The 57,090-nt window shown below is 41.6% G+C and overlaps 4 protein-coding genes across 12 annotated transcripts; 3 read left to right on the top strand and 1 right to left on the bottom strand.

The window, feature by feature from the left end:
- Positions 1–22,121: 22,121 nt before the first annotated feature.
- LOC306943958 (uncharacterized protein) lies at positions 22,122–24,934 on the top strand (the record flags this gene model as incomplete). Of its 3 annotated transcripts, none has more annotated exons than XR_013792472.1 (7): positions 22,122–22,275; positions 23,458–23,564; positions 23,658–23,764; positions 23,888–24,023; positions 24,138–24,327; positions 24,413–24,480; positions 24,798–24,934. XR_013792472.1 is itself a non-coding variant. In XM_079530527.1 (5 exons), exons 2-5 carry the CDS (start codon positions 23,465–23,467, stop codon positions 24,326–24,328), a joined length of 540 nt encoding a protein of 179 aa, XP_079386653.1. In that variant the 5' UTR covers positions 22,122–22,275; positions 23,458–23,464. The 3 variants fall into 3 exon arrangements, 1 of the variants encoding a protein (XP_079386653.1); XR_013792473.1 differs by having other exon boundaries at positions 23,888–24,029; XM_079530527.1 differs by lacking the exons at positions 24,413–24,480; positions 24,798–24,934 and having other exon boundaries at positions 23,888–24,029; positions 24,138–24,328.
- Positions 24,935–29,419: 4,485 nt separating this feature from the next.
- Positions 29,420–37,314, top strand: LOC306942972 (uncharacterized protein). Of its 7 annotated transcripts, XR_013792359.1 has the most exons (8): positions 29,420–29,538; positions 30,339–30,445; positions 30,542–30,648; positions 30,796–30,946; positions 31,057–31,264; positions 31,365–31,429; positions 34,120–34,211; positions 37,048–37,314. XR_013792359.1 is itself a non-coding variant. In XM_079529174.1 (7 exons), exons 2-7 carry the CDS (start codon positions 30,346–30,348, stop codon positions 32,059–32,061), a joined length of 639 nt encoding a protein of 212 aa, XP_079385300.1. In that variant the 5' UTR covers positions 29,420–29,538; positions 30,339–30,345; the 3' UTR covers positions 32,062–32,995. The 7 variants fall into 7 exon arrangements, 3 of the variants coding, with proteins under 3 accessions (XP_079385300.1, XP_079385301.1, XP_079385299.1); XR_013792360.1 differs by lacking the exon at positions 37,048–37,314 and having other exon boundaries at positions 31,361–31,429; positions 34,120–34,171; XR_013792361.1 differs by lacking the exons at positions 34,120–34,211; positions 37,048–37,314 and adding an exon at positions 32,710–32,995 and having other exon boundaries at positions 31,361–31,429.
- Positions 37,315–38,639: 1,325 nt separating this feature from the next.
- Positions 38,640–42,816, bottom strand: LOC306942938 (NADH dehydrogenase [ubiquinone] 1 alpha subcomplex subunit 13-like). The gene is made up of 5 exons (XM_079529130.1): positions 42,705–42,816; positions 41,581–41,659; positions 41,247–41,318; positions 40,457–40,526; positions 38,640–38,879 (listed from the first exon to the last, which is right to left on the bottom strand). Exons 1-5 carry the CDS (start codon positions 42,796–42,798, stop codon positions 38,760–38,762), a joined length of 435 nt encoding a protein of 144 aa, XP_079385256.1. The 5' UTR covers positions 42,799–42,816; the 3' UTR covers positions 38,640–38,759.
- Positions 42,817–44,285: 1,469 nt separating this feature from the next.
- On the top strand, positions 44,286–55,902 carry mau2 (MAU2 sister chromatid cohesion factor). Its single transcript, XM_079529129.1, has 19 exons — positions 44,286–44,796; positions 45,159–45,176; positions 45,645–45,710; positions 46,080–46,175; positions 46,299–46,393; positions 46,515–46,542; positions 47,581–47,736; positions 48,336–48,482; positions 48,909–48,999; positions 49,170–49,273; positions 49,445–49,522; positions 50,452–50,517; positions 50,732–50,815; positions 50,916–50,965; positions 51,058–51,135; positions 51,347–51,458; positions 51,576–51,666; positions 52,686–52,813; positions 53,475–55,902. Exons 1-19 carry the CDS (start codon positions 44,563–44,565, stop codon positions 53,547–53,549), a joined length of 1,797 nt encoding a protein of 598 aa, XP_079385255.1. The 5' UTR covers positions 44,286–44,562; the 3' UTR covers positions 53,550–55,902.
- Positions 55,903–57,090: the final 1,188 nt, after the last annotated feature.

Below are 57,090 nucleotides of genomic sequence, written 5' to 3'. Positions count from 1 at the left end.
AAGTGGAGAAAATATGAATAAAAGGAACAATGGGTGGCGACTGCCATCCCCTGGAACCCCAAATGAATTAATATACCCAGTATAAAACAAAACAGAGTAGGCCTATCTATTTCTGGCCTATACCTTTTGGAAAGATCCCACAAGTTATATTTTTTCCTTCAGTTTGTTCTACATGTATGTCAACTTTGTGTCTCTCTTATTGCAACAACCATGTTAAATTAGTAAATTACAAAGCCAGCCTATACTATAATCTTAAGGGTTATATAGTGTTGCCCTATTTCAAGGTTTAAAGATTAAAGGATTAAAGATACAAATAAACTTGCCGTGCCTCATGCAAAACTAGTGCAATTCATTTGTGTTTAGGACACAGGGTGCAGAGTCATACATATATGGAATAGTGAAATTGAGAGTGTGACCTTTAGCTAGGTCACCCACGTGGAGGTGGACACTGCAGTCATACATATATGGAATAGTGAAATTGAGAGTGTGACCTTTAGCTAGGTCACCCACGTGGAGGTGGACACTGCATGCTTGTGGTGCAGCGTGACTGCTGTGATAAACCACTTCATGTATTAGTGACACGTTTTTATTTTAGCCGCAAACAACCAAAAAGAACACCCAAAGAAGAGGTGCCAGTCTATGCAGTCAACAGTGTGCATGACGGGTGCATAGGTAGGGATCAGATGTGTAGAATCAAATGAAATAACCTGCACACTGTCTTTGTTTCATTCATGGACCTTCGTCAGGCTACTGAAACGGTGCCTTAATAAAAGGTGTTCTGAAGACGGTGTGCAGGTAATTTCACTTTATTCTATAACTCTCTGAGGCCCCTTTTCCACCAAAATAACTTGGTTCTAGAACTGCATGGTTCCATTTTAGGTTCTTGGAACCATGGCGCTTTCACAGAACCGGCAGCCATTTGTTTGTTCCAGTTCTAAACCAACTTTTAGGTTTCTGAACCAATACATTTTTAGTGGAAATAACTGAACAGGTGCAGATCTCGAGGGCACTTGAATAATGATGATGATGATGCTGATGATGATGATGATGATGATGATGATGATGATTATGATTATGATCTTGATGATGATAACTAACGGCCCTTACATACCAGGAGCAAGTTGTTTGTGTCAGGACTGGAGCACATCCACACAGAATGCAAATATTGTGTGGCGATAAAGCGTCCTGTATGAATGCAGCCTTACCAAATGAATAGATGGTGTGATGTGACATTTTCCGCACTAGAGGTGGATCACAGTGAAGAACAATATTTTAAATAAAATAAAAGGCACCGGCAAACAAAAAGTATATATTTTTAGCCTTGTTTTAAAAGAACTGCGAGTTGCAGCAGACCTACAGTTTTCTGGTAGATTGTTCCAGATGCTACATAAAAACTGAACAGGGCTTCTAAGAAGACCTTTCTCAGATGACCTGAGAGGTCACCGTCTGGATGGTTCATGATATCGCACAGAAAATAGACGGGTGAAAGTACTGAGCCCTATAGGGCAGTGGTTCTCAAACATTTTCATGTCAAGGACCCCTACATCGACATTTATTAGCCTGCGGACCCCCAAAAGATATGCCAGGGAAGATTATTTTATTACGGTTCTAGCAGTGATTCTCAACCATTTTCATTTCAAGCATCCCCAGTTTTGCATGCATTAGGCTACGGACCCCTCATTTAATGGCATTTTATCCCAATTTATATTGTAAAATCAATGTTGATTTAACTCTGAGTGTGTACAAATGGAACCAAACAGACCCATTGGGGTCTGTTTGGTTCCATTTGTACACCCTCTGAGTTACAGACCCATAAGGGTCCATTTGGTTCCTAATTATCATTTAGGTGGGGAGTCTGGGGACACCCTGGAACTCACTCAAGGACCCCTGGGGGCCCTATAGGGGACACCGGTCAACAATTATACTTTTCTAGTCTAGTTCCAATCTCTCTTGCTCTCTCGCTCGCTCTCTCTCTCTCTCTCTCTCTCTCTCTCTCTCTCTCTCTCTCTCTCTCTCTCTCCTCCCACCCTACCTCCCTCCCTCATCCTCCATTGATCCACTCAATGCTCATCCTTCTGTGTACCAAAAGCCATAAAGAGTTTTCAGCCTCAGACCCAAATGAGAATTTAGTTTCTCTCCGGGATCAATAACCGGGGTGCTGATGGCCTAGTGGTTAAGGTGCAACATACTGTACCACAAGTAGGCTCTAATGCACTCCGTGCCTCTCTCCCTGTTTACTGTCTATCTGTACTATCCAAATAAAGGCAGAAAAGCCTGCACACAAATATCAGAAAAAAAGATAGGCCTGCGGGCATACTGCGTATAATTAACTCTATAGATAAACAAAGCTGTTGCGGACAGATAGATATTCAAAGCCTGTGTCGTTTCCAGTAATATAGACTGATTAAACCGTCATACAATGAATCCACACACTGCTCCACAATTAGGCCTGTCACAATAATTACATAATCGCCTAATAGCAATTATTTCAAGGTAATCTCAATTATCTTTGCACAATTGTCATTCATGTTGACATTTTCAAACATGGGCTATTTCCACTATTGTTTAAATTGATTTAAGTTATTTGTCATATCTACCCTGCGCAATGTTTGTTTGCAAAGCGTAAAAGGCTAACAGAAATCTTTTATGTTCCAATGTTCAATGTCAAAACACAATCAGATAGTTCAAATCGCAATTATTTCAATGATCGTCAGGCTACTCCTCAAAAAGATTCTCACTTAGACTGGCACTTCATGTGTCATTTAAAGCTAGTGTAACTATTCGATAGCATGAAAACAGGATAAGTCTGGCCTCTTAATTTCCATACACAGGGAATGGAAGGTTTAATCGAGTGTGACCTTCCTCTCCTGATTTGTGTAAGCTATTAGACTAGTCAGCTATAGGCATCATGTGTTATACTCTAGCTGAGTGATTAGTGAGCCTGCCTGGGGAGACCGAGACAGAGCCCCTGGTTGTCCCAGGTACGATTCCAGGCCAGGCCTGCAGCAATGTGTCGATGTGTGTCCCTCCCATTCAGGACGGGTGTGGTTTTTATTTTAGCTTCAATCCACCAAAAAGAACACTGAAAGAAGAGATGTCAGTCGAGATATAGGCCATATAGTGTGGAGTGCATGATGGAGTTTCATTTAACGTTTGCAGCCTTTTTTTTTACTCCCTGAGTGTAAAAATGGACTCATAAGGATTAATTTAGTGTCAAAGTCATAGTTTTCAGCCTCAGATGTTCAGACCCAAATGAGAATTTAGATTCTGTGTGTGTGTGTGTGTGTGTGTGTGTGTGTGTGTGTGTGTGTGTGTGTGTGTGTGTGTGTGTGTGTGTGTGTGTGTGTGTGTGTGTGTGTGTGTGTGTGTGTGTGTGTGTGTGTGTGCGCGTGCGTGCACGCGTGTGTGTGTGATCAGTGATCACAGGATGGAAGCAGAAGCACAGCATCTAATTGACAAAATGAAATGTTTTGTCTCATGCTAATGGTGTAGCATTAAAGAAGACAAAGTGAAGAGGGCTCAAAGCAATTTTGAACTTTGTTTAATGTTCTGTTTTTGACAGGATACAATAACTAGTAGCATTCATTAAAAAATTTTTTTATTGTATTATAGATTGTATTAATGTTTTAATGAATAACATGGCATCATTATATGTGCAACAATAAGGCCAAACAAAACAAAAGACATTTATAAAGAAACAAAAGAACATGGTAACAGGGGGTCCAAAAGTAGTTAATATAGCATCACAATCATTCTAACTACTTCATCCATTTATATGTTGGCTATTCATTGCTATTTTTTCCCACCATAAGACATTAGTATACATAATGTATTAACCCTGACTTCCCCATTTTGGACAAAAAATGTAAACATTTCAAATGTACATTAAATGTTTTCCAAAACATATGTTCTACAAGTTCACAACGCATTGCGATGAAACGCCATTTGCGTTTAGTATCTATGATATATGATTAAGTGATACACACATATTATAACACTACTGCCATCAAAGCCCAAAGGAGATACCTCCTCAATTCTTCTTTTTTGACTCCTTGTGGAAAATGTTCCCGTCTCTCTGGGTCCAGCGTAGCTTGAAATCGGACATCCCCTGCTTCTCCAACATAGCATGCACCTACAGTATAGAGAGGACAAAAACGAACAACCTCTTGGGATCTTTCAGAAAACACATGAATGTGTTCCTGAACTTTGAGAAGACACTTGCATTTCATCATGGTTGTGTTATGATCAGTGGGTAGTAACACAGAACAAGGCTACAGAAAGAAAGCATTGAATGGAAAAGGTGAGGCTTTGTAAGATTTTCCAGCACCATTGAGAGCGCACTGGTAAACGTTATGTTAGATTTTCATACATCCTCCTTCAAAGTTTCCCTTTAAGGCTAGGATGTTGTGGTCCACCACCTTACTGTACCTGCTGTAGAAGCTGACGCTGGACTTCTGGATCGTTCATATCAGCCCCAGAGCTGATCTTCACCTTGAGCCTCGCCTGAGTGGGGGCCTTTTCTTGGCAGACAAAGGGCAATTTTTTATTACACGAAACATTATTCCATTTCCCTGATTGGGTGCTAATTGAAACACAGCTGCCTTTCCCTTTAGGCATGTCCACTTGCCAGTGTGTGTTGTTGACACTCTGCAGATCAGACCAATACGCCCAGGGCTTTCTGTACAAACCAATCCATGCAGATGCATCCCTTTCCAGCTTTTTGGCAATCTCCGTATTCTCAGTTTCGCCCATCACACTGGCCAGATCCATGTACTCTTCCCTACAGTGTTCTTGAGCCTTAAACCAAGAACGTTTGGTATTCTGGAGAAAGTAAGCAGAACCTAGAACACAACAAGTAGAAAACAATAGGCCTACTTGAGTTTGAACTGAGAGTTTTTAATATGTTTTCCCTGAACAACTTTTCATTTCATGACAAGTTGTAAAAACAAGACATATGGTTCTACAGAGTTGCATATCGGTTACTTTCGCATTTCATATATAAGGGCCGGTGGTTAATAGACACATGAGACAGTGCAGAAGTCATTATTGTCAAAGCTCACCATTGTAGCAGACTGAATGTCTTGGAGGCCCACATGTACTGTCCCCCCAGGAGCCTCTTTTCTTCATAAAGGTACAAATCAGTGTTCTGTCTCTATTATTAGGTTGGCCGTTATTCTTATCCCAGTTGCTATAGTGTGTGTGTGTGTCCTCGTGATGGCCTGTGCCATTCAGGGACCACATCCAATTTACTATGTCATCTTTAAGCCCTATCCATGCAAACTTAGAATTTGGCCTATCCATGTGTAATTCACGATTCTTCAGAAGACTGGTAATGTCCTCCATGCTGAACAGGCTGGCCAGGTCATCATAGTTGTTTCTGCAGTAACTCTGAGCTTCGATCCAGCTCATCTTCTCTGTCACATAGTGGACCTTTCTGAGCGCCTCACAAGAGGGCAGGCTCCACAAGCCTGTCAGGAGACACAACTTCAGTGACAGAGAATTCATTCACTGGCATAGAACCAGAACACACACACACACACACACACACACACACACACACACACACACACACACACACACACACACACACACACACACACACACACACACACACACACACACACACACACACACACACACACACACACACACACAGGGTTTCTCTAACCTGAGAGAGTTAGGAAGAGCAGTATTTCCCCTCCCATCCTGTGAAACAGAAAAAGACATACACATTATATTAAAATGCTTACTGTTTCCGCCAGGCAATATATAGCATGGCAAAGACTATGATTTTGCCCCTTTCCATCCGTCCGTCCGTCCGTTACCAGCTTAATCTCTGGCACCATTGGCCCGGTCGCTACGAAACTGTGCACACACATGCATTCATGATTTGAGTTGATTGTTGTTGTTGTTGTTGTTGTTGTTGTTATTATTATTATTATTATTGTAGCAGCTAGAGGTTGGCAATTGCCATCCCCTGGAACCCCAAGTATTTGGCCTACCTTTTGGAAAGATCCCACAAATTGACTTCTTCCCTTGAGTTTGTTCTAAATAATAAACGTTGTTCTCTCTGTCAGTCGTATGTCAGTCTCACTCTCGTCTGTCTGTCTGTCTGTCTCTCTCTCTCTCTCTCTCTCTCTCTCTCTCTCTCTCTCTCTCTGATATCTGTTGAAATGTTTGTCCTCGTAGTCCCTTTAAATGGTCTCACCTACCTTATTTTAATACCCTGAAGGAGGTGGAGTTGCATTTGTCTTTAGCGATTTCCTCCAATACATTGATTGACGGGAATAATGACCTGTTTTGAATATCTGGCTCTCCAGTGTCAGTTGAATTCCTCCTCTCAAGCTATGTTCCTAAATATCTACAGGCCACCTAAATACTGTGCATCTGTTTTTGAGGACTTTTCTGAAGTGGTCTCTACATTGACTGTAGTCATTGTTGGTGCAGGGTGCACAGTGTTTTTAACATCCACTTATACAAACCCCAGGACATGTTCTGCAATAATTTGGAACTGACAAATGCAAGGCAGGTTTCCTTTCTGGACATTATTACCCAAAACAAGCCATGTTTGCTACTGTCAACAGGCTAACAAACCCACATGTGTCAGTAGCCTCTGGACTTCTATCCAGCAGAGCCTGTAATTACTTTGCCTCCTTCTTCAGGAAATTAGAGAAGCAGTCTGTGCCTCAATATCAGGTGCATGATACTGTATGTGCGTGATAAAGTTGAGCGCACCTCATAGCCGACCTACAAGCTCACAAAGCTTCGCAGAAGTTCGCACTATGAGCTTGTAAATCTGCTATTTTCAGTGCAAGACAGCTAATCAGGCTTACAACAACACCAAATCCGTCTACACCAAATCTCTTCACCAGAAGTTGCAGAACGTATTACGATGTGATCTAGCCTGGCGGAGATGTGCGCTCTGGCCAGATTGCCAACCCATTCAAATTCAGTCATAGCCGATCGGAAGGTCAAAAATGAACCGATACATCATGATCACATGAATTCAGAAATAATGTGTACCCATTTGTGTGAGTTTTGAACACAAGCTCAGCTTCAAACTGAAATGTTAAAAAAACACAACGCAAGCCAGAATAGGTCAAGGATGAAAGGACATATACAAATAAACCTGCCTTGCCTTATGCAAATCCAGTGCAATTCATTTGTGTTTAGATGGATTATTGAAATGTAGTCGGAGAGACTGCTGTGATAAACCGCCTCAAAGATTAGTGACCAAACAGAAGTTTTTTATTCTAACCAAAAAGAACCCAAATTAGATTAGAGGTGTCAGTCGAGACAGACAATAGTGTAGAGTTAGAGTATAGTGTAGTAATTTATAGGACCACTTCACCACTTTTCAACTCATATAATTGGTCCACACTAATGTTCATGATAAAATACAAAAAAAAAAGAAAAATAATCTACTCTGTCTGTGTCTCATAGGAGGGCTGTGGGCAGTTTGACATCATCATTAGGAAGATTTCTTTAAACATTTCTCAACCATTTCAGTTGAGAAATGTTCCGCGGCTCGCCGCGGAACCGGGCCGGCCCACTGGGCGCGTTCCTCGGGGTCTGAATGTTCCGGAGACACCCCGGGGACCCCCACGCGGTAACTCTGTCATTTCTCGACCGTTTTGGGCGCGGGGCGGCTCGCGGGGCATGTTCCTGTGGGTCTGGAACTTCTGGCGACTCCCACACGGAGTTGACCCACTCACTTCACACAGGTGTGATTTTTTCTTCTACTTTTGGCCTCGGCCCGGCACCTGCCGCATGTCTCCTCTCTTGCTAACGTGCCAATTGAACAAGGAAGGGTTAGGGAGGGACTTAGCGAAGGGCTAATTATTTTATGCACAATTTTCATAATCATTTCCGCATTTTGGAAATAGCAGATCTACAAGCTCACAACGTGACACATCATCTTTTAAATCACTTCATGGGCTGTCCCCCCTCTACCTAGCTGAACTCATTGACCCCCATAAACCGGCTAGAGCCCTGAGGCCTGAGGTCAGCTCACCTTGCCCTACTCAAAACCAGGGGCGACTGCTGTCATTTTTTTTTCAATGTGACTTGCTTAATGTTGTATTTTAACCTCACATGTTATACTTCATTTCACTGATTGCATTGATTGTACTACATTGTATTGATTGTACTGTATTGTATTGATTGTATTGTATTGCCTTGCCTATTTTTGAGGGGTGCTAGCCCCTCCTATACATACAGCTTTTGTCCCCACAAAATGTCCTCAACACAAACTTAAATTAAATGCCATTGACAATGAAGGGAAAAATGTACGTCCCACACGTCTCATATTTGCCCAGCGGGGCGGGGACCCACCGGCATTTTCACCCATACCGACCTGAATATGTATGTTCTGTTTATTAAAGAGGTGGAGACATGGATACCCCTGTTACTGAACAAAGACTCTATATAGCAATGATTAATATCAGAATATATTTATATATTTAATACTTAATTTAACAAGGAATATCACTTACCCTACCTTCAAGTTATTTGTCACATCTACCCTGTGCAGTGCAATTTTGGTTTGCAACATGAGTGAATTTCTTATAGCCCCTATAAATGGTAAATGGTGCATTTATATAGCGCCTTTTATCCAAGGCGCTTTACATAGATTGTGCATTACATTCACCCATTCACACACACACACCGATGGCGGCGGAAACCATGCAAGGCACCAACCAGCACATCAGGAGCAATTAGGGGTTCAGTGTCTTGCTCAAGGACACTTCGACACTAAAATGTCTGGGTTTCCGAGGCTACTTCGAACTAACTCTGGGGGAGCCTGGGTTCGAACTGGCAACCTTGTGGTTGCCATCCAGCCACTCTACCCCTGAGCCACCGCCGTCCCTACACAAAACATTAAATGCCATTGAGAATGAATGGACAATTTTGAGTGTTTGTGGAAACACAAACATTTGCATGTTTATAGTGCTTTTCCAAGTGCTCAAAGCGCTTTACAATGGTTCATTCATTCATACATTGGGAGGTGAAGCGGCAAACAGTCGATGCCAGCGTCCTCACTTCCCACATTCACACACCAATGGTGGCAAGCTCACACCGACCAACTCATTGGAGGCAATGTAGGGTTCAGTGTCTTGCCCAAGGACACTTCGACATGTGGAGGAGCCGGGATTCGAACCGCCGACCCAGGGATCATTGCCGCCCAAATGACGAAGGTGAGGACACAATGAGATGGTGTATGATGAGGTGTGATTTTTTGTTCCAATGTTCAATGTCAATAACACAATACAATTGTTAATCAATAATTTGAATCACAATTCATCATCACCAGGTCAAAAAGATTCTTATACATTCAGTTCTGATCAGAAATATAGGCCTACACATGGGTGGCACTTACAGGCCAGCTAGTCGAGGGGGAGTTGGAAATTGAGTGAGGGGGCACATCATTTTTAAGGGGTGTTAGCCCCTTCTATAAACAGCTTTTATCCCCGCCCGTCTCAAGATTTGCCGTTGACGATGAACGGGGAAATTACGTCAGAATTCGCTAAATATGACGTAAATTAAACATCAAAACATTAAACGCCATTGACATTGAAGGGAAAATGTATGTCATATGTAAACGAGAAAGAGTACGATGACAAGTTTAGGGATAAGGGGTTTAGCATGGACAAAAAATAGAGCCCTGCAATGGCTCTACCCCTTTGGGGGGAGGGGGGGTCAAAACGTCTGGAGACAGTAGCCAATAACATCACAGGAAAGAAATTCAGCTATTTTTTTTAATCAATTAAAATATATTTTGTATTTTAAATAAATGATATATTTTTATTATGTAGAAATTATTTATGAATGAGTCTAGGCTAAGTCTATATCATTTACTAGAACAGAGGGTGTTGTATATTTTATATTGTTCACTTGTAGTGCCGTATCTGACTTACTGTGTGGAGGTTTGGGGTAATGCCTATAAAACAACTTTACAACCATTATGTATACTACAAAAAAGAGCATTGAGAATTGTACACCATGTTGGGTACAGGGATCATACAAATATACTGTTTTTGAATTCCAAGTGTCTTAAGTTTATGGATCTGGTCAAGTTCAAAACTGCTCAAATAATGTACAAAGCAAAGAATCATTTACTTCCTAGGAACATTCAAAATGTATTTAAGGACAGAGAATGTGTTTATAATTTAAGAGGAAAAAATAATTTTGAGAAACGTTTGGGGCGAACAAATTTGAAGAACATGAGCATTTCACATGGTGGAGTGACTCTGTGGAACGGTCTGGATGATGAAATTAAAAATAGTGGAACTATTGCACTGTTTAAGAAGAGGTTTAAATATACTTTGCTTATGAGCTACAGAGAAGAAGCATGAGGGGGGAGGGGGGGTTGAGGGTACATTCTGGTTCCACTTAGTGCTAAAATAAATAGACAAATTTGTTTATTTTTAAATTGTATAATTAAGGGTAGGACCAGATAAGCTCAGGCTTCATTCCTGCTCCTTTTCGAACTGTACTATATTTTGTTTTGCTTTTGTTTTAACTTTTCTTTTCTTTTAATGCATTATTGTATATTTTGTATTTTTATTGTCATTTTTATTTAAAAGAGTTCGAAATAAACATTCATTCATTCATTCATTCATATATCTGATATTATACATAATAGGATTTTTTCATCTTTTCTCTTTCGTCTTTATTCCCCTCATTTGTTTTTAGTTCAATGTTTGTTTTGTAAACGCATTGACAATGAAGGAAAAATGTACGTCATAAAATGTGTCATTTACTTCATATTGTCTCTTTATTGTTAATGGCATTTACTTTTTGTGTTTGCACCGTTTTACATCACCATTTCATCACCTAATCAACATGAGTTAGACTTTAATATATTAGCGCCCCTCACTTCACACGGGCGTCTAGAGTTTGAATGGACAGGTATCAGTTAAAAGGGAGACATCGAAGAGGAAGGACGGGTGGGGTAGGATCAACATATGGAATGTCTGAACAGAACAAGTCAGCTCCATATATGGAGATCTAAGGGTTTGAGGTTCAACACGAGGTCAGATGTACAGAAGAGTTTCTGGCTGGCTCCATATATGCAGATAGGTGATGATCCAGTCTTCTCCATGTGCGGCTATCCGGAGTTTGATGAGGTCAGTGTTGTGATCTTCATATATGGAGACGGAGCGTATCACGAGGCGTGACAGACTGACGGCCATATATGGAGCGTGTCACGATGTGTGACGGACAGACGGACGGATGGACTGACTGACAGGTTTTGCAGGTTTTCATAGTAGGCCTAATCTGCGACCTACTGTCGCAACAATTATGTCCAGAACTGGGGAAGAATTGCAACTGAGGGTTAAAAGTGGGCACTCGGGGTCGCCCTGGAAGTGCGCCCCGGAGTTCGTTGGTAGTGCCTTTAAGCACCCCTCCTGGGCCTTAAGAGGTGGGGTCCCGCGGCCAAAAGAACCGCCCGCCCCTGGGACTCCTCTATACTCCTCTATACAAACAGGCCCGGGGAACCAGGCACTCCGCCCGTCCCCGAGCGCCCAGGCCCCCTCTGGCACCCCCGTGGAACCGGGCCTGACTTCAAAGGTGATTTAAAGCTAGTGTAACTATTTGATAGCATGAAAACAGGATAAGACTGGCCTCTCAATTTCCATACACAGGGAATGGAAGGTTTAATCGAGCGTGGCCTTCCTCTCCTGATTTGTGTAAGCTATTAGAGAGGTCAGCTAAAGGCAGCATGTGTTAAGTTAGCCAACATTCAGAAAAGCAAAAAGCATTCATAAGCATATTTAGCCTGTTTTCACGTCACTTTTTTTTAAAGCATCAAAGCATATGTGACCACAGTGGCTCTGAGGGAAATCCGTCGTTACCAGAAATCTACCGAGCTGCTGATCCGCAAGCTGCCCTTCCAGCGAGATCGATCGCCCAGGATTTCAAGACCGACCTGCGCTTCCAGAGCTCCGCCGTCATGGCTCTCCAGGAGTCGGCTGAGGCTTATTTGGTCGGTCTGTTTGCAGAAAACCAACCTGTGCGCCATCCACGCCAAGAGGGTGACCATCATGCCCAAAGACATCCAGCTGGCCCGTCGTATCCGTGGAGAACGTGGCTTAAACACAGTATCTGTCACAAGGGCCACCATCTAAGCCAGGGCTTTTTCCCAATTCCCATGAGAAAGAGAAAGTGGCATAGTCATCATAATGAAAGCCTTAAGGTGGAAAGTCTGGTGACGCACGGTTAGGAAAACTAATTACCTTTAAAAAGTAACTTGCCCAACACTGCTGAAATGCACCCAGCATGGTACACTCAGTGCAAGCATTTAGGCCTATGTTTGCATATTATTAAAAACTATGTATAAAGAATATATCAACTTTTCATTAGCTTCCTATCAAAAGTTTGAATAGCCTTCAAATCTTTTAATTCTTCCTCCATTAGAGAATTCCACACAGTCAACTAGATTGAATTCTGAATTCTCTACACAAGGTTAGGCATTTTCATCATGGAAATGATCACTGTAGAGTTCAAAGCAACGTGATTGACATCTGCTGGAGAAATGGGTGTAGTGCAGTCAATTGAGTTGAATATTTTGTGCATGTGTCTAGGTCAGTGTGTTGACCCACACTTTTATATATTTGTGGTTGTGTAGAATCCGTGTATCTTGTGTTTCCAGTGAGTTGCCCCATGTCCTGTTGTAGTGTGTGGGGCTTTATACAAAAATCCACATGTACACCAACTGCCTGAATAAAATCCATGTGAGGAAACTATTGGAATAGCAGATGTCACTGTTGTTGAGTGCAGTTCTAACCCTCCTTTGAAAGTTAATTTACACTTTCCCATGGTGTGGTTGACAATGAGTAAATTTGAGTTCTAACCATGGCATCAACAATGTGTACTGTATTAATGTCACTCAGCATCACAACGGCCAATATCAGGACTATGAATACCGGTAGGCTAATTTCTAATGTCCCAGCAAGTTCATTGTCTTGCACCGGCCTACTCTGTAATGATACAAGTCAGGAACACAGCAAGTTGGAAATGCACGGCACGCCCCACCCGGTATGCCATATCAGTCTAGCCTGGCTAATAAGCCAGACTAATATCACACAACACTGTCGCGGTAAAAAAAAATTGCCAACGGCTGATTCGGTCTGGTTTATTAACCAGGCTAATATCAGTCTCCCTGCAGGGGAGAATACAGTTGAAATTAACATGACACATTAACAAGTTGTTCAACTTTCAACATGGCCTCTGCCCTCTTTTGGCAATTTGCCATATGACTACATTTTGTACATCTATCTACAATCAGCGAGTCACACTGTGATGTGTTGATCTGGTACTTGTCATACACTTTTAACACCTTTTTAAAAAATAGAAGGGGAAAAAGCAAGAAAATAAATGAAACCATTCCTGCATAAAAAGTAATCAACAAATTATATTAAAGCTGGTCAAACATTTGCCAAATTGTCAAATAATTGAACTTTATGAAGACTTTTATTTTTTACATACACTCCCACAAGAGATGTGTGGCAGAAGTTTATTTGATTTAAACATCATTCCAATCATGTGTCCAGTTTACTTTAGAAATCAGACCAAAATAAATCAATCGTATTGCTAAATCGTTTTAGGAAGGATGTCAAAAACTAAATTGAATGGTTCAGTAAATCCTAATTGGTGTGATATTCATGCAAAATGGTATCAGGTAACCTGGTGTCTTCTGCAGACAAAAGTATACTTAACAGTAGTCAAATCAAATCAAAAGGAAGTGTTATTTTTATTTATATTTTACAAAAAACATATAGGCCTCGTATGATCTACAACATTGCATCATTATCATCATTGTATGGACAGGTTGGTTGAAGACATTGCAGATCAGTGTTTCTTAGAGTATCCACTGATCCTAATAGTTAATGCAGAGACACATTTAACGTGTATTTTTTATCATGTCCTAGCATCAACGTTCAAGAGGGGGGGCGTGCGCGTATGTGAACTGAGCAGTGTTTTCACTGTGCACTTGTGTGTGCACGCGTGTGTGTGCACGTATGTGAACTGAACAGTGTTTTCACAGCCTTTGGAAAAAAGCTGTTGGACAGCCTGTTGGTTCTGGCCTTGATGACCTTCAGCCTTCCGGATGGAAGGGTCTCGAACAGGTGATGTCCAGGGTGTGAGGGGTCCTTGGAGATCTTTAAGGCCCGCTTGTGGAGACGGCTTGAGTAAATGTCACTCAGGTGTGGTAATGGACATGGCTGAGGGAAGTAGGGGTGCTGGAGCAGGGGGAAAATAATAATAATTTGAATCAGAACAGATTTCTGTTACTAGGCCTAATAAATATGCTGTATCACAGTATCGGCACCTTATCCTGGTTAATTGCCTGTGTTATTTTGCTCATGCGTGTGGAGAGGGAAAGTTTAAGCCACTTTTCCATGTGAAAATGTGCGTGCCCGATGCGCGTGCACGCACATTTTGCGGCGCGCGCTAACACGCGCACACCCCCTACTGAACATTCAGCACCTCCTACTGTAAATATCTTCCTACGGCCATGGTAATGGAGAGCCGATGATCCACTGCGCTGTCTTGACCACTCGCTGTATAGGTCCTTCCTCTCCACATCGGTGCAGCTGGAGTACCAGGCTGTGCAGGCGTAGGTCAGGATACTCTCAATGGTAGAGCGATGGAAGTTGATGAGCAGGTTCTGCGGGAGTCCATTCCGTTTCAGCTTCCTCAGGAAGAAGAGCCGTTTCTGGGCCTTCTTGACCAGACATGAGGTCTTAAGGCTCCAGCTCAGGTCTTCTGAGATGTTCACTCCAAGAAATTTAAAACTGGAGTCGACCCTCTCGACCTCATCCCCTCCGATACTCAGACCACTGGCTGTGACATGGCTTTTCCCTCCTGAAGTCCATGACTATCTCCGTTGTGTTCAGGTTTAGGTCGTTGTCTTTGGATACAGCCAGCGCACTGACTTCCTCTCTGTATGCCACCTCGTCGTTGTTTGTTATCAGACCTATGATGGTTGTGTCTTCTACAAACTTGACTAGAGTGTTGGAACTGTGGTGTGAGATACAGTCACTGGTGAAAAGAGAGTAGAGGAGTGGGCTGAGGACACATCCTTGAGGGATGCCGGTGTTGAGGGTGATAGTGGAGGATGTGTGTTGACCTAGCCTGACCTTTTGGGGCATGTTGGTCAGGAAGTCCTTTATCCACAGACAGAGGTGTGGTTGTATTCCTAGGGTCTGCAGTTAATTGTGCATGAAAGGGTTGATATCTCTTCGTTCAGAACCTCAATCTCTTCCTCCATCATCCAGGTCATCTCCTGCCCTTAATTCCTCTGTCAGTGCATTGATCCTTTCCATCTCTTCCTTGTATAGAAACTTGATCATCTAAGTTGATCATCTAAATAACTCAGTGATTTCCAGAGGTTATAACTGACCCCAGAATCTGTCATGAGTGCATGTTTTAATGTTAGAGCACCAACTTCCTCAAACAAATGCCTGAGGTCACCCCTTGAGTGCGCAACAACATTGATTGGACTGAGTCGAAACTATTTCTCCCTGAAGCAGATCACTTGGTCTACCATGCCATGCAGATCATGGTTCTGAAATTGGGGGTTGCGACTCCCAGGGGTGGGTCCCCAAATGATTTTGGAAGATGATTTGCTTAGACTTTAGTTCAGATTTTTGAACTTAAAGCTGTAGGAACTGTATACTTAATACGAAAGTGCAATATGCCTATGGTAAAACAAAAATACACCTGATGGATGCACCTGGGACATATCCACGACACAGTGATGTATCCCAAGGTCATCGGGGTTTCGGGTCTTCCAACATCATACCCTCACTCAGGTGACCCAGCCGGGGTGAAGTCCCAACTTACGTCCCAGTAGATACCCTCGATCAGTCCCATTAGGGAAAAACCAGGGCCACACAGTCCGTTCCTCCGGAACTATACTCTGCCGGGACTAATGCGGGAGGATCGCATCAATCTGGCACGTGGAAGGACTAGGCTCTGTGGGTTGACTCCTGTCCGGGCCCCTCCTACGTCTCACCAGGTCCACTCCTGCTCTCACCAGGTCCAGAACCTGTGCGTTGCACCAGACTCCCAGCACCAGGCACTTCATTCAGGAGTGGTGGATTCTCAAGCCGCAATGGTTCTGCAGGCTCCACCTGGGCCATGGTGGTGCTGCAGGCTCCACTTGCGGCTTGAATGGCCCTCCTAAAGGCCTTACCGTGGGTTTAGAAATAAGTATAACAATACAAATGAAATTACGCTAGTTTTGTGGATTCATTTATTTTTAATGAGTGGCCCCCACCAAATGACTGGAACTAGGCCTATACTTACTATTCACCAAAACCAGACCAGAACTCCCACCACAGGACTCACGCCATCAATGCCTTTGCAATGACTATATTAACGGCAAGTATATTTACTACAATTTACAATTTAGGCATTTAGCAGACGCTCTTAATCCAGAGCGATTTACAAGAACAAAAGCATGGGAATACATCACATATATAAAATGCATTTATCATGAAACATGCGTAAGCTAAGAACGTAACTAGAACATATCTATATAATGACACTATACATATAAACTATACATATATACTATACTATGCTATACATATGTACTATAAAGTGATATGACTACATACAATGCAATTATTGTGCTGTCTACATGACATGCTATAAGTCTGTTTCAAATGCTATCTAAGTCTAAAAAGTGCTATCTAAGGGGGTAGGGTAAGTGCTATGGGCCATGATGGAGTCTGAAAAGGTGGGTTTTCAGACTACGGCGGAAGATTGGGAGTGATGCTGCCGTTCTGATTGCAACAGGGAGTGCATTCCACAGTTTTGGGGCCAGAAGGGAGAAGAGTTTGGGACGTGTGCGGCATTTTGGATCAGTTGGAGAGGCTTAAGTGCACATGCCGGTAGGCCAGTTCTACAGCTTTTAGTCCAATAAGCTGAACTAACATTTTAATGTTAGTATACATTGTTTTCTCATTCAACAAACTTAAACAAAACAACATACAGGGTTATCTGCACCATTCTAAAGTGATAATTTAAGGACAAAAGTAACCAATAAATGATACCATAAAAAATGGTCAAACAAAGGCCAAATGGTCAAATACAAGCCTACCTAAATATTAATGAAGCGCCAAAAGAAAACAGTGAAAATAGCCAATCTACGATGTGAAGCATTGCGAATTGAAATTGAATTGTGAACTTGTAGTTTATTTATCTGTGAAACCGAGTCAAATGCAATGCTGCCCTCAACTCCTACAATTCCAAGAAACTACGAGTCAGGGTGGGGTGTCCCCACTCCCCAGTTCAAACATTATAAACCATCCTGATCTCAGGTCAACTGGGAAAGGTCTGCTTTCTGAAAATAATACCAAAAATAAACGTGGGGATTGGAACCAGCATTTCGTTTTTTTACATCACATAGGCCTATCTTTTGAAGGGAAAATGCATGTATCCGTGGCTAATCTGGAACAAACTCCCAGAAAACTGCAGGTCTGCTTCCACTCTTATTTATTTTAAATCACAACTAAAGACTATTGTTTGCCGCTGCGATTGGGTTCTTTCTTCTGCACTGTAATTGTTTTTGTTTTTTACTTGTATAGGCTTAGGCTACCTGTTTAATTGCATCCTAATGTAATTTTATAATGCCTGATGTTGAGCTGATCTTTGCCTGATGTTAAAAAGTGAGATACACATCAAATTGCTTTGACTTGCCTTGGCAACACATCTCTTAAATGGTTGCCATACATAGTTGCATACAGGGGGCTTGACAGGCATGGCAGGCAGCTTAGGGCAGTGGTTCTATCGATCTTTATTCGTCACATACAGTTAAAAAAAAAGTTGTATTTCTAAAATGCAGTTAAATGCATGTAGGTCAGCCCCATGGATAGTGAGCAATAAAACAAGACAAACAGGACTAAAGATATGAATAGCATCTGGTGGTAGAGATTAATTTTAAGTACCAGAGAGAGAGAGAGAGAGACAGAGACACACACACACACACACACACACACACACACACACACACACACACACACACACACACACACACACACACACACACACACACACACACACACACACACACACACACACACACACACACACATACACACACACACACACACAGAGAATTTAAAGATAGTAGTCTGAACCCACAAAATGCTGAGGCCACCTCCACTGTGAAGCCTCTGATGTTGATTAAGTGTTAACACTTCATTGAAGTGTGTGTGTGTGTGTGTGTGTGTGTGTGTGTGTGTGTGTGTGTGTGTGGGTGGAGGCCGGGGGTGAAAAATGATTCACACCTTGGCGCAAAATATATATACTTTCTTGTCGACTCTCGCAGTTCTACTATAGTCCGTCCAGGGCTGTGTCTCATGCATGAAGTTCTCATTGTCTTATCTGCTGGTTTTGGTGAAGCATCTTGCTGAGTTCAACACAATGGAACAATGCCTCCCCTCCCCCCACACGGTGGAGCTGTGGATCTGAATGTCTGAGTGAATGAGGTTAAACCGAAGCAAATCATTACACAAATACACATTGATGGCAGCTTTTTAGCTTTTTAACAGCTTTTAGCTTTTTTTCTTTGCATTATTATTATAACTAGAAAGAGGCAATTCTGGGAAATTGCAAAGTGTGGTTGCCTCACTCGCTGATATAGGCCCCTCCCAGTAATTTTGCTAGCCAATGACAACGTCAAGTCACCCTTGTGATCATGTGTAAGTAATTCAGAGTGTTTTTTCCCCCCTGAAATCATGTTTTTGCAATAAACGGGTAATTGTTTTTGCAATTGTAGCGCCCCCTATGGATGAAAATGGAATTGCTTTTGGCTCTGCGTTGATTATGCCACCCTTGACATGTGATTTGGATTTGGGATGGATCGTACATTCCGTGCGTGAATTGTGGCATTTTTTGTAAAATAGGCCCCTCCTACTAACTTCGGAAGACGATTACGGACGAACGATACGGAAGATCAAAATTCTGACTGTGCTGTTTTAATCGGATAGGTCCGGAGATCATGTGTACCGATTTTTGTGAGATTTGGACAAAATCTGTAGGTGGAGGATCCAAAAGTGTGTTTTGAACAAAATTCAAAATGGCGGAAAATCTATCCTGACGCAAAGGGGCGTGGCCTATATGGGGAGATGCGTCATGACCCAAGGAATCCAGGGAAAAAATAAATTTGTTTTTATGACCTACGGGTCAAGAGTTAGAAGGCAAAACGTAAAGTGGGCTGTTATAGCGCCACCATGAGGCCGACCGATATAATTTTATGTTAATTAATTCTTGTAATTATTATGAATCTCCTCCCCAAGTGTTGTAACTACAGCCCTTACGGTCTCAGAGAAACAAATAGTTGAATGTGAGTTTTCCCATTTTCCCATTCAAGTGAATGGGGGAAATTAATTCACTAATTAATTCATATCAATTAAACTATACAACATTTCTCCTATCAATCAACAAGCACACGATTCCCGATGAAGCCGGTCGATTTGACATATGGCTCGAGTATGTTCGGCAAAAACTGTGGGAGGAGTAGCACTGCAAAATAAAGTTTATACAGAATAAAATGAAAAGAAAGAAAGAAATAAAAGGTAAGGGAAACAATAGTATGGTTGCCCATAGGCAACCACACTAACTAATAATATGGGGGGGTATACATTTAAAATGTTTGCCCAAAAAGAACAATCCCAAGGGTCTAGTAGTTCAACTCCAACTGTTAGCTGGTCATCACTTTGTTGGCATCCCCTGTGTGTTGATGTTCTCTAGGCTCAAGGTTCAACATTTCGTCATTAGTAGTAGGCCTACTGATGCTAGAATAGATTTGTTGTTTTGAAAGTATCAAGCCTTGATAAAAACAGTAACACACAGCAAACACAAAAGTATTTTTGTAATCATATGTATAGGCCTGAAGATGAGTTTACCAGGCCACTCGTCAAATTGGTTTAGAGAAATGTTCTTTTGCAGAGACATGTTACTAAACTATGACACAAGATTGATTAAATAAGACTCCGATAAGTTTGATCAGAATAAAAGCTGGACATAGTTTTGTGAGACAAAACAAACACTGCATGTTGTTCCTTGCACTTCCTCACATTCTTGTTCCTGAAGGTCATTTTGTACATGCTCACAACATGTGTCGGGTTGCGACGTGTTATGTGCTATAGCCTATAGATCGGCTAAGGGTTAAGACTTAACCGTTAAGTGGTTAAAGATCATACAGTCTGAGATCTGAAATCTATGCCACTGGTTCTCAATGTGGGGTCCAGAGCCCCCTGGACCCCACATTGAGAACTAGATGGTTACTTTGGGGCGTTCCAGGGGGTCCCCAGCAAACTGAGGAACAGTTTAACAACTTTAATACTACTTCAGCTATTCAAAAAAGCTGATATTAGATTAGAACATGTCACATGCACTGCAAACGCGTTGTGAGCTTGTAGATCTGCTGTTTCCAAAGCCTCTATTTTGAATGATTGTGAAAGATTTTTACAGCACAAATCTCTTCCCTAGCACAACATATTTTCAGATGGGGGTCCGCAGACAAGAACCACTGAACTATACTCATATCCTTTGTTTTGGATGTGTTTAGCTCCAATAAATATTGATAACCGTGCCATGGCTGGACTCATTCTCATAGTAGATTGATTGATTGAAAATGATATTCACAGTTTGTACTTAAGTGTAGAATAGGTACAGTTCAACGGAATACAGGTCAATACAATTAAAAACTGCTACGAGGATGACACCAGAAAAATAAGACTTGCTTACATCAGGGTCCTCCATTTTCAATTCATCTGAATTGAAAATTCATCTGAAAATGCCAACAACAAATGCAAAATTCTAAGCAGAGTTTGATATATCCATGCGCTTCTATCCTTGGCCTAATATGCTACAATTAGGTCAGGGGTGAGCCATTAAGAATATTGAATCTGATAAAATGCTAATAAAATGCAGTTTCACAAGCTTTTTTAAATGGTTCAATAACAAAAGGAAATGTAAGGTAGTGAATATTTATATATATGGGAAATCAATCAATCAATCAACTGCCTGTGTCTCAGTCACTTCATCCTAGCAATGGGCCTGATCCTTTAAAAGTCTGTACCCAGATTATCATCATCATTTTACTTTTGAGAGAAAAACCAACAAAATACTAGCCTATCGACTCGTTTAAAAATGTGTCATTCATTGTCCATACTGTATTTGTACATTGTATGTTGACATGGAGCGTTTGAGAAATAAAATGCAAGCCTACTCCATATTATTTGCAAATAAAGTTAAACGGGTAAAACAAAAAAGCCTGCCGGCTGCCAGTGATGCTCAGAGCCGCGACATACCAAAGCCTACAGGGGTTGTGCAGTCGACGCGCTGTGATTGACAGCCTAAACCTAACCCTAGGCTAGGCTAACCTCAGTAAATGCAATCTGAGAATCCCATCGTCAAATATTTGTAACTTGCCCGGGGGCGTGTTTATAAACACAACCCGTGTAGGAATTAGTATGTAGCCTCAGGGCCGTCTAATAGACGAGTTACGATATTGAGGGGGCAGAAACCGAGCGCTCGAGCGCTGTTCATGCGGCCTGAAAGGGGGACAAGCTGGAGTTTGAAATACATTGTTTTCAACGAGGGCGGCGCAAATAAGAGCAATTTTAGGCATGTGTGCAACATGCCAACTGTTTTAAAGTATTGTACAGTAACAACTAAAGTCTCTGTAATGTTTATGTTGTACGATTACTACAAAACAATCTAAAATAAAGGGATTTGAGATCATTAAAGCTGGGCTGTTGCCTGAGTCAAATGCATTTCTGCCTACTTCCGGTCCAGGACTTGTCCCTATTTGATGTCCCCATTCTCAATAGAATTCTATGTAGGAGAGCCGGCGCCGCCATTGGACTGGCCCCATGAAGTGAACGGAGTTTTCGTAACTCTGTCTTTAGTGTCTTACTCCATGACTCTGGGCTCTGGGCCTCTGGTGGTGATGCTGAGCCTTCCGAATAAATACATATTTAAACAGGCCGCAGTGAAATGCACAGCATTAGCCCCGCCCACTGAGACGTATGGCAATCTGATTGGAATATAAAGCCATACACTCTACGATACGCCCATACCTTATTCTGATTCGTTGAAATGAAAGAACGGGAACTGGCTCTTTCTACACCAAACGCGTCGCGCTCAAACAAAAGCAGAGCACGCACTTCCATTCCTCCCAGTTCCCTCTCACTCGAGCCAGCAGCGAGACGTTTATCATCGCAGTCTCTTGCGAAAACGAACTAAAAGGTAATTATTCATGCTTTCTTGAAACGTAATGCAGTATTGACATTTTTGCTTATTAGAGGCCACATTGATTGGCTCGTGTTTCTGTGATTATTGGTAGGTTTTTTTGGGGGTGGCTTGTTTCTAAAGTGTTGTTGCTTATTTGGATTTTGGACTTGCTTACAAATGTTGGTTAAACCAGTGGTTCTCGAACATTTCCATGCCAAGGACTCCTTCAAATTAACATCCATTTGTCCACGAACCCCCACCCCTAGAATGATTTGGTGTTCAATGTTACTGAAACGGCAACGTGGTGTAAAATGGCGCATCGTCCTGTGTTACCGATTTTTTTTCCCCCATTTTTTTTTCTCCCCTCAATTATATTTATATTGAAAGCCAACCCAGAAGCTCACCGCGTCACATTAGCAAACGCGTTGTGAGCTTGTAGATATGCTATATCTTCAAACATCCGACATATGGCTTTTAATTACGTGGTTTGTTTTGGGCTATTCTTTCATTAGAAGATGACTTTTTTTCCCCCGTGATTCCCGTTGGTCACGGGATTCCCGAGGAATTGGGGCCCCCACCCCCATCCGGCTCCCGCGATTTTTATTCACGTGATTGGGACGGGAAATAAAGGGCAACGGGAGCGGGGACCATGACAATGGACCAGTCCAATAAAATGCCAGTCCGTCACAGACTTTGTTCTCAAAGTACACGCCCATTTGCTAATGAAGCTTGATGCTACTACAAGCCTACAACGTGGCGTCGACGATGCGACGCATAGTCTTGGAGATCTGCTTTGTTCTGCGCGCAACACGCTGTACGACTAGTCACAAATCGGGCGTTTTATGCAGCGTTTGAATGCGTCTATTGAAGCGAGCGCAGTTAACGGTATTACACACCGTTCTATTTGTTTAGTTTATGAAACTTATACATTTTCATTTTGTATTATGTTAAAACTTTTAAATTCAGGCCATGATTATTTCTGCGACCCCATCATAAAATCCTGTGTAAGCATGTACACATGGAACCTGTTCTTGGTTCCATGTGTCATTATTGCATATTTGCCATGGGGATTCCCTGGGAAAATCGATGCATAATGAACCATCTAGTTTCTTTAGTATTTGAGTCATCAGGATCGTCTTCAAACTGGCAGCATTATCAATGAAATGACACTGTATATATTTTTTTTATTCTCTTCAGACAAAACATGTCGGACGAGGGTAAGCTGTTTATCGGTGGGCTGAGCTTCGACACCACAGAGGACTCCTTGGCGGAAGCGTTCGCCAAATACGGAAACATTGCCAAAGGTAAACAACTTTCAATCCATATGGGAAAGTTGAAACTACAAATTGATTCACGCTCAGGATTTTAATCTTCAATGCATTTTGTTTGGTCTACAGTTGATGTCATCAGAGACCAAGAGACGGGTAGGTCTCGTGGATTCGGCTTTGTGAAGTATGACAGTGCCGATGATGCCAAGGATGCATTGGAAGGAATGAATGGAAAGGTGAGTTGATGATATATTGTCACAGATGTGTTTTGGTACCGTAGGATGTTGTGCCTTACAACATGGCTTCCAGCAAGCCAAGTGTCAATGGCTAAATGTTATATTGTTTTGATGTCATTACAGAGTCTGGATGGCAGGACGATCCGTGTCGATGAGGCTGGGAATGGACGTTCCGGAGGTCGTGGTGGTGGTGGTGGTGGCGGCGGTGGTTACAGAGGCTCAAGGGGAGGAGGAGGAGGATATGGAGGTGGTGGAAGAGGTGGGTGTTTGTTTCTTTGTTTACCTATTTTTTTTAATTGGGCATTCCCATCTATGGCACATTTATTCTTGATCGATGGCATGTTAAGTGTATTCTCTCGCCTAATTTGTGTAGGTGGTGGAGGATACGGAGGTGACAGGAGCTACGGCGGTGGCGGAGACAGAAGCTATGGCGGTGGCGGCGGAGACAGAGGTTATGGCGGCGGCGGAGACAGAAGCTACGGTGGTGGTGGCGGCGGCGGCGGCGGAGACAGAAGCTACGGCGGCGGTGGTGGATACAGGAGTGGCGGCGGCAGGGATAATTAGTAAGCTGATGCCTTATATGTAGGAATAATTTGAATTGACTGCCTGCTTTCATCCCGCATGGTTTTAATGATTGTGTCTTTACAGCTAGGGGTCGTGGTGTTTATGGGGTCATTCTTCGGGAGGATCCTACAGCGACGGATATGACTGCTATGGTAAGTGTGTGTAGTGTGAATGGGCTCAGGTCCCCCTTTTTCCAAACCTCTCCCTGGGCAAATTATTGAACCAGGTTGTTGCAACCACGCCTGACATCCCTATTTTGGGTTTATAGTAAACAGATCTAGAAGTTCACAGCATGTCAAATGTTTCATGTTGTGAACGTGTACTAGGTGGACTTAAATGGTGTGGAGCTGAGACAATTTGTAGTCTCAATCCATTTTGTGTGTATATTTTGGGATGAATAGGATGTCAAAACTCTTGAACTTGTCTGAACTACAGTGTCTTTACCTGTGTGCCCACTTCTTGTCCTCAGCTGCAAACGACAAAATCTCCCTGAATTTCAAGATCATCCCATGGCCGGCTGTATTTAAAAGATGTGACTTAGGCTGCTTTGTATACAATATTGTTTTTGTGGAAATTCTTGACCAATAAATCGTTTTTTTTACTTTATTTATTGTAGTTATGTATTACTTCTACACATTATATTTAGGGTTGGGCAATTAACCGGTCATCACATCAATATTGGCCTTAAAATGCAATATTTGGTATCTAATCGCTCAAAATATTCTATCAATATCTGTTTTAACAGATGTTATATTGTATAGTTGAGAGAATTTGCAGCCTTCATCACAAGGCCTTATCAGTGTTTTCTGAGGAAGCTTTCAAAAGTCAACAAGTTCGTTTTTTAACAAATTATACATTCAAGCAGTTTATGAACAGTGCCTCCTTATTTGGCTAAAGCTTGCATTTTTTCCCCCCCAAATTTGGTGTTTAAGCCTTTTTTCATAATGGACAATTTCAGGTTGAGGTCATATCAATATCAGTTTGATATCAGTTATCGGCCATAGCGGCAATTATATTGGCCAAATGTCTCATCGGTACAGCCCTAATTATATTACTAAGAATATTGTGAATTTAGATCATGACTGATTGTGCTGTGTTTCTGTGGAGTCATGTCAGTGGGCTCGGAGTTGCACACAGTTGTGTGTTATGCCAGGTTTTTTTTCTTCTCACTATTCAATACAGAGTGCCTTCAGAGCTCAAAGCCTTCTATATTTGTGTTCTGAGGATGTAAGGGAGGAAGGTTAGACAGACGTAGCTTTAATATTTATGTATAGTCACACATGACTATATTGGGAGACTTTTTATTTCTTCCCAAATGAGCCACTGCAAACTTTAGAATAGATGCCAATCAGAATGGCATATGAAATCTGACATCCATGTTGACTTGTTGATCACATGACTACAGAGATAATGACACATTGCTACACAACCTGCAAGTGGTCATTTTGGGGATAAACATTGCTTGCATGCTTTGATGGGTTAGGAGTAATATAAATGTTTGCAGAGATTGGCCTCTTGGTGGTGCAGGCCGATCTGAAAATTCGGAGCAAAGTTTCTGCTCTGGCATCCAGGGAGTGCAGGTTTACAAAAACAGGTGAACTTACAGCACCTTCATAAAGAACTTGTAAACCCCCCCCCCCCCCCCCACACACAAAAAACCCAACCCCCACCTGAGTTTGAGAATCCACTCATAGACTGATAGTGTTGGTAAAATGTACACTAAAACACTTAGCGGAGTGGGGGGTGACATGTTTCAGAGCTTCCTACAGGGATGGCAAATTGTTAGTTCTATATTCCAGGGCTGTGAATATCTAAAATATCTAAGCTGGGAGTGGGACCGCATTGTCTGCTGCATTTGGGGTGAAGCATCTTGCTGAGTTCAACACAATGGAACAATGCCTCCCCTCCCCCCCACAGGGTGGAGCTGTGGAGCTGATTGAAAGAGGTTAAACCTATTACAAATCATTGCATGTTGATTGCAGCTCAGATTTTTTTTTAAATTTTCGTTAAGACGAAACTAAAAGCTTCACCCACCAAAAAAATATGATGCATGTTCCATGCTCACTTGCAGCTTGTTGATGGAAAGACCCAACACCAAGCCTACCCAGACCTTTCATGTGTTAATGACTTTCATTCACATTTGAGTTAATCACAGTCACGTTGTGAGAATGATTTGAATTCACACAAGCATGTTTGACTGAATACCATCCATCCATGCCATTGTTCTTGGCCAGGTCTCCACTCTCCAATGCCCAACTTCAACTTGTCTTTTTTCCTGGTGGCACCTTATCTGTAAATGCAAAACTTGAACGCTACATTAATAGTTCTATCCTGCCTCCTAATAATAGCCAGTTGTGGAAAAAGACCACAATGTAGAACTAGGTAAAAACATACCTGCTACTTATAGTAGACTTATAAGCTTGTAAAGTTTAAATGATTTGAGCATGCGGACAAATAGGGCTTTAGACTTCTTGTTTATCCCCAAAATGACCACATTGCAGGTTTTGTATCACTGTCGTTTGTTACATAAATGTAGATATAAAATCAAATACGGTATGTATTTTGTTTTTTTATGGATGGCATCACATAGGGCTTGAGTTAATGCACATTTTGTATTCATCTAAATCTGCAAAGTATTTGCTTCAGAGATCATGGCTAATCATCGTAGCTAATGGAGTAGAACAGTCTTGAAAATGTTAAATATTCAAAAATACCTCAAGTGTACTTAAGTTAGTACTTAGTACATACTTGTACATACACCAGTGCAGCTAATAAACTACAATAGAGTATATGCGCGTGACATCATCATACCCGGAAGTTATGCGGGAACTCCTACTGAGTGGCAAAAAACGACTTTCTGACATTGACAGCCCATACATCCAAACAGAAAAGTCAAAATCTGATTGCATTCAATTACGTTAAATGACATTAAACTCACTTTGCCACTCAATTTGCCATTCACTTTATGCATGCGCATACCCTCTATTATGGCCTTCATAGTTCTGGTTCTTCATAGTTCTACTTATCTGACTGGTATTAAGAATTTTTTTTTTGGGTGTGCCCAACATAGATCCATCCATCCATCCATCTTCAACCGCTTATCCGTAGTCGGGTCGCGGGGGCAACAGCTCCACCAGAGAGCTCCAGACTCCCCAACATAGATGCCAGGGTTAATGTTACTAGCCTGGCTAATAAGCCAGACCGAATCAGCCTTTGGCAAAACAAAATTAATCAATACAATCCCAATAATGGACGGTCTAATTCAACTGGTAGCTGGCCTTCAGTTTGGCCATCCCATGTGTGTTGATGTTCTCTAGGCTCAAGGTTCAACATTTCTTTATTAGTATTATAGTACTAGTTGTTGTTTTAAAAGTATCAAGTAGTTTTTTGTTTGCTATGTAGGTCCAAAGATCAGCTTACTAGGCCAATCAACAAATGTGTTTAGAAAAATGTTCTTTTGCAGAGATGTGACACAAGATTGATTAAATAAAAGCTCCAATAAGATGGTCATTGTGGTTTTATCCGAGTAAAAGCTGGACTGTTTTGTGAGACGAAATAAACGCTGTTGTTCCTTCTTATACACTTGTTCCTGAAGGTCATTTAGTACAAGTTCACAACACAACGTGTCAGGTTGCGTGCTTGTAGATTGGCTATTTTTGCTATTGAGTTGACATACTGCTAAATAACTTAAGGGTTAAGTGATGCTCCGCTCCCTCCATTGGCTCCCGGTCGCTGCCCGCACAGAATACAAAACTGATGCTGGTATTCAAAGCAACCAAATGCATGGCACCCCCATATCTTGCACGTCTGATCGAACCCTACAAACCCTCCTGTGCACTCAGATCAGCCAACGCAGGGAAGCTGGAAGTACCTTCACTAAAAACGTCGGGACAACGCTCCACATACATGTCCAAAACTTCTCCCTTCTGGCTTCAAAGCTGTGGAATGCACTTCCCATTACAATCAGAACTGCAGACTCACTCCCAATCTTCCGCCGTAGTCTGAAAACCCACCTCTTCAGACTCCATCTTTGCCCGTAGCACTTGCTGTAGCACTCGCCCTAGCCCAACGACCTTACAGGCGAATGCAAAGGCTCAATTTATGTAATTTAGATAGCATTTTATGTAGACATAGCACTATATTATATAGTTTAATTATATAGATATATTCCACTGTTATGTTCGTAGCTTACGTATGATTCATGATAACTAGTCTTTATATTGTAATGTATCATCATGTTTTGTTCTTGCTTAATGTAAATCGCTCTGGATTAAGTCTAGATGCCTAAATTGTAAATGGTAAATATCTTTGTTTTGGCTGTGTTTAGCTCCAAGAAATATTCTTAACCGTGCCATGGCTGGACTCACTGTCATAGCAGACTTGCAAACCCAAATGTCAATAATTACAGAAAGAGACTTTTGTGTTCTTGTTATGTTTGAAAGTCTTACCCGTAACCCGCCACATAATCTCAAAATTCTCTTATATATGGCGATACAGGCTGAGGAAAAATAAATTATGGCAAACTAGGCTATGGACCAGAGCTATGCTTTCACATGCTTTTTAACGGGTTCCTCCAGTACAAGAGGAAAATGTAAGCTATGCAGAAGTTAGCAAAATGATACCCACCTATGCTTTACCTGTACCTTATCGGATAAGGTACAGGTACAGGTAAAGCATAGGTGGGTATCATTTTATAGGATAAGGCTTATCCTATCTTATCCTAGCACCGGCCTGATCCTTCATTTTAAAAGTATGTAGGCCTATCCAGATGAAAAACAAAACAGTAGGCTACACACACACACAGGTCTCAAAGGCATTAGAGCTATGGACCAGAGATGTCTATGTTATGTATGTATACATCACTCACACACACACACACACGCACACAATCTATTTAAAAAATATGTGTCTGTCATTGTATTCTTTTTTTCCATAGTGCATTATTGCATGTTGACATGGAACGTTTGAGAAATAAAATGCAAGCCACATAAGTAAGCCTACTCCATATTTGCTAATAAAGTTAAAAAGCAGCATTCCACATTCATACATATTTAAACAGGCCGCAGTGAAATGTACAGCACTGGCCCCTCCCACCAAGATATTATTAAATAGGTCGCAGTAAAACCTACTCCTCCTCCCAGTTCATCTCTCTCGACCGAACACGAACAGTCAGCAAGACGTTATCGCAGTCTTGCGAAAGCGAACTAAAGGTATATAATAATCTGTTTCTGCTTTCTGACACGTATGTTGTGATGCATTTCAACTGCTCATAGTTGCTCTCTGTATTGTGTTTAATGGTTGGGTTTCCGTGTATTCTGTAAACAACAATATAGCATATTTAACCTGCTTTGTTGAGGCAAAACGAAAGCTTACGAAAGCGCGTTGTTTTCGGCTACCGTGACTTTTGTTTATTTAGCGATTGACCTTGAACTTTTTTTTTAATTAAAAAAACAACAACCCCATCGACGTCTTTGAACTGTCATGTTGGAGAAAGCGCTGTGTTGTTGCGTCTTGGAACAAGGGGGACAAAAAAAATCTCTGTACTAGCCAAGATGGCGCACATTAACGGGACAAAGGAACCTGCAAAGGAATAACGGCATCGTGGTGTAAAATGGCGCACTGTCCTGTGGTACTGGATGAGATCATGATAGCACAGCTAATACTAATAGCCTAAATCCCCGCCAGGGCCCCAGGGCAGGCAGCGGGCCTGGCGAGGACCACGAGTTTCCCATGTTCGCGATGTGTATTTTTTATATATACATAAATAAATACATATATTTACTTAAACGGACTTTAAACATCACAAAGTTACCATTTATATTAAGTCTGGTAGGTTCCGTTACTCCGTGACCTAGATGATGGTCTCGCGGTGTTTTATAATGTAATGCCACGGTTGCTCAACGACAACGGGGATTTGATCGGCTTATGTAATTTGTAAAGCACACTTCGCACGACGGAAGGGGTTGATGCAAAAACCTGACGCTTATAAATATATTTTTGTTATCTTTAGACAAAACATGTCGGACGAGGGTAAGCTGTTCATCGGTGGGCTGAGCTTCGACACCACCGAGGACTCGTTGGCGGGAGCCTTCTCCAAATACGGAAACATTGCCAAAGGTAAACTACTTGCAAACCATATGAGAAATTACAAATTAATTCACATTCATGATTTTATTTATCTTAAGTGTATTTTGTTTATTTTGTGTCTTACAGTTGATGTAATCCGAGACAAAGAGACAGGTAGGTCTCGGGGATTCGGCTTTGTGAAGTATGACAGTGCCGATGATGCAAAGGATGCATTGGAAGGAATGAATGGAAAGGTGAGTTGATGTCATGATATATTGTCACAGATGGCTTGATGGAAGCCATTTTGTAAGGCACATGGTGGCCTGGTGGCGCAACGCGGTACTGCACCAAATAAAACACAATTGACAATGGCTAACTGTGATAATGTATTATCATTTCAGAGTCTGGATGGCAGGACGATCCGTGTCGATGAGGCTGGAAAGGGAAATGGACGTTCCGGAGGTGGCGGCGGTGGTGGTGGTTTCAGAGGCTCAAGGGGAGGTGGAGGATATGGAGGTGGCGGCGGATTTGGTGGTGGTGGAAGAGGTAGAGGTGGGTTTTTTACCCGAACTTCTTAAATTAGGCTTTCCCATCTATGGCACTTTTATTTTTGATCGATGGCATGTCAAATGTATTCTCTCTCTCCTCTCGTATTTGTGTAGGTGGTGGAGGATACGGAGGTGACAGGAGCTACGGGGATAGGAGCTACAGCAGCGGCGGTGGCGGTGGAGACAGAGGTTACGGTGGCGGCGGAGACAGGAGCTATGGCGGAGGAGACAGAAGTTACGGCAGTGGCGGCGGCGGCGGATACAGGAGCGGCGGCGGTGGAAGCGGTGGCTACTCCTCCGGCGGTGGCTACAGGGACAATAGGTAAGGGGAAGCCTTAAATTTAGGAATAATCAGTGAATTGAGCCCCTGTGTACAGTGCGTTCATCCCGCATGGTTTTAATGGTTGTGTCTTTACTGTTAGGGGTCATGGTGGTAATGGGGATCGTTCATCGGGAGGATCCTACAGGGACGGATATGACAGCTATGGTAAGCATATGTAATGTGTGCCTCTGTTTAAGTAGTGTCAATGCTGCTCAGGTCCGCCTTATTCCGAACCTCTCCATGGGCCAATTCTTGAACCGGGTTGTTGCAACTACACCTGACATCCCTATTTTGGGCATGCCATTATAGGTGAAAAGTTTATGGTAGCAGATCTACATTAAGTTAACAGCAGTTCAAAATGATCCATGTTGTGAGTGTGTGAAACGGCGAACATCTGACTATTGGGCTTAAATGGTTAAATAGTGTGGAGCTGACTTGGTAGTCTCAATCCAAATGATGCTAGCGTCCGAACGTTTATAGTAGCAGATCTATAAGTTCACAGCATTTCAAAATGATCCGTGTTGTGAGCGTGTAAAACGGTGAACATTTGACTATTGGGCTTAAATGGTTAGTGTGAAGCTGTCTTCGTAGTCTCAATCCAAATAATGCTGGCGCCTGACTATTAAAAAAAATAAACTCCAATCAGCACTCCCTTCAATTAACAGCCTTCTGCAAAAGGATGTTCTTTTTTATATGTATATTTTGGGATGAGTAGGATGTCAAAACTCTTGAACTTGCCTGAACTTCAGTGTCTTTACCTGTGTGCCCACTTCTTGTCCTCAGCTGCAAACGACTAAAAATCTCCCTGAATTCAAGATCATCCCTTGGCTGGCTGTATTTAAAAGATGCGCTCCTCAAGAAAAATGTCCTCGTGTTACTGTTACTCTGATTTTTTGAAAACTTATGTTTTAGTTGCTCAAGCATCTTTAAATGTAGCCATGAACCTTTGCTCTTCAAATGACCATGTTTAAACAAGTTAGTTTTAAGATGCTATCCTTGAGTTTGCATCTTTTATTAAAGGCATTTAGATAACTTTATTTGATTACGTTGATGGGAATACCTGAGTTGATAGGGGCTTTAAATTGCAGGTTGGTGAATATCACATTTAAAAGATGGTAGTTTTTGGTCAGCCACCATCTTAGCATGCTTAGCCCTGTTCTTGACCAGTACTGTTGATGCGTTGACCTGATTACTATAGGGGGGGTTCCTCTTTAAGTTTGCTGACCTTGTTTTTCTTTTTTTAATTGTCTGATCTACCTCCCTGCTAAGTTTTAAACTGAGCAAGAATGAGAGATCTGTTCAGAAAGGATTTTCTGGATTTTATACCACATTCCTTGGTGTTCCTCTAGGCAGCAGATCCTGAGCATTAAGTTATTTTTTTAATACTTGGAGAAGCTTAGGGTCCTGTAAATGTTCCTTTCCCAAAAAAAGTGAATTCCTTTCAGACAGGTGAACCATACGAGGTGGTCGGCTGTTGATGAAGTTGCAAATTGCAGCATGCTACAGTCAGCCAAGGTATATTTGCTCTGCTCAACGTCTGCATTTTTTAAAATGTGCTGTAATGGACTTAAACTTGTGATCAACGTCAAATGTAACTACTACTCCCCAATATTATAATATCCCAACTGGGAACAATTTTGTACTTTATGTTCTTTGTATTATCAACGTTGGATTTTTTTTTTTTGTCAAATTGACTTCATGGAGCCTATTAAACAATTTGTTGGAAAATAATGCTGATTCTTGTGCCTTTCGAAAGTACCTCCTATGGAGGTACTTTGCTGATTTACAGTCAGCTCAAAACATCTATTAAGCTGCTAGAGACCTGTCGCTTGAAACTAAAATGGAAATTAAAAGTTTGAGGAGAACCTGTAACTATACATATAGAGGACTTGTATCCTATAGTTGTGCCATCTTAGAAGATGGTAGTCTGGAGTTTGTAAAAAATATTGTAGGGGTGTGGATTAGCTTTAAAATAGAATGACAAAGGGCTTGAGTAAATATGTATAGATGTGTAAGGGTTGTTATAAATTAGAATAATCAAGGTGATTTGGACGTTAACCCAAACGGCACATGCACTGGCTGTGTTTTGACAGGTCGAAACAAGGGGATGCTTTCAATTGCACCTCTATGGGTGGGTAAATTAACCTGCCCCCAAGTGGTGCATGGTAATGGTGGGAAAACATGAGCTGGGTGTTGGTTATGTAATGCTGCATTGCGTTCAAGAGGTACTACTTCAAAAACCTACAAGTCCTTGGAGAGAGTGTGGTGTTGCGCCTACCAACAAGTGCTCGTCAGAGATGAAAGCTGCTCTCTTGCCTAGTTCATTTGTGGAGAAACAGTAGGCCAGTTCACTTGAGGTAACAAAAACTCTTTTGCTCTCCTGCTCACATCCTTCAAACTGAGTTCTCATGTTTCCATGAATAACCTTCAGAGTTGGCTATATTAGTCCTGCTTCAAATGTGGTCACATTGAAAACATGCCTTGGCCTTTCCTCATTTGTGATACTCGTCTATTGGGAAACTGAACATCCAGCCTCTGGTGCTCAACTTCTCTGAATCCACCAAGCATTGAACCTTCAGCCAATGATAGTCCTGTCCACTAATGTCCACTTTTAATGTCCACTTTGCATTCGATTCTCATTTGCTCTACAAAACTGTCCTAAAGCACTCTGAATTGACCCGTTAGGCCTCTATAATATTTTCAGTGTTGTCCTTTATTCAGTTGTATTTGTATTTATTTTATTTTTTTGTATTTTTTTTTTTTTGTATACATTTTATTTTTACCGTTGCATGTTTTACTAGTCTGTTTTAAGTGGAAATGAGTATCTAATTTGTCTTTTCCTTTTTTTTGTTCAGGATAACCTGATTGTGGATGGTTAACCTGGGCATCCCGTACCGGAAATGACTGGCCTCGGTTGGCAGTGACCGCTTCAGATAAAAACTCCCAGGTAAGTACTTTATGTCCTTGTGGCTTTTGAATGATTGTGACTCAGTTGCCTTACATAGAGACATACCAAGCTGATCCATTCAATTCAAAGGAGCATGAGAAAACGTATTGTCAAAGCAATCTCTGGGTTACTTGAGGAGGGGGTTCCAAATTGACCATTATAGGTCTGTAACTCAGGCTGTACAAATGGACCCTCACTGGTCTATTTGTTTCCATTTGTACACTGCCAGAGTTATGGTGATCCTTGAAATGAAAACATTTGAGATACCCTGGTCTTGTAATTGCATCAACGTCGAGATCCTAAATGCCACGTTTGTCCATCGGGTCTTGTCGGCCTATGCTGCGCCCAGCCCGTGGAATTAAAGTCTTGTGTCCCTGGAGATTGTGTCAAGGAAGCTTTGAGAAGGAAATAAAATTACTGGGCCCATGACACTTTCATGGGAGCCAAACTCACACCGGAAGTTCAATGAATACATGGCAGTGAATGCAGCCGGCTGGACCAGCTCATAACAAACATTAATTTGTAACAATTGAGACCTTTGTCATATAATCGGTTCAGGAATATAAACGAAGACCTATCACAGGTTGTTTTGTAATCACTTGCTTTTTGATGTGCACAGTATATAATTTTATCTGAGGATCTAAACGGCAGCAGGAATCGTTTCTGGCTTGGAGGTATCGCGATATTTGGCTGCCAGACAGGAAACGGTGGGAAGTCTCGCGATACTTGGTACGTTCAGAAAGGTACTTTGTGAAATTACAGTGTACACATCGAAAAGCAACACAGCAGACAATAATGGGTTATATGTCTTCTGTTTTCCAGAAGCGATTACTTTACAAAAGGGCTGTAATTCAGAAAAAGCGTTCATAGGCTGGTCACTGAGCTCTCATTGACTCCAGTGAAGCATTCTGCCAAACTTCCGGGTGTAGTTTGGCTCCCATGAAAGTGTCATGGCGCAGCCCAGTCACGTGACCATGTCCTTTCCTTTTCAAAGCTTCCTTGGATTGTCAGGATATGTATGAGGCCTGGTTCCTCTGCACAATTGTCCTAAAGTCGGCTCTTCGGTGCTACTGAGAATTTCTGACGAGCCGAAATCATTTCGGCACTACAGCGGTAAAATAAGAGTATGAATCGGCCCTAGCAATAGGACACGTGTAAATACAACCCTAAAGGTCCTTGCAGACTAGATGCGTTTTTCGGAAAACCGGTGAAAAAATGCTGCTAAAAATCCAAAAACACAGCAGTGTGCAGGGACCATAATGGTCTGGAATATTTCATAAAACAAAGGCTAATGCCTTAATTTGTGATTTAGTCAACCGGTTACTGGCTGTACCAGCAATAAAAATAAAACATGATAATTTTACATATTGTGCTATTTAACAGAGTACTTGTGGGCAGGGCATGTTGGTATGGGTAGCATGAATCGCAATTTTCCAAAACTATTTAAATTGAATTAGCTGGGGAGCCAAGTCACTCAAAAGTTGGACCTGTGATGTCATGACATACTTTTTGAGTGGTGCAAAGGAACAGCAATGTCTGTGTTATGTGTGTGACTATGAGTACCAGTAGGGGCAAAAGTGGTGCTGTTGTGCCAGAAACGGAGAGAGAGATAGTGCTGCACTGTTGCCTGCTAATGAGAGACAGAGCGGGGGGGGGATTGCACCACTCGGTTCACACGGGTGATTTTTATTTGTTTTTAGCCCCTCCTATATGCAGGTTTAATGTTTGTTTTTAGTTAAACAAACATTAAAAACACCATTGACAAGAAAATGTACGTCATCTTGTCCCGAACACAAACATTAAATGCCAATAACAATAATGGTAAGGTAAAAATGTCCAAATTTCATCATGCTTCAAGTAGCATGTGACATCTCAAACTAGGGCGTTTTCATGATTCTGAATCCATTCCAAGCATTAGTTTTGCACGAAAAACACTCCTTGGCCTAAAGACGGCCATAGCTGTCATCACAAATGTGATGAGGTCAGCCCATTTGGTCACATTTTGGTCAAGTGGCTATGGCCGAATTTTAGGTGTTTTTCATGCTAAACTAATGCTTGGAATGGATTCAGAATCATGAAAAAAAAAACCTAGTTTGACATGTCACATGCTAATTAAAGTATGATGAAATTTGGAAAATGTTGTCTATGGTGTGGTATACAATAATGGCCTTTTTTGCCATGTTTCCGGCAGAGCAGACCTAAGTGAATAGAAAAAAGTATGTCATGACATCACAGGTTAACATTTTAATGGCCCCAGACGGACCCTAATAGGACAGATTATTGATATCAAAATCGATCGCATCTCTCCACAGGCTGGGATGCGATGACGTCCCACTGTTGCGCAACATCGAATGGTGTGCAACAGTGGGACATCGAAAATGTTCCCCCCCTGTTTAGCCGACGACACTGAAAATCTTAAAACGTTAACTCTTGATCTAAATCATTCCGTCCAATTCTAAGCAAAGATCATGTGTTAGACGGCCCACCGCAGTCCAGTCGCTAGTCGCGGTAGATTTAATCATACCTCCCGTTGTTGTCGATCGCTTCTACAGTGTTTTGGCTACATCTAGCTGCTCCAGCCACATCCGGGATAACATCCGGTCCGTCGGTAAAAGTGTTCCGCTGCTATAAATCGCTAGGCGCACTGATTTTAATGGATTAAATAACCCCGGGCAATCAAGGTGTTCTTTATTCCTTGAGCTTTTGTGTCTTTTTTCCCAAATGTGTTTAAAGGTAATAGTTTATGTACTGTAGTTCTGTCTGAGGTCCACTCAGTACAGTACACCAATAATGGTTAGAAGTCCTTAACGGTGGTTCTTTGTGTTGATTCTACCAGGTTCAGCATGGCAGCTGTCTGCAGTGGCTACATGTGGGATCAGAAAGAGATGATCATCTGCGAGGGCTGGTCCAAACAGACCTTTGTGGAGCATTACAGACTGACAACATGGACAATGGATATTGACAATACCATTGTACTACATTTAAACATTTTCCACTGGTACCATACTAATGAAAATGTATTGCTTTACTGGAACCGACACTGGAAGTACCAGATGTACCGGTATTACTGGATATGGAATAAAGCTACAAAAACAATCTGGTATCTTGATGTATTCAGTGTGTAGTTAATGTGACAGTGTCTGTTTTTAGAAATGTATTCTAATAAGCAACGGCATCAGTTTTTTTCCCCCCTCAGCTAAAGTGCTTGTGTGTAGGCTGTTTGGCAATATGGCCTATTTTTACATCATGGATTTTCTAACAATGCCTGCCTCAATGTTTGATTGGCTGACCCTGACCTAATTTAAATTGGACACACTCCACGTTCCTGACGTCAGCGCCCCTCCACCTCACAGAAGTATATTCATATGACCAGCAGGTGACCACAAAATGAAACCATCCGCTGATTCTCACAAACTCATTCTGGATCTGACTGCAGTTATACCCCAGCAGAAATGGGTGGGAGGACCTTGTCTCCAATATAATCTCTTCATAGGAATTTCTGAATATAATCTTTTCATTTCTCAAATTGAAATTTTTATGTTGGCAAAAGCTTTTCTGTAAAAGCTGGGATCTGGAAATGGCAGGGGTAGGTTAAAAAAAATAAGAATGGCCTAGTGCTACATAATAGTTCTCTATCCGCCTGCTTCTGCATCCGCTACTTTTCTCAGTTTGTCTCCTGTTGGGTGTTGAAGAGGGAACACTTCTCTCGATAGTTTAATTTACTACATAGTCTAGTTATTGAATACTGGATCAGGCCAACAAAATCCGTGGGGGGAACCTTGTAGCCTGATGTACTTGGAAATGTAATCTGTATAAATGGAAAGACCGATTACACTACAGTAGGCAGGCTACAATGCATCAGTAATAGTCAAGTTTGACTTCTAAATATTTTATTGCACTATCCAGAAGTTGAATCAAATTTATAAAAAAATCTGGCTCATTAAACAAGAATATTGTACTATTAAATATCCAATGTCATGTCAAAGTGTTTGGCATCCTGTGAGTTAGTGGTTGTACTGAGTTCTCTACCAGTACAGCCTCAAACTATCACCTATTTTTAATCAATATAGAATGAAAACGGTACAACCCCACTTCATAAATGAAAAGAATGAAGGACATTCATTTACATGAAGAAATCGTATGCTGAAATAATGGAGATGCAAGGTTTCGTCCCAACAGGCCTGCTCTAATTTTTGAGAATGTGCCTGTAAGCCCAAAATAGATAGCTTAGATAGAAATAGCTTAGTGTGGTTAACATTAACTTTGACTCAATGTAAAAATAAAAAACACCGGTGTCGATTTGTTCAGACACATGACGTAAATTCTCCTTTCATTGTCGATGGCAAATGTGACACGAGTTAGGACAAAAGGCTATATATACACTGTAGGAGGGGCTAGCGCTCCTCAACAAAGACAGGTAAATCAGGATATGGTACAGGGAAAAAACGAACTTTAATATAGAACATTTACAAGCAAGATAGAGCCTAGGCTCATGTCCACATGGTATTGGATGCGGTAGACACGTCCAGATGTCCCGTCCAAGCAGTACTACACGTACCACCGGAACCCGAAGCGCGTGTGCAAAAGCTCTTCACGGGGCTTGAGGTTGTACAGCTCCTGTGAGAGGGGTGGCACCCAGCGGTCAGTGTGGAAGACATTCTCCCCAACCTGAAGGACAGACAAGATAACACAAGACTTTTCATAATCAAGTTTCTAAGTGTCCAATAATTATAATTACACTCAACAAGCATAATCCATCGATCCACAGCCTCACCATCAGACCTCTGATCAAAGTTACGCACCTTTGCGTCAAACTATTGTGACACTGCATTCCTTTAAAGTCCTGCCATGCCCTTCATTAATCATGTACACAAGTAAAGTATCTGTATTGACTCATGCCTTTTTCCATTCCTCATTCTCTCAACAGTACCTGCTCACTTTAATGGAAACCAACTATTGAAGCTGCGTTGACAAACAAAACTAGTTTAGCTGGTAGAACGTTGTTGTCTTCTGTCCACAAGTAACACTCCTCTGAAAAGCCATCTGTCTATATACTCTAATAACCTTATATTATGAAGTATAATACACCTTTGCAGCTAAGTGGCAATGTAAGATGGAAGCACTGTCTGTACTCTCATAAGACCCAATTATTGAAATCCCAAATACGGAATATACTTCGACTGCCAGTATACAGTGGATAACTTCCCAATCTTCAGGTTTTCTAAAGTATAGCTAAGCACTTTAAACCTGACATCCCAATTTTGGGCATGTCATTATAGGCTATAAAGGAGACAATTGCGGATTTACAAGCTCACAACATGCTGTGATGTGTGTTGTGAGCTTAAGTTGTAGATAGTCTTTTATTTTTTGGATAAGTGGCTTGTTTTAAAATACGTAGTGCAGTGGAATAGAGTAGACACTATCGCATATCAAGACTCCATTAGTACTGTAGATTCTACATTTAGGGCTAAGCCTATGTGTTTCTAGTAATATTGATCACTTGTTTTGCATGTCAGTGGCAAAAATAAAATATTGATGGGAATATCAATATTTCCATCACAAGCTGGCATGGTGATTGGTGATCACCAATCAATCACCAAAATCTGCTTCACACTTGGGGGGGTTCCAAGTTTTTAATTTCAAGGACCACCATAACTCGGTGTACAGATGGAACCAATGGACCTATAAGGGTCAATTTGGTTCCATTCTAGTGTACACTCTCAGAGTTATAGACTTATAACTTACTTTACATAGCTAGCTTACATTGCGATCGTTTTAGTTTATATGATATATGATCCAAAAAGCGTTCATATTTTGCGGGAGAGACGGGTGAGGAGCAGAAATGAAGCACCAGTATATCGATCCGTTCAACACCACGGAGAGTCATTCTTTCCGCCGCACTAACGGCTAAGTCAATGGTAAGCTAACAATTGCCTAGAGTGTAGCATACGGTAGCCGAAAGGCAAACTGACAAATAAAAAAAAAGGAAAAAATTCAGAATAATCTTATCTCGCCCCGTATCATTGAGGATGCGCTAGGACGTCCTCACACGTCAGATGTACGCGTCGATTGGGACCCCTAGGACGTGTGGCGACGTCCTATGTACGGAAACGGTTAAGGAAAACAGAATCGTAAAATCATAAAGGATCCCCAGACCCAATTTCAGGGCACGGCGCACTTCTCTCTTGTAGTGGAAAGGCGACTACATCCGGGGAACAAACCCTGAGGAAAAACAGCCTTTTTACCTTCCAGCCCGGGATGTCCTTCATGATAATGGCCTCTTCCTCTAGATTCTCCTTCAGCATTCGTAATGTGCTGGTGAGAAAAAGTTTAAATTCCAGAGTCATTTAACCACTTTAAACCTGGTGTCCCTATTTGAGCATGTCTTCTGCTCAACTTTTGTTTTGAGGGGTGCTATCCCCTCCTAATGCGAGCTTTCCGGCTTTGCGTAAACACAAACATTGGCTTGTGATTGTCTGATCACCCCATAGCGATGATTTGATTGGCTGAGCAAAGTACATATTGAAGATAAAAGTGAGGGAAGAAAATTGAGGATGCAAATTGTGATTGGCCAGAATGAGATGTATGTATGATATAAGAGTGCCCTCCACTTCACACGGTTGTGATTTCTGACCTACAAGTTCAGACTTGATGTTTCATTCATGCGACACCATATAATATATGGCTTGTGATTAAATGTAGTGTAAAGTTAAAACAAAACGTTTGTTCGTTTTTTTTGGTCAAAATGAGTTTGTTCAGTAACAGGGGTCTGCCCGGGAGGTTGTCAATTTCATCCAGGAGAGAGTACCGATTTAGTTTCAATTTAATATGTTTGTATAAAATTGGGACCCTTACTAAACAGCCAGAGAGACCCCCCATTACTGAACAAACACTCAGCAATTACAGCTATCAGAACATGGAATTGTATACAACACTTACTTTATATTACTGCACCTTCTAAAATATGAGTGATACCACAACATTTAGAATAGGGAGCGTGTGTGTGTGTGTGTGTACACAAATGTATGCATTCACCTTCGATCGTATTCTGCTTGCAGCAAGGGCATTAGAGCTACCCTGGCCTCCAACTCCTCAATAAGAAACCTCCTACAATGTGCATACGACATGGGACACTGTCAGCTTAGTTGTGAATATTACATCATGACATTTGGAATATTATTAACCATGTTGTGAACCCTATCATCCCTAGGAAAATAGCCGATTTACAAGCTCACCTTGCTTCATGAGTTTGTAGATTGGATATTTTCGGCAAAGATATTTGGTGTAGCCCATGGGAATTTGGTGTAAATGCAAGTAAGGCCCATACACGACTATCGTTAAAACAGTTTTTTCAGTGCGCTCATCTCACCTCCTCTCTCTGTTCCATTTAAACAGCCTCCAGTAGCCAAACAGCATAAATCCAATTCCAATACCAAACATGCTGTAGCCTGCAAAGGAAATAACATTAACAAAGGCACCACTACTAGGATCATTTCTGTGCCTGGAATCCGAACTTGCATTCTCTGCTCCTAGTTGCATTTTCAAGCTGATCCATGCTTTTCTATGGCAGGAAGATCATCAAAACAGACCTCTTTATGTTTTGACAGCCTATGTTGTGAAGTCATCTTTTATACTTCTTCAAACATGCTATCATATTTTAATGCCATTTAATTTGTGTCACCGGCACCGCTACTAGTACTTATTCCGTTTCTATTCTCTTGAGTTTACAATACATGATGTGTCTTGATGTGTGCTGTGAGACAATTCAAAATATCCCTCGGGATATCAAAATATGGTGATTGGTGAAAGCTGATTGCAAATGTCAAATTCACGCTTGTCGCCCACTTATACAGACCAAAACCCAACCCTAATGAGGCTCATTGTCCATCGGGAACATTTGATTTCAGTGACAGGGTGAATCCTAGCTCCGTTTGTAACCTCTATAGTACGCTGCTGCCGAAGCTAGGTGAGTCCCTGTAGTGCAGTCAGTGCTGCTGAATATAAACAGACTGCAGTGCTAACATGAATCTCAATCTGTCACATAAACAGGCGACACAAAGCCACTTAAACGCAGCCAAACGTATGTCCGACAGTAGCCTAAGATTTAGACTCGTAGATGTATTTATCGATTCTGACAAGATTGAAAATGTCAGAATCGATACATCTACTAAATCTTCGGCTATGTTTAGCTCTGGTCCATAGCCTTGCTCTTGCTGCCGTTGCGACGGCATTAGAGCTATGGACCAGAGCTAGGCTATGTCAGACAGTAAGACAATACTCCATGCAGTGAACACATACACACCACCTTTATAACAGTTTATAACTGAATCAGAGAGCGACAAGTGGTAATATCTTGTGTGTTAGCTAGCGCTAGCCGTTTAGCATCTGATGTGCCTGTGTCAGTGTCACACTGACCCCGGTAGACAGTGACACATGCTTGTTTTCACATTATGATCTCCCTCAAATAAAGCGTTACATATTGTAGTTTAGTACCAGATAGTCCTCGTTTGGGCAGGTTCCTCTTATAGTCGATAGGACCATAACCTCCCGGAGGAGGCATGTCCTGCTTCACCTTGGACGCCGCCATTTTCCTCCTGGCTCTCTCCTGCGGTGTTGCCAGATGTGTGAGAGAAATAAGCAACCAGGTATATGAAAACAATCCCAAAAGAAGCAGAAAAACAGAAATCTAGACTGACTAGTCATTTTGGAATAAGTTTTAACAACATAAATATTGTTCTCTGGCACAAAATATGTTCAGATGGGGGGGGTCCTTGACTCCTTACATCAATCTGGGGTCCTTGCCATGAAGGAACCATGGTTTATCATCTGATAAACCATCAGGTGGGTTTCTAAACAATATTACGAAATAAGTTAAAATAAGCAGCTACACTTTAGACCCCCTTTAGAAAAAAACGCAACTACTATTATTTTTATTTGTAAGCAAAAATATTTACGAAAAAACAAGTCCAAAGTCGCTTATAATAAGCAGACGTGGCAACACTAGTCTCTTGCCCTCCTTCCAAAACACAGATGCGACCTGAGGTCACATGTACACCCTGACCCCAAACCTGATTGATTGATTGATTGATTGATTGAAGAATTTATTAAGTTTTGGAGAATTACAGTACATTTCAAGCACAACTCAATACAAGACTGTTAACTGTGGACGACACCATAAAGCATTACACTTGTTTACAATAGGGTCCACCATGTTCAATTCATCATAACATTTAGAGACGTACAAATATACACTACTATATAGCCAAAAACAGGAAATCATCATAGAGGTAGACAGGTAAAAAGGGGAAAAAAACATATAGGCCTACAGTGAGGGGAAAAAGGGGTGGGTGGGGATTCAGATTTTACGGGCCAGTTTCGAATTGCAGTGAGGCCTGACCAGTTTGTTTTGGGAAGTCTGGAGCCTTGTTTTAAGAGCTTTTGAGGTGCTGTGGTACCAACAGGTGCATGCATAGTCGAAGAAACCCTGTACGAGGGCTCCTGTTAGGGTCTTCAAGGTGTTTTTGTTGACCAGTGAGGAGATCCTGTATATAGGAATCTTGTTCTTTGGTTGACTTTTTTTTAGGTAGGTCATTTCATCTTTTCGTGTGATAATATTGTCACCCACTCTAACCAAGAAGCCATCTGCCTTGCTGAGATTATTATTTGGTCCAAATAGAATGGATCATTCAGTTTTTCCCAAGTGTAAAGTTCAGAGCTGAGGGCCTTTTCAACCTGCAGTTTGTTCCTGTTCGAGACCAGCAGTGCTGAGTCATTTCAGTTCACCTCCACCGTCTGTTCTCTCCCCTTACCTCCAGTAATCTCCAAACTTTTTGGTTGATGTCCCACTTACTTTATACCTTGATTGATTTGCTCCTGCTGTGTGTGTGTGTGTGTGTGTGTGTGTGTGTGTGTGTGTGTGTGTGTGTGTGTGTGTGCTAATCACCTTTAGTTTATGTCAGCTGTATGTCTGCTAATTACCATTAGTTATGTCAGCTGTGTGTCTGGGCTGGGGCAGTCGGCAACATAGATATCTATGGTCGGCAATGCATTCAGTTGAATTTCGATGGAGTCATTATTAGTCAACAGTTTGTATCGAGAGAGACGAGCACATTTGCATTTGTAGTGTGTGGAGCGGATACGGCCCTTCTGTGGGCATGGGCGGGGCTCTAGACTAGACCGGATCTGATCTGAGCAGCGTCCGTTGTTTCCGTATCCGCTCCGGGTTGTTGTTACGTCGTCGTCGTCGTCGTCGTGGTGGTTGTTTGCGTCGTTTCGTTTTTGTTTTTTTTACTGCGTCGTCTTGTTGTGTTTGTTGTTGTCTCGTCGTCTCGTCAGCCTGTTGTTTTTCAAAATGGCGGCAAGCGCGGAAGCTCCCGAGTCATGGTACCTGGCCCTGCTGGGCTTCGCCGAGCACTTTCGCACGTCCAGTCCGCCCAAAATCCGCCTGTGCGTCCATTGTCTGAAGGCCGTGTTCCAGTTCAAGCCCCCGCAGCGGGTGGAGGCCCGCACCCACCTCCAGCTGGGCTCGGTTCTGTACCACCACACCAAGAACACCGAGCTGGCCCGCAGTCACCTGGAGAAAGCGGTGAGAGAGACCGACAAAAACACACAACATTATAACTACACAATGTGTTAACTTTTGTTTTGTCCTAATTCTGCATTACGTATCTATCTATTCGTTTAATTTCAAGGACCACCCACCATAACTCTTGAGTGTACTACAGATGGAACCAGATGTACCCGCAAGGGTCCGATTTGAATAACACTACAATGTGTAAACAAAGTAACAAACACACGAACTAATATAAGATATAAGGACATAATTCACAAATCACAATGTGTTAGTTTTGTGCTCATTCTGCATGATCTATAAGTGGTTTTAGATTTCAAGTTGATTGGAATGGTGTTGTTGGTGTTGTCTTTACTTTTTCTTTCTCTTCTTCCCAGTGGTTCATCTCTCAACAAGTATCCTTTTGTCCCTGTGCACCATAGTGCAGTGATTCCCAACCTTTGAATATGTCTGCTATTTTCGACTAATGTTAGTTACCCACATTTTGTTTGGCTGAATGTCCACCTATTTGTGACATTTCCAGGGAGGCAGGGGTTAATTGTGGTTAACTATGATATTGTAGCCTTGGCCAGGAGGCAAACCCGGGTCCTATGGATCCATCCGATTGGCACGTACATTACCAGTCAGTCGGCTAAAGAGCCAGGCTCGATAACGCAGCACCGTATAGCCTACAATATCACAAAGTCTCATTCACCGAAAGATCCCCTGGAAGCCGACGAAGGACCCCTTAGGGCCCTGAACCCCAACGCTGAGAGCCGTTGCTATAAATAATGTTCACTGTTCGGTAGAATTGTATTAACGTTAAGTAACATGTTACTACTAGTGTTTAAAAAGTTGATTAATTCTTTAACCAATAATATCAGATTGCTCAATTTGAAGATGTCAAATTTGAAGCGGCAAGTCTTCTGTCGGAACTCTATTGCCAGCAGGTAGGTGATGTAGTTCAAGTAGCCCGCTGCTACTATACTGTTACAGTGGGGCGGCAGTGGCTCAGGGGCAGAGTGTCCCGTAGAGCGGCCGGATGGGAACAACAAGGTTCCCAGTTCGACCCCGGGCTCCCCCAGAGTTAGTGTCGGAAGTGTCCTTGAGCAACACTCTGAACCCCTAATTGCTCCCGATGTGCAGGTTGGTGCCTTGCATGGTTTCCACTGCCATCGCTGTGTGAATGTGTGTGTGGATGGTTGAATATGGTTAATATGGTTGTGGTTAATCAAGCGTTGCCTTACTTACACTGTATATATTATTGCAGCATTGTAATGATGTGCCATAGTTAAACTTTCTTTTTGATTCATTTGAAGAATTTGGTGGACTCCGCAAAACCCCTGTTGCGGAAAGCCATTCAGATTTCCCAACAAACTCCCTACTGGCACTGCAGACTTCTATTCCAACTGGCGGTAAGATAACCCGACATTATGGCAGAAACCGACTCCTAGATCTCTCTATTCCAGATTCCTGTGGCCACTGGATTTACAGCATGGTTAACGTATGTGATGTCTCTCTCTCTCTCTCTCTCTCAGCAACTACACACACTGGAGAAAGATTTGGTGTCAGCATGTGATCTTCTGGGCGTGGGAGCAGAGTATGCAAGGGTTGTGGGTTCAGAATACACAAGGTAAAAGGTTTTTACATATCAATAAGATATTTATTTTTCTTCGTAGCTTGTTAAAAGTCCATTACTGTAGTCATTACTGTAGTTAAGGGCGTGTTTGTGTGTCTTTCTTCCTTTTCTACAGAGCCCTGTTCTTACTAAGTAAAGGAATGGTGAGCTTAAATCATTTCCCACTTTTTGAAGTATCATGATGCACATTGCTATGTTGTATCACATTATAGTATCACATCCCTCAACCTAGTATTGTTTACATAACATGTCGCCCTGAGGTCTACTCTGAAGTAAGAATGAAAGTAACCTGTGAAGTTTTATGAACAAAGCTGCTTCATAAGGTCATTGCTGAATGCTGACATAAGTTAGAGTTTTGCTGGGAGACAAATAATTGTATAAATCAACATAAAATTATCTTAATGACTTTCACTTTCCTTGTATGTATTGTGATCTAAATAATCTTCACCAATATGGTGTTGTTGGTGTATGTATCTAACACATTTGCAAAATATATACAATATATATCCTTCCACCAATATGGTGTTGTTGGTGTATGTATCTTAACACATTTGCAAAATATATGCATTATATATCCTTCAAGTTGGCATTTCCTGGTTTTACAAAGACAAGATGCTAGTGTAGTGAACATTCAGAAGATGTGACGTTTCATTGTACAGTGGCATGTGCACTGAATGTGAGCTCAATTGACATTTCCAAGCAGAAAAGTTAAAATAATCCTTTGCCCTGACTGCGTCCTAGGGATGATGTATGTTCGTCCCAAATACACATTTTTTTATTCCCCCAAAGCCTAGTACTGTACTCATTAAGTCTGATTTATACTTCAGTGTCACGCAACAATTTAGACATTTATCCAGAGCGACTTATCCTGTGCGAGATTAGAGTCAATAAACAAGATAAATAGTCATAAGTAGAGTGCAGCCGATTAACCAGTTTAGCCGATTTACAAGCTCACGCCACATTGTGACCTTGTAAATCTGCTATTTCCAAGATGACACCCTTTGTACCACAGAGCATAACTCGGGCATTAGACACCTCCTTGTAAGAACATTAAATACCACGTATTTACAATCATATAACGTGAGATCAAACACAAAAAACGACAACATTTCTTTGTGCGTGTGCCCGTCCTGGATTCCATGTGGGGTAGTGACATTGTCCCTGTATCTGTGGCACTGCAGTTGCTGCTGATGGAGAGGAAGCTGAGTGAAGTGAACCCTCTGCTGACGCTGTGTGGGACCATTGTGGACAACTGGCAGGGAAACCCCATCCAGAAGGAGTCCCTCAGGGTGTTCTTCATGGTGCTGCAGGTCACACATTACCTGGATGCAGGACAGGTACGACAACAGTGGACCGTGTAGTGTCTATCTAGTGTTTTACTTCAAGGACTTCCAGTTTGATACGCATTAAGTGTCATCAATCAGTACCTCCTTTTACTACAACATGTTGCTTAGAAAAGGAGAAAACTATCTATCGTTGCTGTCGGGCAGAAACCTCATATCTCCTTATTTTACATTTGGGGGGGGGGGAATGAATGCCCTACTTTGCCATACAACAGTGTCGTACAAAAGTATAATATCTTTGCTACTTTGGAATTTGAATCCTTGAAGTAGCTGTTTTGGACATCCACCTGATGCTATGAATGAACGATAACCCACCTTTTTGAAGAATATATCATTACAAATACGAAAAGGAGTGAAATTAGAGCATCCTGAGCACATTTACTTAGTTTAAACTGTCCACTTTTTTTTTCTCCATTACTTTTTCATACTTTATACTCGCGTACCCCCTGTAGTACCTCTGCCTGTACCCCTAGGGGTACACGACACATAGCCCCATTTTAGAAGAGAACCACAATCCTATATTATCCTGTGCTATACATGGTGTTATTAGTTTGTCACTGTACTCATATTTTAAATGTGAACATGCTGATCAGGTGAAGAGCGTGAAGCCGTGTCTGAAACAGCTTCAACAGTGCATCCAGACCATCTCTACTCTCCATGATGATGAGATCTTACCCAGCAATCCAGCAGACCTCTTCCATTGGCTGCCTAAGGAGCACATGTGTGTGCTTGTGTACCTGGTAAGATGAGTGTTCATACAATTAAAGTTAAACACTTCATATAATGTAAAAGAAAAAAGACTGGCTGGAGTTACTTCTATTTTGTAGTGAAGCATAGTGTTGAAGGAAAACCTAGTTCTTAATCGAGCCACACGACAAAGGCACAGACACAACTTTGTATTCTGGCATTCCAATGATGTCATATTGAAGTCGTCAGTCCACATTCGAGTAATATAAGGCTTCAGCTCCATTGACTTCCGATATTAAATTAAACTATTTAATGAAGTATAAAACATAAGTTAGTCCACTGGCAGTGTGCACAAGAAAGTTGGCGCTAATCCGTCCGTCCATCCGACCGCCTAGCCTCAGAGTAATTAAAAAATACTGAATCCATCTATTGACCTAAAATTAATAATGTAGCTTGTATTTCGCCCCACCCCCACCCAGGTGACGGTCATGCACTCCATGCAGGCGGGCTACTTGGAGAAGGCTCAGAAGTACACAGACAAAGCACTCATGCAGCTGGAGAAGCTGAAAAGTGAGTGTTGTTCGCAGAGCCCGACTTTGGTCCGATGCGGATAATGGCCAATGGCCAATATACGGGACAGACCAATTATAACATGTGGCCGCTCTCATAGCCTGTGTGTTCCCTATCCGTATCAGTGACTTTGTATTGACCCAGGTGTGACCCATTTTGTTTTGTTGAAGTGCTGGACAACAGTCCCATTCTGTCCACTCTGCAAGTCATCCTCCTGGAGCACATCATCATGTGCCGGCTGGTCACCGGACACAAGGCTACTGCCTTACAGGAGGTGGGTAACACTATGATACATGCTGTGTGCTACTGACCAACTGATGCCATCTGCTAGTCTACTTTTGTGGTTGTTTTTAACAATCATTTTCAATAATTATAGAGCTTTATCTGGTTTAAATATGTAGGATTAATACATGTTCTCTGATTATGATGATTACTCTGTATTCAGATTTCCCAAGTGTGCCAGCTTTGCCAGCAGTCTCCCAGGCTGTTCACCAACCACGCTGCGCAGCTTCACACACTACTGGCAAGTATAGTCCTCCATCCCAACACACACACACACACACACACACACACACACACACACACACACACACACACACACACACACACACACAGGTACCGGTGTAATCAGATCCAACATTGAGGAACCGGAACCACATTTGGAAATGTTTCCAGAACCGGTTAATCACACTGTCAGAGCTGGTATGTGGACATCTGCTACGCAATTACAATAACGGACAAAGTCAGAGAGAGGAGGATGAGGCTGGCACTGCTTCAGGCACCCAGAACTTGAGGCAAGTAAATTGACCCTATGGGAGCCAACCCAGGGCAAAGCCAGGAGGGGAAAGAAGCGTACCACCTATGTAGACGTGGTGCGGCGCGACAGCTTGGCTGACAACACTGCTGAGCTCAAGAACCTGATGTTGGATAGGAAATTGTGGAGGGCAGTGGTCCAGGAATCCCGAGTTGGTGTTTGCTAGACCTCACTCTCGCAGCAACTAATAACTCTTGACACTGTACAAATGGACCCGTAAGGGTCAGAGTTACAGACCGGTAAGGGTCTATTTGAAACCCCCTATCGTTAAAATCCTAAAGGATCCCAACCCTGGCCTACACACCCACACAGACAGTAATAGTAATAATAATAATAATAATAAACTTTATTTGTATAGCACCTTTCATACATAAATGCAGCTCAAAGTGCTTCACAGGGCAGGACACAAAAATAGAATACAATAAAACAGTCAAGTAGTTAAAATGATAGAACAATGGCAAAGAACAAAATAAAAGTATAAAAACATAGAGAAAAAATAAATAAAAACACAACATGCAGCAAATCAGTCAGGACAGAGTAGGAACGCAGATATTAAAACTCAACTAAAAGCAAGAGTGAAGAGGTGAGTCTTGAGAAGTCAGTCATTGATGTGTGTCCATTCCTCTGTTCATTCTCAGGGTCTGTACTGCATCTCAGTGAACTGCATGGACAACGCAGAGGCTCAGTTCACCGCTGCACTACAAGTAAGTCCATTACAATGAACAACATTATTGGCCGTGTCCACATAGGACGTCTTTTGAGCTGGCAGCGGCAGCCTTCCATGTTTTTCTACGGTAAAGACGCACTTGAGTACCGGTATGCTAGCGAGACGTCTATGTGTGATCGCACCCTTAGGATGAACACTTTTCGTCACACGACAGAATACTGTGACTCCATGTTTCTCTCTCTCTCTCACAGCTGACAACTCACCAGGAGCTGTGGACGTTCATCGTCACGAACCTGGCCACCGTCTACATCCGAGAAGGCAACAGACACCAAGAGGTCAGACTGAGAGACACGTCAGTTGCTCCACCATGTGAAGGAGTAGGCCTTATTATTTAGACTTCAGTACTAACTACTAAGTGTATTTTCTACCACACAGCTCTATAGTCTTCTTGAGAGGATCAATCCCGACCACAACTTCCCTGTTAGGTAGGTAACTTTACCACCTATATAATCTCCATAGAAATTCCTTCTTTTGTTTTGTTTATTTTTATATTTTAATAAATTCATGTTACTTCCAGCTCTCACTGTCTGCGAGCCGCAGCGTTCTACATCAGAGGGCTCCTGTCGTTCTTCCAAGGACGTTACAACGAAGCCAAGTAAGTGTTCTGAACATTTCTACTGACAGATTTGACCACAGGTGTCCCTATTTTGGGCATGTTGTTATAGGCAAAAAATGAAAACAATTTCCAAAATAGCAAATCTACAAGCTGAACACAATATCAAACTTTATAAAATGTGTAAGCACCCAAAGATGCTTTAAATGATGCAGGGGAGGAGACATTATCAATGTCTAAATTGACCTTGCAGGAGGTTCCTGAGGGAGACCCTGAAGATGTCGAATGCAGAGGATTTAAATAGGCTGACCGCCTGCTCGCTTGTCCTGCTGGGACATATATTCTTTGTCCTTGGAAACCACAGGGTAAGGATAAGAAATCCTCCTCCTCCACATTGGACCATGTAGCAGAAAAGCTGTATCTCTCTGGTACGAACGATGATCTTGACCGGACCGTGTTCTGAATTGATTGTTTCCTCCCAGGAAAGCAGCAACATGGTGGTACCTGCCATGCAGCTTGCCAGCAAGATCCCTGACATGTCCGTCCAGCTCTGGTCCTCCGCGCTCCTCAAAGGTATTCATGACAGCAACACCTTGGTCCAATCATGATTTTGGAGACTTTAAGACCGCCAATTGCCTGTGTTTTGACCATTATTTCATCAAAGTGGAACACATTCTAATCAATCTGATGAAGTTGTATTAGTTTCTAAAGCTTATTTGAAAATAAGCAAATCATATTAATACAACCACACAAAGAACATTTTGATATGATTTTGCTCTACTGGATAGTTCTAGTAAATATTCAAACAGAATAAATGGAAAAATAAGCAATGTTATTTTGTTATACTTAAAAGTCGGTATGCAATATTTTATGAAGCAACTGCTACCTTTAATTTTTCCAGATGTCACTTTCGTCATGCGATTCGTTGCTCGACATTTCAAGCATAAATCGGCCTTAACTCATAGCAACTGGCAAAGACTGGGTTACTCAATATGGCATTAAACCCATAAAACCCTAATGGTTTGTGATATTTCATAACAATGGTTAAAGCTGAGGCTTTAACCTCTGATTTCTTGACAGCAGTAAACATATTCCTAAAACATCCTAATTTTACACATTGTGCTAATTGTTTAGGAAACAGCGCTAGTGTGTGGGGGGGGGGGGGGGGTACTTTCACACATCGCAGATTAGTCATCATTTATTTAACTCACGACCATGATCACATGGTTTGGAGCACAGATTCATAAAAGTATACAATACATTACACGATATACATAGACATATCAGAAGGCTTTCCCTATTTGAACAGTGGAAGAACATTTTTCAGAAAAGCACCCAATTTATAGATTACTTTTTGTTTTTCAGATTTTAGTAATGCAATTAATTTAAACATAGAAGGGTGGGCAAAAAAATAAATTGGCAGGTATTTTTGCCTGAAATTCATAATGCTAGTATTCTTACATTCCAAAAAAACATGGTACTCATCTCCAATTCTGACTTCATTACATAGGTTACAAATCATCTGACATGGCCAGTACACTTTGCTTTAATCCGCAAGATCCTCACTTCTAATGCTGTTGAACTCCCTGCAGATCTGAACAAGACATGTGGGAACACCATAGACGCCCACGAGGCCGCCCAGATGCACCAGAACTTCTCCCAGCAGCTCCTACAGGACCACATGGCTGCCTGCAGCCTGCCTGAACACAACCTCGTCAGCGTAAGGCAGCGCTCCTCATCGCAACCGCTCAACATAATCCAATCAAGCCACTTTCAACCTGGCCAAATCAAGTCCCTATTTTGGGCATCTCATTATAGGCGGACATTTCTACATTTTGTTTGCAAAAATGGACGATCTACAAGCTCACAGTGTGTTGTGCCATGCGTTGTGAGCTTGTATATCTACAAGCTGTCCTACTTTAAATCACTTTAGTTGGGTGAGGCACAATCGGATAGTATTCTCCCAAATCATACAAACCTGCTTTATCACACAAACATAATCCCCCCCGCTTTTTAACTAGTCTATTTTCCTAATAAAGTTGTTTTTATTCTGTTTATGTAAAAGCGACTGAGTACCTAGAAAAGTGCTATATAAACTCTAAACGGTATGTATTATTATTATAACCCCTGAGGTAGAGAGGCCACTTGGGAATTGAAAGGTTCTCATTTTGATCCCGTGTTACTGTCGATGTGTCTTTGAGTAAGTCACTGAACTGCTACTGATTGGTGCCTTTTATGGTTTACCAACTTTACTCCCATCCCACCCATCGGTGTGTGAATGGGTGGATATAATGCACATTGTATAGCGCTTTGGATAAAGGTGCTATAAACCATGTTACCATTTATTTATTTATGTTTTGCTGTCTGTGTGTCTTTTGCAGTGGACAGACGGCCTTCCTCCGGTGCAGTTCCAGGCCCAGAATGGACCCAACACCAGCCTGGCCAGCCTGCTTTGAGAGCAGAGCCGGCACTGAAAGAGACAGGACAAGAATGACAGAGATTGAGAGAGGGAATGGAGAAAAACAAAAAAGGAAGATGATTCTTCTTGGAGGATGCTAGAGTATAATGACCAGGTTGACGGTAAACAAGATTGTGTGTGTGTGCGTGTGTGCCTGCGTGTGCGTTGTGCACAGCCAGTGGAAGCCTCCACTAACTTCCTGCAGCAGCAACCAGATGTATGAGTTGACGGTGGTTTTGTGTCATCCCTCCCCTAAGTTTAATTTCCTCCCATCCTAGTTCAGCACCAAGTGTACCCCTACACTGGACTGAAAAGGAAAATATATGTGTACTGTATATTTACCACTTTCAGCCTGGCATCCCTATTTTGGGCATGTCGGAGGCAAAATATTTGTATTTTTTTGTAAGAAAAAGAAAAGACATTTGTAGATCTAAAAGCACACAACGTGCTATTTTGGCCATATACAATTAAATAGCAGATATGCAAGCTCACAGCGATGCTTTGTCTGCTAAGTCGGCTATTATGGGAAAATGTAATCATTTCAATGGGGACTAAGTGGTTATGGCTGACTACTCTATGCTGTACTTCTCTCAGACCCTTTTTCCACCGGTTGGGAACTGGTTCAGTTCAGAACCAGTTTTTAGTCCCTGAGCCAGACCTCCAAAATTGGAACGTTAATTATGGGGCAAAACCATACCTATATTAAATGGTCAATATAAGTAAATTAATATATGATAACCCTTCCAAAGTAGTAGCTTTTTAATATTTTCTATTTTTTGCATATTTTCCTACAAAATGCCTATTTTGCATAATTAAATGTACAATTTCAGAAAATGTGTAATACAAAAATCATTGTCTTCGTGTAAGTAATCAACTGGGGAAGTTTCATGGTGATAACTATTAATTACATTTTTACCTATTCACCTATAGGCCTACTGTCGGTGCAAATTACAAAATGTGTGATAAATATGAAAAGGCTACTCCTGTGGAAGGGTTATCATATTCATTTACTTATATTGATCCTATAGACAATTTTATATAGGTATGGTTTTTCCCACTCAATTCATAATTAATGTTCCAATTTTGGAGGTCTGGCTCATGGACTAAGAACTGGTTCTGAACCGGTGGAAAAGGGGCCTCAGAGTATTATGGCTTTCGCTAAGCATTGCTCGGGACACTTTGCCAACTTTAAGACAAAAGTATGAAAGTACAAAAACGTGAAGACTTGGATTACATTGTTGAATTAGCATTGATGTCCAAAAGCACTGGTCACAGTGACTGAGGGAATGACATTACAGCCTGCCCATTAACCACTTAAACCCTCTATACTTAGTGCAACAGACCTGGGTTGTAACAGTACTTGTTACACCTTTTCCCCTCTTCACCAAATCTCTTGCCAAAAATAAGCTGATCTACAGGGAGCTTGTAGTATTCCTATTTTTGGCGAAGAGATTTGATGTAGATTGAAGTAGAAGAAATTGGTCCATGTAAATGTGGCCAACTCGGGTCCCGTTTACTAAGTCTAGAGAGTCTATGAAGTGATTAAATCCATCACCACATCAAGTCTCAAGCATAAGAGTGGATTTATTGCCCCCCGACATCATTTTTATATATAAATGCAGACACTCGCTTGCTTAACATCAAATCATTGTTATCAACCATAACTTTTAAATTTTATTTTTTCCGTAAAAGCATCGTTATTTGTCACCTGTGAATATGTTTGACTTCCATGTTCTTCCTGCATCCGACCCTTTTGACCGTATTAATTTCCAGTGTGCTTTAGTGAATATATGCTGTGTACATTTCCTTTTATTTGGATTCTTCCAGTGAACTAGAAACCACTATTTCTGCTAAATAGGATGATTGAATGTTTGCACATATCTTGTTTCATATGATGAAACCCCTATATTTAAATATGTTGTCACTGTTAATATTAACTATTTTGGCTTTCCATACTCCCTCTGGCAATAGGCAATTAACATGAGTCAGAGAAAATAAGTGACTTATTCCAACCAGGTGGGAGTGCTATAGAGCTGTATTTGAACTTATTTTTTCTGGTAGTCTGATATCCATAAACAGTTAAGTTAAAAACAGTGAGAGAACCTTCCTAAGCAGCACATTTATTACATATTTTTAAGGTTTATTTCCCATTAATACTCCGGCAGAAACTTTGTTTTATAAGGCTGTCGCAGAAAATGGAGACCTTTAGATTTCCTAGTTATTTTAGCCGGTTATTTTATTGATTTGTGTGTATTAAAACCGAATGCAATGTGTTTATTATCAAGGTATTTAATATTTTAACTGCCTTTACATCCAATGCATCATTTTTTTAAATAAAATTTCAAAATAAATGACAATTGTTATTTATGAAGTATAGTTTTACGTACCAGTACTCAAAGGTAAAGTGTAATCAGGTGGACCATCTATAACAGGGGTTTTCAACTGATTGTGAACGAGGGACGACCACCCTGACTTAGAATCAACCTGGGGACCACTGTTATGTTGGGTGGGGATATGGGCTAAGATTAGTGCTTTTGTAACACTTATGCATCCCATTTGTATCCCACTGTTTCTCAACTAATGGTCCATAGACTACTAATAATAATAAGGATTCAACCAGACAATCTGGTGCACTTCCCCCTCTTGAGATTTTAACTCCCTTTTTCTGTTGAATTTCTTGACCTCCGACTTGTCCGTAAATGACTATATGGATGGTCATTCAGTTCACTTTCTCAATTAGTGGAAAGACAATTTAAATAATCAACAAATCCTACATTACTAAATGCATGGTCAGGGACCACATGCAATACCTTCACGGACTACCAGTGTTCCACGGACCACCTGTTGTAAACCCCTGCTCTATGTTCAGTAAAGGGTCTTCCCATCTCACCAGCTCTTCAGTAAACAGAAAATACATTATCAGGTCGGTTGTCAATTTCATTCAATTTAACAGTGGTCTGGTTCCAATTTTGTCTAATTGTTTTGTTTCATCACTTATATTTCACTTGCTTACCTTATACTGTCTGTATATGAGTTATCTCTCATGATTGGATCCATTTGGTCAGGTTATTGTGACATCCTGCTGCATGGCGCTATAGAGCGTCGCAGTCCCGCCCCCTGCAAGGGCACCGGAAGAGAATTCCCCATTCATTTTTCCATAGACGTTTCAAAGCGCATTTATTTAAAGACCTGTAGGCCTCGGACAAAGCAAACAGCCGAGTTGACAAATCATGACAGTAGATAAAAAACAATTGGGTCCAACAAATGATTTTTTTTACGTTTTTCTTCTTTCTAATTATTTGTCATGATTTGTCAACTCAGCTGTTGGCTTTGTATGGTCTTTAAATAAATACTTTTCGAAAAGTCTATGGGAAAAATGAATGGGGAATTTTCTTCTGGTACCCCCGTCAAAGGGGCATGACGCTCTATAATAGGCCAATGTGAAAAGGGTGCTATTTATTCTTCAAATTAATGATTTGAGGCATTTTGTTCCAAAAATGTGTTTTGCAAAAATCCACCTGTTGGTGGCGCTATAACAG

Source organism: Electrona antarctica (assembly GCF_951216825.1).
Source record: "Electrona antarctica genome assembly, chromosome: 19".
Classification (NCBI taxonomy): domain Eukaryota; kingdom Metazoa; phylum Chordata; class Actinopteri; order Myctophiformes; family Myctophidae; genus Electrona; species Electrona antarctica.
This window is presented reverse-complemented; position numbering and strand designations above follow the sequence as displayed.

Excerpts from the sequence above, each read along its gene's own strand:
- mau2 (XM_079529129.1), top strand. The coding sequence starts at position 44,563 with ATGGCGGCAAGCGCGGAAGCTCCCGAGTCATGGTACCTGGCCCTGCTG. Across the intron at positions 49,523-50,451 it reads CGCAGCTTCACACACTACTG|GGTCTGTACTGCATCTCAGT; the intron begins GCAAGTATAGTC and ends GTTCATTCTCAG. Across the intron at positions 50,816-50,915 it reads AAGGCAACAGACACCAAGAG|CTCTATAGTCTTCTTGAGAG; the intron begins GTCAGACTGAGA and ends TCTACCACACAG.
- LOC306942972 (XM_079529173.1), top strand. The coding sequence starts at position 30,346 with ATGTCGGACGAGGGTAAGCTGTTCATCGGTGGGCTGAGCTTCGACACC. Across the intron at positions 30,649-30,795 it reads TGGAAGGAATGAATGGAAAG|AGTCTGGATGGCAGGACGAT; the intron begins GTGAGTTGATGT and ends TTATCATTTCAG. Across the intron at positions 31,265-31,364 it reads GGTGGCTACAGGGACAATAG|GGGTCATGGTGGTAATGGGG; the intron begins GTAAGGGGAAGC and ends CTTTACTGTTAG.
- LOC306942938 (XM_079529130.1), bottom strand. The coding sequence starts at position 42,798 with ATGGCGGCGTCCAAGGTGAAGCAGGACATGCCTCCTCCGGGAGGTTAT. Across the intron at positions 41,660-42,704 it reads GCCCAAACGAGGACTATCTG|GCTACAGCATGTTTGGTATT; the intron begins GTACTAAACTAC and ends TTTCCTTTGCAG. Across the intron at positions 41,319-41,580 it reads AAATGGAACAGAGAGAGGAG|GAGGTTTCTTATTGAGGAGT; the intron begins GTGAGATGAGCG and ends TGCACATTGTAG.